This window comes from Molossus molossus, unplaced genomic scaffold (assembly GCF_014108415.1).
Source record: "Molossus molossus isolate mMolMol1 unplaced genomic scaffold, mMolMol1.p scaffold_m16_p_15, whole genome shotgun sequence".
Lineage (NCBI taxonomy): Eukaryota > Metazoa > Chordata > Mammalia > Chiroptera > Molossidae > Molossus > Molossus molossus.
Window position 1 is genome coordinate 70582562 of NW_023425350.1, and position 60948 is coordinate 70643509.

Consider the following 60948-nt stretch of genomic DNA (forward strand, 5'->3'; position numbering starts at 1 on the left):
AACAAAACCAAGTGGGGACATTGATAGTTCTTTGTTTCCTTTTTTAATTTGGTATTTTGCAGAGGACTCTTTTTAGGGGGGGAGGATCTATAATTCTGCCTTTTACATTTTTTTTTTTTTATATTCTCACCCAAGGATATTTTTCCATTGATTTCTAGACCAAGTAGAAGGAAGGGAGGGAGAGAGAGAGAAAAAAACATCAATGTGAGAGAGACACATCAATTGGTTGCCTCCCGTATGACCCTGACTGGGGCTGGGGATTGAACCCGCAACCTAGGTACTAGCCCTTGAGTAGGAATCAACCTGTGACCCCCTTGGTCCACGAGGTGATGCTCTAACCACTGACCCAAATCAGCCAGGGCTACATTTTTTTTTGAAAAATTGATATTTAGAGAGAGAGGGAGAGAGAAACGGATATATGAGCGAAACATTGATTGCTTCCTGAAGGCCCGCTACTGGGGATTGAGCCTGCAATCTTTCTATGCATGGGATGCGCCCAACCAACTGAGCCACACAGGCCAGGCTGCAGAGAATTGTTTTAAAATATGAAATACTGTTCCATCTTCTGCTAAAAGTTCTGAAGAAAGGGCCAATTTACCTTTTAATTGGTATCTCACAATAGGGCATGCATTAGTAGAGGCCTTAAATTTTGAGGTTTTAGCTTCACCTAACAGCCATTAGTAGAATCCAATCTTGGAATCAGAGATTAGTCAAATTGGAAGCATGCCAGCATTCTTAAGACAAAAGGTGGAAGATTTGGTCATATTTGTAGTGGTTTAGCCTAAGACTTTGAAATTAGTTTTGAGGAAATGAAATAATCTCTATGGGGTTTAAATAAGCCCTATCTAAATTTTAAAAGAGAACTGAATACCACACAATAGAAGCACTCCACAAATCAACTTCAAAGAAAAGGCACTGCAGTGCTAGAGAACTCTGAAGTAAGAGGGTATGGTTGATAGAGAAAATCTGAGCAATGCGCTGACAAATACCTGTGTAATTATGAGAACGTGAGTCCCAAATCAAATGCACTATCTAGAACTAGAAACTTCAGTAGGAAAATAAACTTCAAGCTACTATTTATTTAGGACTGCAGATACCTTCCACTGTTGTGCTATTAGCTTTTAGTCCACTCTACATGGAGCTTCATGGAGCTCTGATTTGGGTTATATGCTCGGTTTTTTTTGTTGTTGTTTGTTTTTGTTCATCCTCATACACAGATATTTTTTCCACTGATTTTTAGAGAGAGTGGGAGAGAGAAACATCGATTTGAGAGAGACACATTGATTGGTTGCCGCACATGCCCTGAACAGGACTGGGGATTGAACCTGCAACCCAGGTATGTGCCCTTGACCAGGAATTGAACCAGTGACCCTTCAGTGCATGGGCTGATGCTCCAACCACTGAGCAAAACGGCCAGGGCTATATGCTCTTGTTCTTCACTTCAGTTCCTCAAGACCCTTAGATTCCCTGACCTTTCATTCCTCTGCCCTTTAACCTGAACTTTAGTGCACCAACTGTTGTTGTTTCTAGAGTGGTGGTTGTTTTGATCTTTGTTTTAATTTTATTGATGACTAAGATTCCTTAGCCTGGCCCTGCTGTTCCACTGATACTGTGGACACCCTGCCTTCCCTTTCTCATCACATATCTAATAATAGCTGCTGAAAGTAAAAATATTCATATCAAAAAGCTCAAAGTCCAGTTGCAACAGTCAGCTGTAGCCCTGGCAGCTGTGTGTGTGTGTGTGGGGGGGGGGGGTCCAGTTTAAGTCAGCCACAATGAACAAGGAGCTGAGACTATGTCTAATCTCAAATACTGCCAAGTCAAAGTTAACTCCAGACAGCTCATCCATGAATGGTCATCCTTCAGTACAAAAGCAGCAGACATGAGAATGTAACTGAAAGCAAGACCACTAAGTCTTAATAGACATGATGTCCTTCTTGCCCTCAACATCAGTATCTGTGAAACCAAATGCAGACTCCTACCCACATCTACACTGGTTACCTCACACTCACATTTCTGAGAATTCCTGGTTAGTAATAAAGCAGTTATTCCAGAAAGAGCTCAAAGAGCATGGGCACCAGGATGAGAAGGATGGGATCCTCTTGTCTAGGTGTTTTTAAAAAAAAACAATTATTTTAATTTTTTTGTGCCATATTGGCACCCCAGCAGGTGAAGGATGGAGAATTAACATGGCATTCCTTCCTTTCATCTTAATAGCAGGAACCTGGGACTTTAGGAGGATAATAAAGTGATGGTGAAGCCCAGTAGCAGAAACCACAAAAATCAGTCCTAGTGATGATCAAAGATTTGGTCCCTGGTATAGTTCCCAGCTTGTTGAACATGCCAGAGGCACCGTGTAAGGATGTAGATTTCTTTCCATCATACATGTATATTAAACCTGTGGAAAGTCTGCAGAAGAGGCTAATGACCAAATATCATAGGATCAACTGTTCCATGTATTAAGCCATTTTATAGAACCTCATGGTAAAGTCACTTGCAATAGCTCGTGTTGATAAGTAGTATTGAATAATCCTGTCTATGGCAGAGGCTATTAGTTGTTAAACTTGGAGTCCTTCTTCTTCTTCTTCTTCTTTTTTTTTTTTTTGTGGTACATGCCCCTAGCAGGAACCAAACCCAGGACTCTCTGGTCCGGAGGCCGACACTCAACTGCTGAGCCAAACTGGCCAGGGCTTCTTCTCTTCTTTAATAATAGGAAATCAGAGTCCGTTCTGAGCAGCAGAATGCCCAACTAAAACATATATTTTAATCCTCACCTGAAAATATGTTTGGGTTTTTTTTTTTATTGATTTTAGAGAGAGAAGAAGGTGGGAGAAACATGGATGTGAGATATAAACATTGATTGGTTGCCTCCTGTACACACCTCAACCGGGGATTGAACCCGCAAGCTTTTGGTGTATAGGACAATGCTTCAACTGAGCCATGCAGCAGGGCATGCCCAACTTTATTTCTCAACCTTTTGCAGTGAGGTATATGGCCAATGAAATCTTGCTGTATCAGATCAGCCCAATGATATATTGATATATTTGGAATTTATTGCATAGGACTTTAGCATGGCACCTTGAAAGACAGAGGGACTGCTAAAAATTTCCTTTTGGTCTTGTCCTTCCCTTCTTTCTACCTGGAATGCAGATTTAATGACTGGAGGTATAAGTGGGACTTGACCACATTTGGATGGTACAGGTTTCCCTTGCTATCTATTGGGCCCTGCGACATTCCAACATGCAATTGGTTTCCAAATGAGCAGCTTCAGCATCACTTGGGAACTTCTTATAAATGCAAATCCTCAGGTTCTACCCCAGACATCCCGATAAGAGTGTTTTCATTATAGTGTTCAACGAGCCCTCTAGGTGATTCTGATCACGCAACAAACAGTTTGAGAACCCCCTCTTTAGAGGCTGGGAAGAAGAGGAACTACTTAAGGAGACTGAGGAGGAGTGATTAGTCAAGGAAGAAAACCAGAATGTTTCATGGAGGGAATATTTTACCAACTACTGTTGGTAGGTAAAGTGAGAGGACTGAGAACTGACCATTGACTTGGAAAGAAAAGATGGGATTTCTGTGATAGGGATGATAAACAAATCTAAAAGGGTGGGGCCTTTCATACACACTTTTTTTTTTTTAAGAAATTGCCCATTCCTGCTGATGGAAGGGTGGGGGGCTCCCTCTGGTGGTTCTTTGAACTGGCAGGATTGTATTCCCCATGTGTCCCCTCTCCTCCAGGTCTAGCCGATTAGGCCAATCTACAGACCATTTAGGAGATAAGTGTGGTTATATCTGTGTAGCAGAAACCCAATGTAGCAGTGGTTTAAACAAAATACCAGTTTACACCTCTCTTATGTTAAAGCCCAAGATCTGTTCCACCAAACTGTCAGGGGCTGACTTCCTTGTGTCTTGCATTCCTAGGGTGTTAGCCTTGCCCGCATGCTCCATGACGACTTGTCCATGTTCCAGCCAAGTATGTAGGAGCTTTCTTCTTCACCGTAAGACTCACTTCTTTTACCCACCCCTGGCAAGAGGCAGGAGTGATGAGAAGTGTAATCTTTACTCTGGGAAGCCTGAGGCCTAGCTAAAAGTGGGGGCTCTGTTAGAGAAAGGCCAAACGGACATTGTGGCTTGTACCAAAACATGGGCAGGCTGGATAATTTGATTTTCTTTCTTGGAATTTGAACTGGATCGAAAAACAGGCAAGAGCATGCACTAGCCTGAAGATACACCCACTCCCGCCGGCGGCTCCTAGCCCGTGGGGAATCTGGAGGAGCTGCAGGTTCCTGTCTCCTTGAGGTCCGCGGGAACAGCGGGGACCTGGCTCATTCTGGGTTGAGGTAATTCCTGGGGCTGAGATCCCACTTTTCCTTATTCCGAGGTTCAGCCTATAATAAATATCTCGAGTTACTTGGGGTAACTGTCCCTGCCACAACGGGCCTATAGCCAGGGAGAGGCAGTAGGGGGTACACGATGCGGGCGCCCCTCCTCCCAGCGAGCACAGAGCCGAGGAGGGGATCCTGTGGACCGGGCGCCGCCCTCCGCAGGGTCCAGTCGCAGGGAGTGAAGGTTCCATGCGAAGTGCGGTTCGGCGCGGCCGAGGGTTTCTTACGGGGCCAGAGTCCAGCGTCAGCCTCGAGGAAGGGCTGACCCTTCCAGTAGCCGGGAGGCGCTTTCCGAGGGGCCGAGCGCAGCCGGGAGCCCGGTCTCGGCGCACGCGGCGGCAGGAGGCAGGTCTGACAGCGAAAGGCGGCCTGACAGGAGTGCCGCGGGGGCCTCTGGGAAGCGGCGTCCGGCGACGCGCCGCCCGCGCGGAGGGTTCTGGGAATTATAGTTCGACCTTGTTTTCGGGCTCGCGTGTCTTGGCCCCGCAGGCTCCTAGATGCCTCGTCGTCGGTCGGGCTGCTTCGGTGTCTGGCGTGAGGTCGAGCCTGGGGTCGAGGAGGGCTGAGCGCGGGTCCTTTTTAAACCTGAGTGGCTGGAGGGAGGGCAGCAGGGATGCCCCCAGGTGGGCGCCAGGCGGCCTGGCGGGGGTCGCGCGCGTCCCCTGGCCTCTGGGTGGGCAGAGCGGTGGACCCTGGGTCCCGCGGCGGGGGTCTGCGCGGCCAGGGAGGGACTTGCCATTGAGCCCGTGGGCAGAGGTGAGAATTTCAGAGTGCGGCGCGGTGCCTGCTGGAGAGATAAAAGGAGAAAGGCTGCCCTCCGGCTGGGGCGGGCTCAGGAATGGGGCAGCATCCGTCTTCTCTAGGAGAGTCTCTCCTGGAGGGAGAGCCGCTACCTGCATTGCCTGCTGGCCTGTAGGGTGATGCATGCCTCCTTTGCCCCCCAAGTCAACAGATCTGACATTCAGACTTTTGATAACTTCCTTTTGTTTCCATAAGGTGGTAGGAAGGAGACTATTAGACCCATTTGGCAGATGGGGAAAGTGAGAATTTGAGAAGTCAAGATTTGTTTAGAATGCTGGGTATTTTTCCCTGTAAGACCCATCGCTTTTTTTGCGCAAGGCAGCACTGTATCTGGAAAACCAGTGTTCAAAAAGAATTTAGTCTTCCTTCACCCAGTGAGCCTGGAATAGAACAGGAGTGCATCATTAAGTGAGGCACAGATTGACACAGATTCTTTGCTTATTATTTTGACTATCGCTCTGCAGATGACAGATAGAAATATGTATTTAACTTATGTGTCCAGATTCTCCTAGCAGAATTCTGTTGGAGGTTAAGGGCAAAGAAAACCTCAGGCAGCCATGGTCGTGGCTTTCTTGATTCAGGGATGTTGTGGGATTGTCCCTTGGTTCTCTGGGTTGATTCTTTTAGGTGACAGGTAGATGTGTATGGCAGTTTCTTTGAGTTCACTGCAAGGCAAGAGTCATCATGGCTCTTGTCTCCACTTCTAGAGTCACTTTCTGAGGACTCAGACCTCCATGCTGGAAACCCAGAAGAAACTGGCATGCCCACTGTGCCGCTGACTCCTACAACCCAGGTTGGTCTACATTACTCTTTTCCCCCTCTGTTCTCAGAGCATGGATATTCTGTTTCTTCCATTGTTAGGGAATTCCTTGGCCCGGAGTCCTAGACCACTGTGTCTACCCTGATACACTGAGTGATGGACTTCATGATGAATGTTCCTCACTGTGCAGAACTTTTCCTCCTGGCGTTACTTCTTCACTACCCACTCAGTGCTGATGCACACTTAGTAGCTCTGCAGTACTGTACTTGGCCTCATGGTGAGAGGCAAAGTAATAAAAACCACTTGTTCCTTTCTCATGAAGTTTACTGAGGAGCTAAGATGTAGATAAGTGAAATAGTTCCATCAAGAAGAAGTATGTATATTTTTAAATGCAGAAATGACTGGTAGGGACAAGTCATAATAGGACATGGAGGAGGTTTTCCATCCTGTGGAGTATTTTGGGAAAAAAATACTGAGATAAAAGCTGCACTTTGAAAAACAAAAGAGAGTAGGGAGTTGGAGAATAGAATACAGGAATATTCCAAGAGAGAGAACAGCTTCGGTGAAGAAAAGTCTCCAGGTATTGCCTTGGCCGGTTTGGCTCAGCAGTTAGAGCGTTGGCCCAAAGACCAAAGAATCGGGGGTTCAGTTCCGGCCAAGGGCATGTACCTTGATTGTGGTTGCAGTTTGGTTCTGGGCCCTGGTTGGGGTTGTTCAGGAGGCAACCGATCAATGTATCTCTCTCACATTGATGTTTCTCTCTCTCTCTCTCCCTCTCTATCTCCCTCCCTTCCTCTCTCCCCCTCCCTCCTCCTCCTCACCTCTCCTTCCCTCTCTCCTATTCTATATGAAGATAAATTGAAAATATCCTCAGGTGAGGTTTAAAAAACAAAAAGTCTCCAGGTGATGAGAGAGTTGGAGATCTTCAAAGGGTGTGTGTGTCACTGTGGAGTTGGAGTGTGGTGAGGGAAGCTGGGATATGCTGTAGCCAGACCACAGGAAAATCTACACTGGGTCTTATTCCTAAGGCAGATAAGGCCCCATTGAAGTCTTTAGAGGCCCAGCACGATGAAACATGCCACCACTGATGGAGAGAGATCTGTCAAAATGCTGCTGTAGGGTCTGGCCTAGGACACTGAGAGAATGGCAGACCCTGTGGTAAAGGCACTGGAACTACTCTTTTTTTTATCCTCACCAGAGGACATTTTTTTGTTTTTTGTTCAGATAGAGTGGGAGGGAGAGAGAGGAAGAGAGAGAGAAAGAGAGAAACATCGACGTGAAAGGGACACATTGAGTGGCTGCCACCCACACGACCCAACCAGGGCCGGGGACAAACTGCAACCGAGATACGTGCCCTTAGTGGGAACCGAACCCGGGTCTCTCTGGACCGCAGGCCAGCGCTCTAACCGCTGAGCCAAACCGGCCAGGGTGGCACTGGAACTACTTTTTAGCCTCAGCCCTGGCCTTCTGGCACACAGGAGAACACTGGGAGACAATGTCAGTACTGGTTCCGATCTGTGAATGTGTAGATTTCCTTCGGAGGGAAGCAGGAAAGTCAGTAGCATCTGCTGGACAGTGTCTGCTTAGTCTGCCCATGCCCCCAGCTCCAGCACAGACACACTGAACAGCAGCTCCATAAATAAGTTTGATTGCTGAGGTTTCTCAGGGAACTGAAAGGAACTGCCAGTTCGTCTGTCATTGTGAGCATTGTTTGTAAATTACACTTGCCCCTTGAACAGCACGGTTTGAACTGCACAGGTCCACTTATATGCCAGTTTTTAATAAGTATTATAAATGTATTTTCCTTGTGGTTGTCTTAATACAGTTTTCTTTTCTTTAGCTTATTTATTGTAAGGATACAGTATATAATACATGTAATATATAAAAAAATGTGTTAATCAACTGGTTATGTTTTTGGTAAGGCTTCAGTCAAGGGTAGGTTATTAGTAGTTAAATTTTGGGGGAGGTCAAAAGTTATGTGCAGATTTTCAGCTGTGCAGGGTGGGGGGTCAGCACCCCCAATCTCTGTGTTGTTCAAGGGTTGACTATATTTTGCTTGTGTTGATCATTCTTGAAGCATTTTGCTTAAGGGACCATAAACTAAAATAAAGAGAGTAGTGATTTCATACTTCAAGTATTAGAATAATGAATTATTTCAAGCAGGGGCTTTTTAAAGTAGGTAGTTCTTTAACTTATTTCATTATGTGAATTGTTTTACCAGTTCTTGAAGGGCTATATCATAAACATTAGAATATATAAACAAAGTTAACCATTATATTCAGGGGGCTATGGCAACAGGTTCAAAAAGGAGTAAGACTGGTTCATTGCTAGCATCCCAGGGACTGGTCTGTTTCAGTATGTCTCATTTAAGTTGAAGTTGTATAGAAATTTTTACAGAATTAGAAAATTATTAGACATATTTCTTATTAGCAGTAAGCAGACTCAGCTACAGATTCAAAGGAGCATTACCGACCCTGCTCCCTCACCCTACTCTTTATTTAATAGACAATCTAAACATTGTGCTTACCTGCAATGTATTCAGTGTTTGACACTTCTTTTTAGAGACATACTTTTATTAAATAACCTCACAACAATTACTTTTAAGGCAAGTTCTGAAAATGTAATCTTTCTGTGTGCCCCTACCTGCTTTGATAAATACACAACCTCATTATAAAAGTAACACTTAATCTATTTTAAGTCTCTGAAATATGAATAACTCTCCCTCACACCACACCCAGTTTAAAAAAAAAGATGGCTGTTTCATTCCCAGTTTCGACCAAATTTTTTCCCTAATTCTTTTTTTTAAATACAGAGTGGAGCAAAAGTCCGTTTATAGTTGTTGGTATGGAAAATAATACAATAATTAATAAATAATAATACAAGAATAAACTCTGTGTTTTGCATACTCACAACTGTAAACCTGTTTTGCTCAACCCTCTATGTTTTTATTGATATTTGGAAAGAAGAGAGAGGGAGAGAAAGAGAGAAATACTGATGTGAGAGAGAAACATTGATTGGCTGCCTCTCTTATACACCCTGACTGGGGATTGAACCCGAGACCTTTTGGTGCATGAGACGGTGCTCCAACCAACTGAGTCACACCAGCCAGGACTTTCTCAATTCTTATGTCCTCACATACATCTTTTAAATCTCCAGCCAAAGACCTGGTTGTTGGAATAACATTAATTTGTAAAATCCAGCACTTACATACTGTCTTGAGAGGAGGGCAATTTGATCCCTTTAACGTCAAGTTCATTGAACACAGTGGCCACCTTCTTCTGCATTCCCCTACAAGACTTAGACCTTAACGTTTAGAATGGTTCTTGGTTTACAGGCAGGCAGGTTGGAGAGTGAACTTTACTTCCTCCTCTCTCCTCCTTGGCATTTCCCTCCTTTCCTCTTGCCACCTAAGCCAAGTGGCTGGGAATTCATCTTGCCTCCCGATCCTCCTTCCTCTTGCCTCTAGAACCTTGCCTACTCCCTTCTCTCGTGCCCTTTTGGCTTATTTTCCTCCTCTTGGCTGCTTCCTCCTGCTCCTCCTCCCTCATCTGCTTATTGGTGGCCCTCATCATGTCCAACTGAGGCTTTTTGCTGTTCATGACTTGCAGCCTCTCCAACTGGTTCATTTTCTCCCCTGAAAAGTCCCGAAAAGGGACTGAAACTTCCTCTTCTTGCTGGAGCCCCAGAACACCCTCTCTTTGGGTAGATGCTTCTGGAAGCGCCCCACAGAAGCAGTGGAGACCTTGGCCACTTGGACGGCGAGGCCCTGCTCCTCCTTACTCTGGTGTCCTGGAGGATGCGTGCCAGTTGAGCTGGGAAGCTGCATCTTGTGTGCATGAGCTAAGTTATGCAGCCGGTTCAGCTCGTTCTTGGCCACCTGTCCCTTAGCCTGAAGCTATTGGCAAACTGGTCCTCAAAGGGGTCAGCACTGCAGGGCACTTCAGCCAGCCACTGGCCACTCACCTCGTCCCACACCAGAGTGGTCGTCTTCTTGGATCAGATGCCTTGGAGGCATGCGAACTGCTGCCGGTATGAAATCAGCCGCAGCGGGGGCACTGGCTTCTCTCTGGGCAAGTGAGCTGTGGGCTCTGGCAGCCGCGCCACCAGTGCCTCCTCCACGTGCTCTGTGGGCAGCTGCTACAGCTGGTTGAAGAGAAGCCTCCAGTGTGGGTACCCTGCCCTTCAGGCCTGTGGGTGGGAGGTTCCAGTGGGAGGCCAGCAGGTTACCCAGGTTGAACTCCAGCTCCAGCTCCTTGTGCACTGTGATGCGCTGCAGCTTCTTGGCTTTACCCCGCTCCGACTTTGCCAGAAGTTTCTCCACCCTGTGGCCCCAGCTCAGCTCACTAGCTCCAGGAAGAAAGTTCCTATTTGATTCACTTCTGTTCCCCTCCCCACCTCTGTTCCCATGCACAGTTTTATAGACCACACCATTTAAAAGTTGTTTCTATTAATTCTTATTCAAGTGTTTCTTTCCTCCTTCAACTGTCTGACACATACTTACAGTGTACTGCTGTGTGCCACGTACTAGGGCTGCTTCAGTGAGGAACAGACCTGACCTCTGCTCTCAGGAGCTCACTGTAAATGGGGCAGAGAGGGTAACTCAGAAAGTTCCTCGATGTGTGCGTGATCCAGAGAAAGGAAGGAGCATGGGGCTATAGCCAGAGGGTCAGGGACTGTTTGCCTAAGGAGGTGACACCTGAGCTGAGATCTGAAGTGTGGGTGGGATTTATAAATGCTGAAAGGATGTGGGGGGGTGAGTGTATTCAGGAACAGGAAGCAGCATGTGGAAAGGGGCCAAAGGGAATGTAGCACACATTTCAAGCAGAGGCAGCCACCAGTTGCAACACAGAGATTGCAGAAGGAATGGTGTACGGGAGGGTGGAGGGCGGAGGGTGGAGGGCGGAGGGCGGAGGGTGGATGGTGGGAGGGAGTCAGACCCATCGGCCTCTGAGAAATGGCAAGAACACTTTGGGGACTTTCATAATAATACCATTTTTATTTTTGTTTTGTTTTTTTATCCTCACCCGAGGACATTTTTCCATTTTTTGTTCAGGTAGAGTGGGAGGGAGAGAGAGGAACAGAGAGAGAGAGAGAAACATCGATGTGAAAGGAACACATCGAGTGGCTGCCACCCGCACAACCGACCAGGGCCGGGGACAAACTGCAGCCGAGGCACGCGCCCTTAGCGGGAACCGAACCCGGGTCTCTCAGGACCGCAGGTCGACGCTCTAACCGCTGAGCCAAACTGGTCAGGGCAATAATACCATTTTTAAAATAAATCTATTTCTGTGATGTGTGTAGCAAACACCTTAATGTTTAATATATATTGAACTGATTTTATTCTCAATGGAAAATTAGAGATAAATATTTTTGACCCTCTTGTATTTTAAAATCATACCATAGGAAAATACTTCATTTATAATTGTATTCTCTCCACTTTCCCATGTCTAAATAGTAAGGATTTCTATAGTTTTGTAAATTCATTGATACATAAATTAATAACTTGGTACCTTCAGATTTTACCTCAAAGTTGCTTTTCTTCCTGCCTGTAGGTAACATGCAGTCCTAGTGCATGGAGGCGAGGAGCCAGTCCATGGCTACAAATACAGCTGCCCCCTTACCTGCAGTTCCGCTTTCTGCAGTTTCAATTGCCTGCAGTCAGCTATGGTCCAAAAATATTAAATGAAAAATTCCAGAAAAAAACAATTCCTAAGTTTTAAATTGTGCACTGTCCTGAGTCATATGATAAAATCTCCATGTTCTGCTCCATCCTCCCCAGGACATGAGTCATCCCTTTGTCCAGTGGCTCCACACTGTTTACACTACCAGTCATTAGTCACGTAGGAGCCATCTCCATGATCAGATCTACTGTCACAGTATCACAGTGCTTGTGTTCAAGTTACCCTTGTTTTGCTTAATAATGTCCCCAAAGCTCAAGAGTAGTGAGGCTGGCAATTCAGATATGCCAAAGAGAAGCCATCGTGCTTCTTTTAAGTGGAAAGGTGTGTATGTGTAGGAGAAAACATAGTATATGTAGGGTTCAGTACTGTCTGTGTCTGCTGGGCATCTAGAAACATGTTCTCCACAGATGAGGGGGGACTACATACACCAGAGCATCTTAGTGTTGGAAAGGATGTTGGAGGTCATTTCATCTAAACTTTTTGTCTTCCTCCTTCTGTGCTGTCAGTTTGAGTCCTTCCCAGAGGCCTCTGGAAGGAAGTTTCTTAGTGAGCACGAATGTGTTTGGTTTTTCAGGAGTCGCTAATGATCAGGGATATGGCGGAGGCTCTCGCCCAGTGGGGACAGCTGAACCCTCCTCAGGGAGATGTGCCTGAGAAGCATAGGAATCTGGTCTTGCTGGGTAAGGATGGCTCCTCGTCACCCTGTGAATTTACTCAGTGTGGTGCCTTTGCTTCCTTAGTTCCTAGGAGACCTGAGGTTCTCAGATTCAAAGGGTCTTAATTCCTAAAAGGCCCAAGAATGTAATTTCTGCTTTTTGTTTCTGGATATGGTTTTAACTCTCCTGGAGTTAGAAATGGACTCCTTTTTATTGTATTTGCCCAGGCAGTAGCAGCCTTCTTTTCTGCTATCTGACCAAGGATGTTGAGATGAAGTTCTACTGAAAACACCTTTGAAGAAATGGTGCTTATTCTTTTAATAGGGAGAGGTAAAAACAAGTGACTCAATTGCTTTGAATTCCAGTAGACCCTGTATCAGTCTTCCTTTCTTCTGAGCACTGGCGAGGGAGAAATCCAGAACCCGCCTCTCTTACAGTGTCTTTCCTAACGACCGAAGAGCTAACCCTGGACTTCTTACCAGACTCCTTGTTCTTTCCTCATGAACAGGGCTTCCGATTTCCAAGCCCGATGTAATCTCTCAGTTGGAGTGTGGGGAGAAGCTGGAGAGAGAAGCCTCAAAAGCCACTAGTCCAGGTGAGTGAGTTTTGGAAACAGGGAGCTTAAAGCCCAAATGGTCAGTGGGAAAAGCCTCTTTGAAATGCTTGTGGGGGAGCCTTTCAGATTTTGCTAGACCCATGGAAAAGTTGAAGTCCCTCTCTCCCAAGCCACACTGACCTTCTGTGGATGATACTCTGTTATAAATTCATAATGTTACTTCTTTTTTTTTTTTGGTTAATCCTCACCTGAGGATATTTTTTTCCGTTGATTTTTAGAGAGTGGAAGGGAGGGAGACAGAGAGAGAGAAACATCGATGTGAAAGAGACACATTTATGGGTTGCCTCCCACATGCTCCTGACCAGGGCTGGGGATCGAACCTGCAACCCAGGTACATGCCCTTGACCAGGAATTAAACCCACGACCCTTTGGTGCATGGGCCAATGCTCTAACCACTGAACCACACCAAACAGTGCTCATAATTTTGCTTTTTAGAAAGTAAATACTTTCCACTCTTTCAAACCAATATTTTTCCTAATAAGGTGAAATGAAATCAGCATTTTAATAATTTTCATGGGTGCAAGGTTCTAAAGCAGGCTTTTTCATGTATGCTATTTATCTCTGCAAGATAATGTAACTTTGTCTGACAGCGATGACTATAAACCGATTTCTGGGTTTTCCCTTGCTTTCTCTCTATGAGTGGAGGCAGCATAGCATGTGGTTACAAGTACAGACTTTGGGCCCAGGCTTCCCAGGTCAAAGCCGGTCTCCACCACTCACTAGCACTGTGACCTTCAACACGTGAATTATCCTCTTTATGACTCAAATTCCCCAACTGTAAAATGGGGATAATGATAGCACTTAACTCATAGGGTTGTTGTGAGGATCAAATGAGAAAATCCTAGAGAAATGCTTAGAACAGTAACTATGGCTATATGCTAAGAAATGAGAGCTGTTGATTAAATCTTGGTAACTTTGTTTAAAAGATATGGATTTCACCCTCTTGCTTCAGTCAGACTGAGTTGCTGCAGTAGACTCCCAGCTGATTCTACTTTATTTAATCTAGTCTTATATAATTGAGGCAGCAGAATCCTGCTGAATTCCCCACAGCAAGTTTCTTACTCTGCTAGTTCTGTATTTATCTTCCTTCTTTCAAGACCTTTGATAGTCTACCTGCCTGACAATTTTACCTTCTTTATTCTCCAACTTGAACCCTTAACACCAGACAGGCAAGTATCTTACTGTCTTCCACTTACTATGTGTTCTCCATGCACTTGGGGCTTTATTATTTTATCTTTTTATCCTCACCCGAGGACATTTTTCCATTTTTTGTTCAGATAGAGTGGGAGGGGGAGGGGAGAGAGAGAGAGAGAGAGAGAGAGAGAAAGAAACATTGACGTGAAAGGGACACATCGAGTAGTTGCCACCTGCACAACCCAACCAGGGCCAGGGAAAACTGCAACTGAGGTACGTGCCCTTAGCAGGAACCAAACCCAGGTCTCTGGACTGCAGGCCGACGCTCTAACTGCTGAGCAAAACCGGCCAGGGTGCACTTAGGGCTTTAATTCTTCGCTTTAATTCCCCTTAGCTAGAAGTCCGTTTACCTTTACCCTTTATCTACCTAGTTGTCCTTTAAATCTCAAGCACTTCCCTAATTAGGTTATGTAGTGAGAATATTAGAGCATTTTGATTTATTTTATGTACCATCATGGTTGGAATGGATATTAAAGACTATTTAAGCCTGGGAATATTTAAACATTTTCAGCAGTGAAGCTCCCCACCCCCCACATCTCTTCCTAGAAAGTCTAGGATTTGGGGGAGGTATCCTGAAAGGTTGGGGACCAATCTGAGCACATAGGGATTTCACCTTCCCCTCTCTACATGCTATTCATTTTTTAAATTTTTTAACCTGAGGATATTTTTCCATTGAGTTTTAGATAGAGTGGAAGGGAGGCAGGGAGAGAGAGAGAAGCATCAATGTGAGAGAGACACATCAACTGGTTGATTCCCACACAACCCTGACCAGGGCCAGTTATGTGCTATTGGTCGGAAATTGAACCCTCGAGCCTTCTGTCCAAGGGCCAATGCGGTAACTGCAGAGCCAAACCGGGCAGGGCCTATTCATTAAAAAAAAAACAAAAAAAAATTTGGTTTTATTTTATTCTGCAATTTGTCAGTGTGGGGCAATCAATGGTGACCAGTTGCTTGTTAATTACTAAGCTTTGTGATTATTTGAATTTGTAGATTAAAATATATATATATTTATTTTATTTTATTTTATTATTTTATTTTTTTGTTAATCCTCACCCGAGGATATTTTGTTCCTGTTTATTTTTAGACAGAGAGGACGGGAGGGCGGGGGTTGGGAGAGAGAGCGAGAGGAACAGAAAGAGAAACATGGATGTGAGAGAGACACATCAATTGGTTGCCTCCCGCAGGCACCCTGTTTTGGGGGGGTGGGTGGCGAGAATCAAACCTGCAACCCAGGTGCATACGGGCCCTTGACTGGGAATCAACCTGAGACCCTTCAGTAATTGGGCCAACACTCTAACCACTCCGCTACACCGGCCAGGGCTTATTGATTTTAGAGAGGAAGGGAGAGGGAGAGAGAAACATCGATGTGAGAGAGAAACATCAGTTGTCTGTACCCTGCACTCTTCCTACTGGGAGATCGAGCCCACAACCTGGGCGTATGCCCTGACCAGGAATGGAACCAACATACCAGCCAGGCCGAATTTGTAAGATTTTGACCAATTTGAAGACTAGTTCCTAGAATATGAATCTCATCTGGAGACAGTGGAACCAACCGAGATTTTTGTGTAAGAGGGGTTGTTTTGGAAGGTTAGTCTGTAGCATTGAGTGGGACATTTTGAAATGGGAAAAGATTGGCGTAAGGAGATCAGCTAATGATGGTCATTCTCAAGGTGCAAAGCAGCAAGGCCATGGTGTGGTGCTGGCAGTGGGCAGTCTCTGGAAGACCATCTTTCTCTGATCCCAGCCCTGTTTCCCCAGAATCTGGTTTTTTGTTTTTTCACTTCTGCTTAATCTTGTTTTGTTATTCCTTCTCATTTTCTCCCCACTGAACAGAGGGATTGTGAGCACCTGCTCGCCTTTCCCTGTATGCAGCTGTGCTCCTTTGTCCAGTCATCCTTTCTCGTGTTCCCTCAAGACTGCAAGGCTGTTTTTTTATCCTCACCCGAGGACATTTTTGCATTTATCTTCAGATAGAGCTGGAGGGAGAGAGGAAGGAAGAGAGAGAGAGAGAGACATCGATGCGAGAGAGACACATGGAGTGGTTGCCATCCGCACAACTCCAGCCAGGGCTGGGGACAAACTGCAACTGAGGTACGTGCCCTTAGCGGGAACCGAGCCCGTGACTCTTGGGTTCGTGGGCCGACGCTCTAACTGCTGAGCCAAACCGGCCAGGGTGCAAGGCTGTTTTTTGAGAGCTTTCAAGTTCATGTGTTCCCTGTAGCATTTTTTGTTTGTTTTATTAAGTAGTCACTTTACTCAGTAATGATACATATGCATTTTTGTTTTTGTTAGACTGGGAGACAAGACCAGAAAGCAAGGAGCTAACCCAAGAGCCGGATGTTTCCGAAGAAGAGTCAGCCCCTGGGGTGTTAGTAGAAAGATTTCCGAAGGAAGGTGACAGTGGATGTGAGGATTCTTTAGAGTGTCAGCAGGAAAACCATGAGAAACATTTAATACAAGAGATTGTCACTCAGAAGAAATCTTCTGGGGAGAGAAGTTACCAGTGTGATGAATTTGGAAGAAATTTTGGTCGGAGGTCATTACTTGTTCAACAGCAAGGAGAGAGACTACGTAATTGTGATTCACTTAAAAAGAACCTAAAACAAAATTCAGATCTAAAAAGGCATAAGAGAATTTGTTCAGGAAAGAAACCCTGGAAGTGTAATGAGTGTGAGAAAGCCTTTAGTTACTACTCAGCTTTTGTCTTGCATCAGAGAATTCACACGGGAGAAAAGCCCTACGAGTGTAATGAGTGCGGCAAAGCCTTTAGCCAGAGCATACACCTCACTCTCCACCAGAGAATTCACACCGGAGAGAAGCCCTACAAATGCCATGAGTGTGGGAAAGCCTTCAGTCACCGCTCAGCCCTTATTCGGCATCACATAATTCACACCGGAGAGAAACCCTACGAATGTAATGAATGCGGGAAGGCCTTTAATCAGAGTTCATACCTCACTCAACACCAGCGAATTCACACCGGAGAGAAACCTTACGAGTGTAACGAATGTGGGAAGGCCTTCAGCCAGAGCACGTTTCTTACCCAGCACCAGGTCATTCACACTGGAGAGAAGCCCTACAAGTGTAACGAGTGTGGGAGAGCCTTCAGTGACCGCTCGGGCCTCATCCAGCACCAGAGAACTCATACTGGGGAGAGGCCTTACGAGTGTACTGAATGTGGGAAAGCCTTTGGCTACTGTTCAGCCCTGACTCAGCACCAGAGAACTCACACTGGGGAGAAGCCCTATAAATGCAGTGATTGTGGCAAAGCCTTCAGTGACCGCTCAGCCCTCATCCGCCACCAGAGAACACACACTGGAGAGAAACCTTACAAGTGTAACGACTGCGGGAGAGCCTTCAGCCAGAGTTCATCCCTCACAAAGCACCGGAAGACTCACACCGGAGAGAAGCCTTACAAGTGTAAGGAATGCGGGAAGGCCTTCAGCCAGAGTTCATCCCTTTCCCAACATCAGAAAATTCATGCTGGAGGGAAAACCAAGGAATATGGGAAAGCCTTTAGTGATCATGCAGCCTTTGGTCAGCAAAAGAGAATTCATACTGGATAAAGACAGTAAACTGTTTTCCTGGGTGTGAGTAATCATCTGAGTAGTTATCTCAGTCAACAGTTCTCGAGGGGAAAATTATTGATTGAGATTACTCAGATGATTACTTACACCCAGGAAAAAATGAGGCTTGTAAGTTGGTCAGTCACAGAGTTTCCGTGAGGGCAGCTTCCCCTGAAGCCAGAGAGCTTGGGCCTGGCAGTTCACTTCTGCGCTCCGTGTCTTTTAACCTCGCTCGTTGAGACGGCACTGAGGATCAACTAACTCCCAGGGTCAGACCTGTAGTCCAGAAAGGGGGAGCACAGAGGGACCTGTAATGTTTTCCATCTGTTTTCAGCTAGCTGAGGTAGCTGACAATGTGCTTATTTATGAAGATTTATCTTCCTTGTATGTAGTTTGTACTTTAGACTTTTTCACACCCTAGTAAAATTTAGTTGTAGACCTGAACTGACACTGCATATTAGGTTGTGAGAATTGTAAAGACTTTGAAATACTTGCCTTTCACCATTTTATTCTTGGGAAGAGGCAGATGACATGATATGTATCATTGAAATTTGGAAGGTTATTATTGGAAATATTTTGAGTGCTGTTGTTTTTTGTTTGTTTGTTTGTTTTAGTTTTCACATTTGACTAAGTGTATCTTTGTGTGGGTTTCTTGGAGTTTATCTTGTTTTCTAAACTTGAGTCTGTAGGTTTATGTCTTGCCAAATTTGGGGAATTTTCAGCCGTCATTTCTCTGAATACATTCTTAACCTCCACTCCCTCCCCTTCTCTCTTTCCAGAACACTGCTGCAAATGGTTAGGTCTTTGCTTGTAATCCCACAGGTTCCTGAGGCTCAGTTCATTGTTTTTTAGTATATTTGTATCTTAATCTGCTCAGGCTGCCATAAAAAAATTTCATAAACTGGGTGGTTCAGACAACAGAGATTTATTCCTCACAGCTATGGAGCTGGAAGTCCAATATCAAGGTGTCGACTTTGGCCTTTGGTGCTGGGTCTCTTCCTGGCTTTCTCGCCTTCTGTGTCCTCACATGGCCTGTCCTTGATGTATGCCTGTGGGAAGAGAGAGAGAGCTCTCTTCTTCTTCCTTAAAGGCCGCTAGTCCTATCAGATTAGGACCCCAGCCTCATGACCTCATTTAACCTTCATTACCTCCAAAAAGTCTGTTCTCCAAATACTGTCAAATTTGGAAGTAGCATTTTAACATACGAATTTGGGGGGGACACAATGCAATCCATAGCATTTGCCTCTGGCCCCCAAATTTCATGTTCTTACATGCAAAATACATTCATTTCATCCCAACAACCCTCTAAATCTTATTCCATCATCAGCTCCAAAAGTCCAAAGTCTCACCTACATATCACATAAATCAAATGTGGGTGAGACTTGAGGTATATTTCATCCTGAGGAGATTCCTCTCCAGCTGTGAACCTGTGAAACAGGACAAGTTATGTGTTTCCAAAATACAGTGGTGGGGCATGCACAGGACAGATACTCCATTCTAAAAGGAGGACTAGAAAGGAAGGAGGGAGGGAGGGGTAAACAGGTCCCAAGCAAGTCCAAAACCCAGTGGGGCAAATTCCATCAGATCTTGATGCCTTACTTTCTAGACCACTGAAGCAGGGGTCCTACCTTCACAAGCCACTGCTGCAGCAGTCCTGCCCCCAAGGCTCAGCTGGGCAGCCCTGCCCCCCCATCCCCAAAGCCTCAGTTTGAGGCCATGTGGCTTGTTGACACTATAGGGATATCCTCACCGTTTGAAACTGATGAGGCAGCCTGATCTCTGAATCGATTCAGAGTCATTCTTCCCCTTTCCTGCAGCATAGGGCAGGTTTGCAGCTCTGCTCTGGTCCTGTGGGATCTAAGAAGCCTGACAGCCTGCCTTAATCTTGTCTAGTGTTTTCTGTCCACTCTAGTACCAGATGGGGGTGATTCTGCAGGTTTAATCCCATCTCTATTCCTCATTTCTGCTGAAATGGCTGATTAAATCCATGAGTGACACCCATGATCTCTTTATTAAATGATATTTAGCCACAGCTGAACAAGCATTCTCATTTTACAATATGGAGAGACAGAATTTTCCAAATCTCCAAGTTATTTTTCCTTTTTGCTTAATAATTGTTTCTTCAATTCATCTCACATTTGACTATAAATAGCGAGGTAGACCCACACTGCACCTTCAGTGCTTTGCTTAGAAATCTCTGCCAAATCTCTGCTCATAAGTTCTCCTTTCCACAAAACAGCAGATCATAATTCAGCCAAGTCCACTGCCATTTTGCAACAGGGATCACCTTCCTATTTCTCGTAACGTGTCCTCGTTTCTGTCTCAGACCTCATCAGAATGGACTTTAATGTCTGAATTTCTAGCATGCACCTCAAAACCCTTCCAGCCTCTACCCATTACCCAGTTCCAAACCTACTTCCGTGTGGTTAGATATTTCTTATAGTGGCACCCCCAATCTGTCTTAGTCTGGTTGGACTGCCATACCACAGGCTAGGGGGCTCAAACGACTGAAATGTATTCCTCATAGCTGTGGAGGCTGGAAGTCCAGGATCAAGGTGTCAGCCAGTTTGGTTTTGGTGAAAGCTCTGGGCTTGCAAACAGCCACCTCCTTGCTGTGTCCTCATAGCCCTTTCTCAGTGTATGTGTGGAGAGAGAGTGAGCTCTTTTTCCTTGGATGATACAAATCCTATCAGATTAGGGCCCCATGTTATGACCTCTTTTAACCTTAATTACCTTCTAAAAGCCCCATCTCTGAATACAGTAACATTGGGGGTTAGGGCTTCAACATATGAACGAGGGGGGCACGATTCAGTTCATAGCAATTTTCTCTTGTTCTGGTTGAGTACTTTTTATTGTTCCACAAGTTCACTGATTCTTTCCTCTGTCCCTTCTATTCTGCTAGTGAGCCCATTGTGTTTTGTTGCTGTATTTTTCAGTCCCATTTGATTCTCTAGTCTGTTTCTTTGCTGAGACTTTCTGTTTTTAATTTTGTGTCAAGCATGTTTGTAATTGCTTGCTGAGGCTTTTATTGTTGTTGTTAATCCTCACCCAAGGATATTTTTCCATTGGTTTTTAGAGAGAGTGAAAAGGAGGGAGGGAGGGAGAGAGAGAGGAAAAAAAATCTGTGTGATAGACACACATAGACTGGTTGCCTCCTGCATGACCCCAACCAGGACTGGGGTTCAAACCTGCAATCTAGGTACGTACCCTTGACTGGGAGTTGAACCCACGACCCTTTGTCCGCAGGCCAGTGCTCTAACCACTGAGCAAAACCAGCCAGGGCTTGCTGAGGCATTTTTATGATGTTTGTTTTAATCTAACAGGTCATTCTAATATCTGCATCATCTCAGTGTTGGCATCTGTGGAGTGTCTTCTCATTCATGTTGAGATTATCCTGGTTCTTGGTGTGATGAGTGATTTTCAATTGAATTCTGGACATTTTAGGTCTTATGTTAGGGGACTCTGTATTGTTTAAATCTATTTGGGCTGGCCTCTGACAATACTCTGGTAGAGAAAGTGTAAGTTGGTGTAGGAAGTCGAGGCTCATCATTGGCCTCTTTGGGCAGGGGTTCTCAATACTGCTGGGCAGGAGTGGGGCTCCCCACTGGGGCTCCACTGATACCACCTACCTGGGAGGGGCAGGAGTGTCTCATTACTGCTCACCACATGGCCCACTGACACTGGGGGGTAGGGTTGAGTGGAGAGTGACCTCACGACTATTGGTCATTGGTGAAAGTCCTGACCCTCCATGCGGCCTCTACTGTCCAAACCAGTAAGGAAGGGAGATATGCCTGGTCTCTGGGTAGATTAGAAGCCTGGTCTCCCTACATAGTCTCCATTGATACTGCTGGAGTGGGATAGGGAAGGGGTTGTTTTGGAAAACCCTGTCTTTCCCTGGCCGGTTTGGCTCAGCAGTTAGAGCGTCGGCCCGCAGACCAGAGAGTCCCGGGTTTGGTTTTTGCTAAGGGCACGGGCCTCGGTTACAGTTTGTCCCGGTTGGGGTCATGTGGATGGCGCCCAGTCAATGTTCCTCTCTCTCTCTTCCCCTCTCTCTCCCTCCCGCTCCATCTGAGGATAAATGCCAAAGTATCCTCGGTGAAAGTTCTGACCCTCCATGAGGCCTCTACTGGATAAAAAAATAAAAAAGAAAACCCTGTCTTCTCACTTGACTTTCTCCGACTCTACTCCAGGGTAGGAGTTACAGCCTGGTGAGGGTGGAGGTGTAGACACCACACCCGGCCTCTGTTGGTTTGGATAGGGCTGAAGGTTTCTCCCATGGTCTTTGTCTGGAAGAGGGTGGTTATTACCTAAAAATGTTGTATTGTGAGGCTGTTTCTTTCCTAGTCCTTTGGGTGAAAAGAGCAGACTTTTCTTGGGTATTTTTTTGTTTGTGCCTGTGGTGTTTCTGGGTTGCTGGCTTCCTCAGAACCCAGTGTGGGACAGATGAGGCAAAAGGAAAACCCAGGGGACTCAGTACTGTGCTTTCTTCAGGTTCCCTGGCCCCAGCAGCCTGTATCCTCTCTACCCTTCAGAATCGTTTTGCATTGTTCTATGTATGGTGTCCGGGGTTTTAGCTGTACTTCGAGGAATAGGGAAGAGTACTCCGCCTTTCCCATGACATCCCTCCTTTTGACACTGAAGTGACATGTCAAGTTGTGTCAGAGGTTTTGGCATACCTAGGTTGTTTGTAACCAGTCAGGATTAGCCACCAAGAGGAACGCTCACTTGTTCCCCAGAGAAGCTGCCAAGGGTGTAGGTAGAAACGACCAGGCTGCAAGCTTCATCCAGCTTTGGAGAAACTATAGTTTTTAAGTTGGGGAAACACCAGTGTTTAATTGTAGATTACAGATTTGAGAGTGGATGATAGATATGACTAAGAATATAAACTATGGAGTTAAACATTTTTATTTGTCTCTCTGTTCTAAGAGCATGTGGGAACCATGGGAGAACTGGATTCAGAATTTTTATTTTTTTTAATTATATATTATCTATAGTTAGCTTTTAGTCATTTTTAATTTGATGTAACACAGGACATCAGAGAACCAACAAAATAAAGAATGATAATAATTGGGATTTGGGACAAACCACTTCACCCTTTTCAATCTGTTTCTTCATTTATATTTTAAAAACTGTGATACCTACTTGAGAGTGGCTAGATTAGACAGATAATGGGTACAAAGTGATTTGTAAGCTATCAAGTGCTATATAACCATTATGTATTGTTCCTAGATTCCTTTGTATGACCTGTCCATCATGTATGCCTTCTGCTGATATAGCCCAATAAAAATGACTACAAATATAACGAAATGTGTCTTTTTATCTTTTGTAAAATAAATTTTCTTAAACACCAGTTAAATCTGTATCTTTTGAGATGATCATGTTTTTCTTTAACCTGTTAATGTAGTAAATTACATTCATGGATTTCCTAATATTAAGGAATAACAGTATTCCTGTAATTTACCCAATTTAGTGATTTTCTCACCCTGGAAGAATCTGTGTTCCTTGAATGCTTAGTTGCATTCACCTGGTGAACTGGAGTTATTGAGTGTGGTGTGTGTTTTGATTGGTTGTGGAGGCTATTCAGATGTCCTATTCTTAAAATTTTTTGTTAGGTTTTTCTAAAAATTAATCTTTTTTATCATTAATTGTGCAAACTACTTTCATTTTCTTTGAAATCCCTGTTTTATCTGTAGCTATGTCATTTTTATTCTCAGAATTGCTTGTTTATAGTCTCTTTTTTTCTCTTGATTGCATTTCCAGAGGTTTGTTAATTTTTCTAGTCATTAAATGAACTGACTTTTAGGTATCAACTCTATTGAAGTATACTTTACATAAATAAAATTCACCCATTTAAAGTGTCTTACGAGTTTGACAAATGTAATACCTATTTAATCACCACCACAATTGTGTGTGTTTGGGGGGGGGTACAGTATAGTTTCTTCCCTCTGCCTCCTAAATTTTGTTGACCTTTTGAAATACTCAACTCTTAGTTTCATTGTTTTTTCTATTGCTTATCTATTTTCTATTTTATTTATTTCTGCTCTAATCTTTATTATTTCCTTCCTTCACCTACCTTTGGACTTCAATTGTTCTTCTACTTCCTTGGAGTGTAAACTCAGGCTGTTGATTTGAGATCTTTTTAAATATGGTTATCTACTACTGTGAACTGCCTTCTTAGTACTGCTTTAGCTGCACCCCATAGGTGTTGGTATGTTGTGGTTTTGTTTTAATTTGTCTCAAAATATTTTCTAACTTTTCTTGTGATTTATTCTTTGACCTATTGGTGGTTCAAATGTGTGTTGTTTGCCCTGGCTAGTTTTGCTCAGTGGTTAGAACATTGGCCAATAGCCCAAAGTGTCACGGGTTTGATTCCTGCTAAAGGGCACATACCTGGGTGGCAGGTTCGATCCCCGCCCCCATCGGGGATTATATGGGAGGCAACCAATCGATGTGTCTCTCTTACATCAATGTTTCTCTCTCTCTCCCTTCCACTCTCTCTTTAAAAAAAAAAAAAGGCAATGGAAAAATATCCTCTGGTAATGATTAACAAACAAAAAGTGTGTTGTTTAATTTCCACATATTTGTGAATTTTTGTTTTCCTTTTGCTACTAATTTCTACTTTCATTCTGTTGTGGTTGAAAAATATACTTGGTGTGATTTCTTGTTTTGTTTTTTTTTTGTTTTTTGCTGTTCAGTCAATAAAAGAGAAACTTTAATGAGGCCCCAGGGTCTGGGGTTCAGGCAGAAGGCCGCCCTGTAGGCTGGAGATGGTGGAAGAGGGGCCTTATTTAACCTTCTTGGGGCACAGGTTGGTGTGGCCACATGGGGGTGCAGGTGGGCGAAACACTGTGGCAGATCATCTTGTCGCAGGTGTGCTGCTGGGCGAGCTGGCGGAGGGAGGGCTCGATGCCACCCTGCAGACGGGGCACCAGGGCAGGTGGCCTCTTTCTGAATATTGTAGTCTCAGAGCGTGGCCACCTCCAGCTGTTTGCCGGCAAATTCAGACCCTGCCGGTCAGGCGAGATGCCCTCCCCGTCCTGGATTTTAGCTTTGACATTCTCAGTGGGTCACTGGGCTCAGCCTCCAGAGTGATGGTCCTGCCAGCAGGGTCTTCACGAAGACCTGCATCTCTGCTCTGCCCGGAGGCTTCTCCGCCACCTCGTTGAAGAGCTCCTTGGTGTGATTTCAGTCTGCTTAAATTTGTTAAGACTTGTTTTGTGACCTAACATGTGATCCATCCTAGAGAATGTCCCATGTTTATTTGAGAATTGGAATCTCTGAGTTCAGCCTTTTTTTTTTACCACTTTGTCCAACAACATTATTCTGTTCATTGGTGTTTTGTCTCGGTCTCAGCCTGTGAGAAGGATGCATGGATTAAGAATGTAGAGACACTCACCTGGGCCGCCACTGCTGTGGGACCTCCCACAGACGCTGTCCTGACAGGGCCAGTGCTGTGGTCGAACAGCCTTTGTGGTTCTTACTATGCTTGTGGTGTGCACCTCAGCACCAGCCATCAGGGAACTGGAAGAAGATTGATTTCTCACAAGTCCTGGAGGGCAGCAGCACACCCGAGGGCCGCATGGAATGTTCATGGGGAGAGAGAGGAAGAGTAGGGAGCTGGGGCTCTGCCTTTACAGGGGGCCAAGAGTGGGGTGCCTAGGGCTTCACGGGTTTACTCATTATTGGCACATTTTAAACAAAAGAGCCAGAATTGGGGTATGGGAAGGGGGAACCAGGGTCACTGAAACAGTTATTTAGGTTACCCAGGGTTTTCTAAAACAGGACTTAATGGTTGTGGTGGTCTGGCTCTTTGTGTAGCTGGCTATGTGTTTATTAGAGATGAATGCCTTGGCAATCAAAAGCCTAATGTCAGGTACTACATTATAATAAATAAAACAGCCATGGCCAGTTTTGCTCAGTGGTTAGAGCACTGGCCCGCGGACCAAAGAGTCACAGGTTGGATTCCGGTCAAGGGCATGTACTTGGTTGTGGTTTGGTCCCCAGCCCTTGGTCGGGGTCGTGTGGAAGGCAAAATCGATATGTCTCTTTCGCATCGATGTTTTTCTGTCTCTCTCTCTCCCTCCCTCTCACTCTGTCTGAAGATAAATGGAAAAATATCCTTGGGTGAGGATTTTTAAAAAGCTTAATGTCAGGCACTTAGACTACAGTTAGTTTTCCAAAAATGTTTCTTTCAGTTCCTTGTTTCTTATTAATGGTTGATTAGGATAATCCAATGCAGATATTTTGTGTATTTCTATTGCCAAAAACTCTGTGGACTATTAGTGTTCTTTTCAGTACTGGAGACAGTTATCAGCATTTTAAAATCTAATCCGATTAGACAGCCAGTTAGAACTCACAGAATCAATTTAGAAAACTCACCCTTAAAATTCTGTTTTTCTAGAACCATTCTTGGTACCAAACTCTGTATTAGTCAGGGTTCTCCAGGGAGAAGCGGAACTCACCGGGCTTAGGTTTTTCTTGAATGGTGTCTTTATGTTTGCCCCAGTTCTTGATGTGTATTTCCACTGGGTATAAAGGTCTAGGCTTCCTGTTATTTTCCTCTCACCACTTTAATTTTTTTAAATACATATTTTTATTGATTTTTTAGAGAGATATAGAAACATCGATGTGAGAGAGAAACATCACATCCCCTACTGGGGATCGAGCCCGCAGCCCAGGCATGTGCCCTGACCAGGAATCGAACCAGATCTCTCAATCTACTGAGCCAGATCATTCGGACTCTCCCAGCGCTTTAAAGATGCTCTTCTACTTTCATCTGGCTGAGGTTTTTCCTGACTTCATAATGAGTTATGAGCCTAAGTTTTTCTGATCTTACCATGAAATACTAGTGTTCAAAGAAGAATTGAATAAATTCATTTTTAAAACTAAAATTTCCTGGACCACACAGGAAATATTACTTCAAATGCCAAACCCTACTGGGAACAGGTCTATGATTGTGATTTACTAGGGAAAAATCACCTCATCTCCAACTTCTATCACCAAATATGGGGGTTCAAGACATTGGAGTATTCCTATGGACTCCCCTTTTTGGTGGTCAGTGTTACTGTCTACCTCCTGTTTCACTGAGGTCTTCGTCATACATGGAGTCCCAGATCTGCCTCACCACCCTGCTTCAGCCACGTCCTGCTCTCTGGCCTCAAGTGGCTCTTGAATCCCAAAGTCTCAGGTTGTTAAATTGACATGTAAGGCAGAAAATTTCTGGTTTAGTTCTTAGAAATGCAACATTTTATTGACCCAGTTGTTTTCACAATGAAACAGTTGCCACCACAATTATTAATGTAACAGGAAGAGAGAGGAGGCCCTTCCTTCCCTCCTTCCCTTCCTTTTCCTCCTACTAAAATTCCTTTATTTTTGTCTATGAATGTTTCTCCTTTCTGAACTATTTGAAACTATATTGATGACATCATGATATTTCATTTGTAATGTCATGTATCTTATAAGAATATGTAACAGCATGTATCTTGTTTTGTATCCTGAGGATATGTTTATTGATGAGAGAGAGAGAGAGAAACATTGATGTGAGAGAGAAACATCAATCAGTTGCTTCCCATATGCACCCCCACTGGTGATTGAACCTGCAACCCAGGTGTGTGCCCTGACCAGGAATCAATCCACAACTCTTCAATGCATAGGACAACTATCCAACCAACTGAGCGACACTGGCTAGGGCTCAGTATGTATCTTTTTTTTTTTTAAATCCCTACCCGAGGATATTTTTCCATTTATCTTCAGACAGAGTGGGAGGGAGGGAAAGAAAGAGAGAGAGAGAAAGGGAGAGAAGGAGAGAGAGAGAGAAAGAGAGAGAGAGAGAGAGTGATGAGAGAGAGAGAGAGAGACCGATTGGTTGCCTGCTGCTTGACCCTGACCAGGGCCAGCAACTGAACTGCAACTGAGGTACATGCCCTTGACCAGAATCGAACCCAAGACTCTTTGGTCTGTGGACTGATGCTCTAACCACTGAGCAAACTGGCCAGGGCTCAGCTTGTATCTTTTATGAGCAAGTACATTCTCCAACTTATTCAACTCAAGATATCAAGGATTTATACATTATCCAACATATGGTCAATTTTAATTTATCTTTTAGTGATTCTTAAATGTTACAGCTCCACTGTCCAGTTTCCATTCAGTAGTGGCACACTGCATTTATTCATCCTGCCTCTTAAGTTTCCTTTGCTCTAAGATGGTCCTTCTCATGATTAGATGCAGATTAAGCATTTTTGGCAGTAAATATACACAGATGTGTAATTCTCATTAAGTCACAGGCAGAGACTCAAGATGCCCATTTGTCTTGCTTTTCCTAATGCTGAGTTTGATTGCTTTGTCACATGTCCAATTCCCTCATTATAATTAACAGTCTATCCCTTTGGACTTAATAATTGTATGAATGTCTTGTTTCCCAACAGCCTTTCATCTAGTGTTTTTGGACCTCATTGATGATCCTTGCCTGAATATTACATTAGTACTTACAAAGTGGTTTTTTGATTCTGTTATTCCTTCTACATTTAGTGGCTGGCGTTTTTATGAAAAAAAGAACTTTCTGTTTCTACCTTCCCAGTGGGTTTTTCTGTTTGTTTGTATCACTATGAGTTCATGGATTTTAAAATTTTTTTATTTTAATTGAGATTTAACATCCCTAACATGTTTAAATCTTCAGTATGCGGCATGATGCATTTTTACATGTGCAAAAGCCCATGTAACAACCAACCAGCTTTAGTCGAGATACAGAACATTTCTCATTCCCAAAGGTCCTTCCCAGTCAATCCATCTCCCACTTCATCTTCCCCACTTCTTAATTCCCTGTCCTCTAGTAATCACTGCTTTGTTTTCTGTCATCCTGGACTAGTTTTACCTGTTCTTGGTCATCATTAAAATAACATCATATCATTATCATGTGCAGCATTCTTTCCTATCTGGCTTCCTTGCTCCATATTTTGTGTGATTGAACCATTGGTGCATGTATCAGTACTTTGTTCTTTTCAAAGAATCTATTTTTATTAATTTCTTTACCTTCTTTTCACCCGGCCTCCCAACACCCTCCCCTCTGACAGCTGTCAGTCTGTTCTGTGTATTTATGCTTCTGTTTCTATTATGTTTGTTAAGTTATTTTATTTACTAGATTCCACAATAAGTGAGATCGTATGGTATTTGTCTTTCTCTGACTGGTTTATTTCACTTAGCATAATACACACCTGGTCCATCTATGCTGTTGCAATAGGTAAGATATCCTTCTTTTTTGATAGCTGAATATTATTCCTTTGGGCAAATGTACTACTGCTTTTTTATCCACTCATCTACTGATGGGCACTTGAGTAGTTTCCAGATCTTGACTATTGTAAATAATGCTGCAGTGAACATAGGGGTGCATATATTCTTTCAAATTACTGTTTCAGGTTTCTTTGGATATATTCCCAGAAGTGGAATCACTGGGTCAAAAGACAGTTCCACTTTTAATTTTTTGAGGAAATTCCATGCTGTTTTCCACAGTGGCTGCACCAGTCTGTGTTCCTACCAACACTTGCTGTTTGTTGATTTATTGATGATAGCCATTCTGATAGGTGTGAGGTGATACCTCATTGTGGTTTTAATTTACATCTCTCTGATGATTAGTGACATTGAATATCTTTCATTCTTTTGGCATCTCTATGTCCTCTTTGGAGAAGTGTCTATTCAAGTCCTTTGCCCATTTTTAAAGGGTTGTTTGTTTTCTTGGTGTTGAGTTGTATAAGTTCTTTATATAGTTTGAATATTAACCCCTTACCAGATTATCACTGGTGACTATGTTCTCCCACTCAGTGGGTTACCTTTTTTTTCCCTTTTAATCTCCACCAAAAGATATGTTTATTGATTTTTAGAGAGAGAGGAAGGGAGAGAGAGAGAGAGAGAAACATCGATATGAGAGAGAAACATTGATCAGTTGCCTCCCATATGTGCCCCTACTGGGAATTGAACCCAAAACCTACGTATGTGCCCTGGCTAGCAACCATTTTTGGTGTATGGGGTGATGCTCTCACCAACTGAGCCACCTGGCCAGGGCTGGGTTGCCTTTTCTTTCTTTTTTAAAAATAGATTTTAATTGATTTTTAGAGAGAGAGAGATAGAAACATTGATGAGAAGGACACATCAATTGGCTGCCTCCTGCACACCCCCAATGGAGATTGAGCCTGAAACCCAGGCATGTGCCCTGCCTGGGAATCGAACCGGTGACCTCTTGGTCCATTGGTCAATGCTCAATCACTGAGCCACACCAGCTGGGCCTTTTTGTTGTTGTTGTTGTTGTTGTTGTTGTTGTTGTTAATCCTTACTCGAGGATATTTTTCCATTGATTTTTAGAAAGAGTGGAAGTGAGGGAAGCGAGGGGGAGAGAGAGAGGGAGAAACATTGATGTGAGAGGGACACATCGATTGGTTGACTCTCGCAGTTGGGGTGAAGGGATCGAACCTGCAACTTAGGTATGTGCCCTTGACTGGGAATCGAACCCGTGACTCTTTGGTGTGCGGGCAGATGCTCTAATTACTGAGCAACACTGGCCAGGGAAGTTTACCTTTTCATTTTCTTGATTATTTCTTTTCTCTCTGTTTTGTTTTGTTTTTTTATTAATCCTCACCCAAAGGTATTTTCCCATTGATTTTTAGATAGAATGGAAGGGAGGGAGGGACAGAGAGAGAGAGAAACATGGATGTGAGAGAGACACATCAATTGGTTGCCTCCTGCACGACCCCAACCAGGGCTGGGGATCAAACCTGCAACCCAGGTACATGCCCTTGACCAGGAATTGAACCCTTGAACCTTTGGTCTGAGGACAAATGCTCTAACCACTAAGCAGAACCGGTCAGGGCTGATGATTTCTTTTGCTGTGCAAAAGCTTTCTAGTTTGATGTAGTCCCATTTGTTTAATTTTTTTCCTTTGTTTCTCTTGACCAAGGAGATATATATAAGCAAAAATATTGCTATGAGAAATATCTGAGATTTTACTGTCTATGTTGTCTTCTGGGATTTTTATGGTTTTATGACTTACATTTAAGTCTTTAATTCATTTTGGGTTTATTCTTGTGTATGGTGTAAGTTGTTGGTGTAATTTCATTTTTTTGCATGTATCTGTCAAGTTTTTCTCAACATCATTTGTTGAAGAGACTGTTTTTATCCATGTATGTTCTTGCCTCCTTTGTTGAATATTAATTGACCATAAAGGCATGGGTTTGTTTCTGGGCTCTCTATTCTGTTCCATTGATCTGTATACCTGTTCTTATGCCAGCACCATGCTGTTTTGATTTCGATGGCTATTTAGTATAGTTTGATATCAGGTAGTGTGATACTTCCAACTTTGTTCTTTTTTTTTTTTTTTTTTAAGATTGCTGAGGCTATTCAGGGTCTTTTGTGGTTCCATATACATTTTTGGAATTTTTGTTCTAGATCCATGAGATATGCCATTGGTATTTTATTTTATGATTAAATTTTTTGTTTATTGATTTGACAGAGAGATAGAAGTATTGATGAGAGAGAACATCAACAGGCCACCTCCTGCATGCCCCCCACTGGGGATTGGGCCCACAACCTGGGCATGTTCCCTGACCAGGAATCAAATCAGTGACCTCTTGGTGCATGGGTTGATGCTCAACCCCTGAGCCACACCAGCCAGACACCATTGGTATTTTAATAGAAATTGCACTGAATCTATAGATTGCTTTGTGTTGTTTGGACATTTTATATGTTAATTCTTCCTATCCATGAACATGGTATATACTTTCAATTATTTGTATCTTCTATTTCTTTCTTCAGTACCCTATACTTTTCTGAGTGCAGGTCTTTTACCTTCTTGGTTAAATTTATTCCAAGGTATCTTATTTTGTTGTTGTTGTTGTTGTTGCAATAGTAAATGGATGATTATTATTATTATTATTATTATTTTGTTAATCTTCACCTGACTATATTTTTCCATTAATTTTTAGATAGAATGGAAGGGAGGGAGGGAGGGCGGGAGAGAGAGAGAGAGAGAGAGAGAGAGAGAGAGAGAGAGAGAGAGAGAGAAAATTGATGTGAGAAAGACACATCGATTAGTTGCCTCCTGCATGACCCCAATGGGGGCCGGGGAGTGAACCTGCAAGCTAGGAACATGCCCTTGACTGGGAATCAAACCTGAGACCTTTCAGTCTATGGAGCAATGCAGCAACTGCTGAACCAAACTGGCCAGGGTTGGATTATTTTCTTAATTTCCCTTTCTGATAGTTCATTATTGGTATATAAAAATGCCACTGAACTCTGAATACAAATTTTATATCCTGCTACTTTACTGAATTTATTTCTTAGTTCTAGTAATTTTTTTGATGAGTCTTTAGGGTTCTCTATATACAGTATCATGTCGTCTTTGAATAATGACAGTTTTACTTCCTCCTTTCCAGTTTAGATGCCTTTTATTTTTTCTTGTTTTCTGACTGCTGTGGCTAGGACTTCCAGCACTATGTTTAATTAGAGCAGTGAAAGTGGACATCTCTGTCTTGTTCCTGTTCTTAAGTGAAACACTTTTGATTATTTTCCCATTGAGTATGATGTTGGCTGTGGGTTTATCATATGGCCTTTATTATATTGAGGTACGATCCCATTTTGATGTGAGCTTTTATCATAAGTAGGTGCTGGATTTTATCAAATGCCTTTTCTGCATCTATTGATATAATCATGTGATTTTTATCCTTTATTTTATTTATGTGATGTATCACATTTATTGATTTGTGAATATTGTAGCAACCTTGCATCCCTGGAATAAATCCCACTTGATCATAGTATATGATATTTTTAGTATATTGCTGGATCCTGTTTGCTAATATTTTGTTGAGGATTTTATTACCTATGTTTATTAGGGATACTGACCTATAATTTTCTTTGTAGAGTCTTTATCTGGTTTTGGAATTAGGATAATGCTGGCCTGATAAAAACAGCTTGGAAGTCTTCCTTCCTCTCGAATTTTTTGGAATAGTTTGAGAAGAATAGGTGTTAGTTTTTCTTTGAATGTTTGGTAAAATTTGCCTGTGAAACCATCCAGTCCAGGACTTTTGTTTGCTGGCAGTTTTTTAAATATTTTTTTATTACTGCTTTATGTCATTAGTTGTAATTGGTCTATTCAGATTTTCTGAATCTTCCTGATTCAGTTTTGGAAGATAGTATGTATCTAGAAATTTATTAATTTTTCCCAGATTGTCCAACTTATTGGCATATAGTTGTTCATAATATTTTCTTACATTTTTTTGTATTCTGTGATGTCCATTGTTACCTCGCCTCTTTCATTTCTGATTTTATTTATTTATTTGGGTCCTCTCTCTTTTTTTCTTGATGAATCCAGTTAAAAGTTTGTCAGTCTTGTTCATCTGTTCAAAGAACCAGTTCTTGGTTTTACTGATCTTTTGTATCTTTTTTTAAGTTTCTATGTCATTTATTTCCACTCTAATCTTTCTGATGTCCTCCCTTCTACTCACTCTGGGTTTTGTTTTATTTTTCCAGTTCTTTTAGGTATAGGGTTACATTGTTTGCCTGAGATATTTCCTGCTTCTTGAGGTAGGCCTGTAATGCTATGATTCCCTCCCAGCACTGCTTGTAACACTATAATTCCCTTCCAGGAAAGTAGCTACTGGTGCCTGGATGAATTCCAACAACATGTGGAGTGAAAGAAGTCACAATGCTACAGTGCATGTTATATGATTCCACTTATGTGAAACTGGAAAAGATACACTGATCAGTAGTGATGGAAAATAGCAGTCATTGCCTCTTAGGGGAGGGGCCCAAGGGGACTGTCTAGGCTGATGAAAATGCTCCTTATCTTGGTTGGGGTGTGCAGTACACAAGCATGTGTCTGTTTGTCCAAACTATACAGTTAAGCCCTGGCCAGTGTGTTCAGTGGTTAGAACATCAGCCTGTGCACCAAGGGGTCATGGGTTCGATTCCTGGTTGAGGGCACGTACCTGGGTTGCAGGTTCAATCCTCAGCCCTGGTCAAGGTGCCTTTTGGAGGCAACTGATCAATGTGTCTCTCTTTTTACCCCCCTTCTCCTCTTCCACTTCTCTAAAAGTCAATGGAAAAAATATCCTCAGGTGAGGATTAACAACAACAACAACAAACACAAAATGAAACAAAAACTTTACAGTTAAGATTTATGCATGCGCCCGGCTGGTGTGGCTCAGTGGACGGAGCGTCGTCCCATGGACTGAGAGGTCCTGGTTAGACTCCCGGGCAGGCCACATGCCCCAGTTGCGGGCTTGGTCCCAGTGAAGGGCCGAGAGGCAGCTGTCCATGTTTGTCTCTGACATCGATGTTTCTCTCTCTCTCTCCCCTCTTTTCTCTCTGAAAAATCAATTAAAAAAATTTATAAAAAAGATTTATGCATGCAATGTATATAAAATTTTTATAAATGTATATAAATATATGTGAGTTATGTATGATTTATGCCTCCGAATTTAAAAAGAAATAAAAAAGGAAGGTAGAGAATATTAACACCTGGCAAAGACTTAGGGTTAGCGGACTAGATCACATTAATTTAACCTCCAGGATCACTTTGGTGAGAGGGGAAGCAGAAGACCTCTGTAGTGTACTGGCCCAGGACCTTTGGTTTTCCATTTTTAAGGATTTTGGAGCCTTTTAGGAACTGTCCTGTAGTTCCCTTCAGAGTCTCCAGGTGGCAGTGCTGTACCAGTCAGGGGCCTGGGAGGGGTCAGATCACAGGTGATACCTGTGCTGTCAGGCGCCAGGGAAGAGAACTGGTTCTGCTGCGCCATCTTCACTCCCTTCTGAGCAAACAATATTACTCACCATGATTTCCTACTTAATCCACCAGGCTTAGCTGAAAACGACTTTTATCATTTTCCAGAAATTATATCTGGGGTGTAAATGTGCCGCCACTGCAGGCAATCATGACAATGTGCTTAAGATGCCTTTAAAAACTGGGTGGAGGAGGAGCTAGTTCCCATGTAACTTCCCTGTGTGCCGGCTGTGTGGTGTGGTCCCCTGGGGAGGAGTTTGCAAATGTCTAAATGATTCACCTTCTGTGGTTCCTCCCTCACAGCTGTGTCCCCAGGGTTCCATTGATCAAAGAGCCCGCTACCCTGATAATCGCTGACATCTGTGGAGCATTTGCCATGCTGCAGGAACCGTTTCAAGTGCTGGGGGCACTGGGGAAGGCCCTGCTGGATGGCGCAGCCGGAGGCTTAGCCTGGAGAACTGCATGAGGGTCCTTGGGTCAAGACACAGGTGTTCAGTGGCGGAGAGATGCAGGCACCAAGGGCTGTCATGCCGGGGGCAGAGACGATGTCGAGGTCTGTGTCCAGGGACAGAGGTGTGGCAGATGTCACTGGAGTTTGTAGTTGATTCTGAGAGGAAGTTTGACCAGCGTGTGAAGATGCCCAGGGGGCCTGGTCCACCGTGGCTGTTTGGTTAGGCTTGTCCAGGTGATGCTTCCGTGACAGGTTAACTCCCGGTCTCAGGCCTAGGCCAGCAAGGATTGATTTTCACTCTGGTCAATGTCTGATGCTGGCCGGGGCTGGTGTATGTGTATGGGAGTGGGGGGTGGGGGGGTGTTGGGTTTGGCAGCTCTGCCAAGGCTCAGGGGTCCAGGCTGTGGGAGGTGCCACCATCCTGTGACATAGCCATCTCGACGTGTGGCCTCAGGGCCCCTGGCAGGGGAAAGGAGTCGTGGACTTCACCCCTGCTCTGCTGCTTTAGCGGAGAAGTAACTCACTTCACTCCTGCTTCGGGCCCATTCACCAGAATTAGTCACATGGCCCCGCCCAGCCACAAGAGGGGCTGGGAAACCTAGTCTCGCTCGGTCTCCAGACAGGACCTGAGATGGGGTGGATGAGCGTGGAGAGATTCCTTTGGAGCAGTGGTTGGCAAATGCTGGGGACAGGACTTTATTGGGGATGCAAGTTGCCCAGAAGTATTTCAAGTCAGGGAATGTTATGGCCAGATGGTCACCTGTGAGCCATTCTTCGTGATGGTGTGGGCTCGGGGATAGGTCTGCCTTTAGCGGGTGTGGAGGTGCAGAGGCCCAGGGCTGCTCCCAAGTGTGGCAGGTGCTGTTGGATGGCAGGATTTTCTGCCAGAGAGAGAGTCAGCGGTGTCACCACTGTGACCGGAACAAAGGCCACTTCTCCCTCAAAGCTTCCAGGGTGCGCCTGGTTGCCCAGCATCCACCCAAGAGCAGCTACGTTGGCCCCTGAGGCTTCTTGTTGGACCTTTGGTTCAGGGGAACCTGGAGGCCCGGAGCTGGCCTGGGAGTTCTGCTTCGCGCCCAGACCCTGCTGCCTTTGCACCGCTGCCCTGGGCTGCCCGCTGCCTGCGCCGACCGACGGCCCTGCGGAGTGCTCCGGTCTCTGCACTCGCCTGGGTCCCCCCTGTGCACCTGGTGCCTGCGATGCTCAGCCTGCTGCCACCCCTTGATGCCAAACTCTGTCCCCTGCCGGTCTGTCACCTCATTGCCACCTGCTGACTCTGAAATGAGTGTGTGTCTGCCCCCGTGCTTCCTGTCTAGCCCCTGGTTTAGCCTAGACCCCAGTTCTAGCTGATTCCCTACGCTCTTCCCCACTAGGCCCCATCCTGCCGACCCCATAATTCCAATGTGTCACCTTCTCCCACAGTGTGCCCCGCCTGACCATCCTGGGGCAGTCTGTGCGTCTCCATGGTGGTCATTTATCCCCCGGGGTCAGCCTTCACCCGCTGCCCCTCCATCAGAGCCTCAGTGTTATCAGCTCCTGGTGCTGCGCCGGCTCCCAGTCCCGGGGGCACCGCAGTCCCCGCTCCCCGAGAGCTGCCCAGAGCTGCTGTGTGGTCCCTGTGCTGCGTCACATTTGAGCATCACAGAGGGAAACACGGGCAAAAGGGAAAGGTTTAGGTTTGATAAGCACAGGAGTCTATTTATTTCTTTATTTTTTGTTAATCCTCAACGGAGGATATTTTTCCATTTATTTTTAGACAGAGTCGAAGGGAGGGAAGGAGGAATAGAGGAGAGAGAACAACATTGATGAGAGTCACATCAATTGGTTGCCTCCCACACGACCCCAAATGGGGTGAGGAACAAACCAGGAATCGAACCCAAGACCCTTCGGTCCGTAGGCTGATGCTCTAGCCGCTGAGCCAAACCAGCCAGGGCACAAGAGTGTATTTTGATACAGTTTGTGGACAGATGTTTGTATTTTCTTCAGTTCTATGTAATTTGATCCTAAAATGCTTTCACTACTTGGGGATTAGGAGAGCAGAGCATAAATGATTGGCACGTAATACCTTATTCTGCAGGTTAAAGGAAACCAGACACACTTTCTGAACTCTGCTCTGAGAGCAAAGCCATCTTCCCTCAAATGTGCTTGGGACACCCAGGGTGGCAGCAAGGGTGGGCTCCACCCAGTGTCCCCGCTCCCCTTCCCCTGAGCAGACCCTCAGAGCACCTGGGCCACAGAGCATGTTTCCCGGCCCCTGCAGCTCAGTCCGGCCTAGGGGTCAAGGTCTGGCGGTGAAGTGTACATTCAAGGTCTGGGAGTTGCCTCAGCCTGGAGGGATAGGAGCCCTTCCCAGCCACCCTAGCTTGGAGTGTGCATGTGACGACTAGCCCTCCAGTCGCCACCTTTTCCATGAAGCAGTCATGAGGTCAGAACGGCCTCAGGATGCTGGGGTGGAGGGAAGACAGAAGGAGCCTGGTGGTCGCTGCTTCACGGAGCTGCCAGGGCAGCCACAGAACGCCAACCTCCAGGCTTTTACGTGATGTGTGGTTTACCTACGGATGTTTTGGGTTTTATGACATATTCAGCTGAATCTGATTCTAACACATGCCCCCTTCTGCGAGAGTTAGAGTTTATATTCACAAATTACAGACAGCAAGAAGCTGTGATGGAAAGAAACCTGTCATAGGCAAAATTCTAACGATGTCCCTTGAAGATTCTTGATCGAATCAAACACTACTCTAGATACTATAGATGGGACTTTGCAGATATAATTAAGGTGACTAATCAGCTGACTTTAAGACAGGAAGCCAATCCTAGAACATCCAGGTGGGCCCAGGGGGGAGGGTCCCTAATCACAAACTCAGAAGCAGAAGAGCCATCCAGATTGACGAGGTACACAGGGCGGGAGAAATACACAGACAGGAAGTTGAAGCCATTCCTAGTGTGAGAAGGGTTCGCTGCACCATTGTTGGCTGTGGAATGTGAGGGCCGTGTGCAGGGAGCAGGGAGCAGCCTCTAGAAGCTCAGGGTGGCTCACACTGACAGCCAGCCAGGAAACAGGGACCTCAGGGAATTGGATACTTTCAAACACCTGAAGGAGCCTGGAAGTTGATTGTACCCTGAGTGTCAGGTAAGAGCCCAGACCTCGACTGCAGCCTGGGGAGACCTGGAGACCAGGAAGCAGCGAGCCCATGGGACTCTGGATCACAGATCTGGGGACAATAAAGTTACTGTTTTAAGCCACTCAGCTTGTGGTTATTTGTTTCAGCAACAATAGAAAATGGATAGAGACCTGACTCCCTTTATCCAAAATATTAAACTTTTGGCAAAATGACACATGTGCATTGATTTAAAAATGAAACTGATACCATTGTAATTGACCTAGTTATTAACAACAGGAAAGGAGGGGGGGTGCAGGCCAATAGTAGAGGCACCTCCTTCGTGCAGCTTTGCCAGGAAGCTGCAATTTAACACTCTCCAGGGGACCATTGGTCGGTTCCCCACAGATCGCTGGGGGAAGGGACTGGACGGGGGAGAACAGACACATGCCCAGTAAAGTCTGGGTGACATAGGTACTTGTCTGTTAGTCACACCTGGGAACAGGTCATTGGCCAGAGCAGGCGTGGCCACTGCAAGCGAGGAAAGACTCGAGATACTTAATCTCCTAAACAGTTCTTGATTTGCTCTTGGTTCTCTTGGGACTCCTGTTGCTCACGGCCATGTGGACTCCACCAATGGACCGATGGACGGCAGCTAGCCTGATGCTACACCGGACCCAATTCCAACATGGAACGGAAACTCTGGACTCTGGCTTTGCTTTTAACTCTACTGAATCCCCAACTGCACCTTTTCCAGGACTGGATTAAGGGAAATGGGACCTTGGAAGCCAGAGATGTGATTCCACACAAATAAAAATCACTCATCATCCCGCGCGAGTCTCAGAAAATTCTTTTTCTCCAGCTATCGTAAGGACCCAACCCCAGCACCCAGTGGGAAAGGGGACACCCCCCTTCCACCGGTAACAGAACAGTGTGAAAGGGTGATATATTCAGCTGATATATTCAGCAGATAACAGCTGATATACTGAAGATCAGCAAAGCCGTCCCCTTTCTTCTGTGCCCAGTCACACTCCCCCTCTTGATTCTGTTTTCTGGTACCTCCGTGTTTCTGCAGAATGAGCTCACGCGGCTCCAGGTGTGTGAACTGTAGACACTGCAGATGCACTTTCTGTGGTGAGAGATGGAAACTGAGCTCTTTAGACCATGCCCCTCGTTGTCCCTCATCACCCGAAACACCTGCGTGCTGAGTTAATGCTGCATTCAGGGCTAGCCTGACCGGTAGTGGACTCAGACCGAATCCCCTTTCTTATTCTGTTATATAGTTTCTTATTCTGTTATATAGTTATATATATTGTTTGATAACTTGCAAAATTTACTAGACATATATGGTTAATTATTTCCAAATAGTCCATCAAGCACCTTCTGTAGCATTTTCCTTTATTCTAGAAACCCACCCCCCAGGTCCCCTCCTCTAGCCTCACTCACTGCTCTTCTCCTGTCTGGCCGGTCAGCGGTCCTGGGCCCTCTCTTGGCCTCTCTTGGCTTCACTGTTCCTGATACTGTTTCCCTGTATTTTTCTTATCCGTGGCTTGTTCCGTCATTTTGGGGGCAGCACTTCTTTCAGGAGCAGTTTTAATCCCTCACAACAGAAAGTGAACCCGCAATGTCTCTGGTTTGTAACCCTGGAGCAGCGAAGCTCACTCTTCAGAAGCATGGAGATATCAGAAAACAGGACGGGGGGGGGGGGCTTCGCTGGTCTTCAGTATAACCCCGTCCACACGGCTTCAGTTGTAAACCAATGCGCACGTGTTATCTTGCCAAAAGTTAAGTATTTTGGATAAAGGGAATCAGGTCCCTGTATCCGGTGCTATTGTTGCTGAAACAAGTCACCACAAGCTGAGTGACTTAAAACCATGTAACCTGACTGTCCCCCGCTGTGGGTGAGGCGCTGCTCCCCTACCCACCGCACCGGCGGTCACTGCGCGCAGGGTCCCCCGCCCTCACGCCCTTCCTTGCTCAGCTGTGTTCTGCACTAGGGGGCAGGGCTCCCCTCACCTCTGCATGGGGGCGCCACCTGCTGTCCTCCATGTCAGAGGCCTGCAGCTCTTTGCCCTGCACTGGGGTGTCCCTGACGCAGTGTCCTCTGCTTTTGGAGTCACTGCTCTACAGTCCCATGTTTTTAAAGAATTGCTCCAGCGTCCTCCGCATCTGTCCCCTCTCCTCCGCATCTGAAAGGCTCCGTCCCTGCGTCTCTGTTCAGAGGGAGCGCCACCCCTCTGTCTCCTGCACTCGGAAACACTGCTCTGTTGTCCTCTGCCCTGGGATGTCACTGCCCCAGCATCGTCTTAATTTCAAGTCCTCCTCCCGCTGTCCTCTGCGTTGGAATGACCAGCTGGAGCGAGGCGGGGACTCTCACTGTGGCACAACTGCCTGGGTCACCGGTGCTGTCCATCCTGCCGGCACTTTAGTCTATCCGCAGAAGCTCCACTATGGCCCTCCTGGCCCCAGCTGTCCCCCCGGGAACCACACAGGCTGCCCAGACCTTGTCAGGGAGTTCTCTGCATCTCCAAACATTTCGGGGGTAGGTGTTACCCCCAGATACCAGCTGGCCTGCAACCAACTGGAGATTGATTCCCTAAAGGTGTTTCTGGAGCTCATGCCCAGGCTCCTCCCTGCTCCCCCCCCTGGAGCAGCTCAGGGGCCAGTTCTCTTCCTGCACCCCCTGCCCACACACACTCCCCAGACCTGTCTTGATCTGGTCCCCAAAGCTGCCTGGTGCAGCACGTAGAGGGGAAGGTGGGGTGATTGGCGGCAGGGGAGTGGAACCCTGACAGCCCCTCCCATGCCCCTACCGGAGGCTGCAGGGGTGCCGAGGTGGGGCGCCCTGCCCCCGGGAGAAGACCCATGAGAGCTGGGAGTGCCCAGGCCACCTGGCCCATCAGAACCCCCGGCCTACATCCGTCCGAACCCCTCCCCTGGACATGTGCCTTTAGTAGGGCACAGCCTGGGCATCAGCAGGGCTCCTGGTGGGCCGCCAGTGCCCCCAGCTGTGTGGAGGCTTCGTCCTGCTGGGGCTGCAGCCCAGCTCCCATGGCACCTCCCCCGCCCGCAGACGGCAGCTCTTCACCCTGCCCGTCTGGGGACTGGCATCTTGTCGGGAAGGGACGGCCTCCTGTGGGACCCAGCAGTTCTGCCGTTGTCCTCGCTCGTTGCATGGGGAGGGGTGTGTGACTCAGAAGCCCCGGCCACCGTTTACGTCGCTGTGTTGTTTGGGAGATGCAGACCGCTGTGTAATCCGCAGCCCACACTGTTCTCCGGGAAATGTCCACATGTCGTGTTTTGGGACCCCGAGTCTCAGTGAGCAGCGGTGTGCCTACGCCTGCCGAGCGGGAGCTCGCTCCAGAGTGCCTTCTCCGGGGGCGAGGGCAGTTCTCGCTGCAGGTCACCCAGACGGGCCCGAAAAGCACCGCCCGGTCCCTTCCTGTGTCCAGTGGGGGGATGCCCTTGGGAGGGGCCGCTGCAGGCTGCAGTAGTGCCTGGGACCTCTTGGGTGTCAGGGGTCCCTATGTCCTCTCCCCTGGTCTAGGGGGACAGTGACAACTTCGGCTCGTCCTCAGCCTGGGAAATGCACACAAGAAAGGGAAATGCTGCTGGGACTGGAGCGCTAGAGGGCTGGTCTCGGGCCCTCATCCTTCAGAGGCGGTGACCCCCGGAGGCTGTGGCCAGGCTTGGGCGGCCAGGTCTGTAGAGGTCAGAAGATGGAGGTGAGGAGCGGAGGGAGGGCGGGGGGGGGGGGGGAGCAGACAGGGCAGGGCACCCAGGCTGAAGGTGGTGGGGTCTTTCCCTGAACGTCCTGCACCCTCCTCCTGACCCTGGCGGCTCCGGGCCTGGGCACAGGTGCTCTGGCCCCACCTCTTCTGCTCGGCTGTGTCTGGAGGGACTGAAAGCTTCTAAGCAGGGCTGAGCAGCGCAGGACAATGACACGGGGCCTCTGGGGCCTCTAGCACCTTAGGTGTCTGTCCTCAGTGCTGACTCATGCCAACTTGCCGTCAGTTAACCCGTTGTCCGTTTGTTTCCACAACAGTTATGCATCTAGGAATCGTCTGTGAATTGGCCATTACACTCTCCCGGCTCCATTTCCTGCCGCGGGTTTGTGCGCCCTCCCAGTGCGTGGAGAGTCTTCCGATCCTCATGCCGGCATAGGACCATGCGCCTCTCCGGGTTTTGTGTCGTGGAGTTGAGCGGAGACAGGTTCTGATCCAGAGCAGGCAACACACCACCCGAAATTCCCCTGCCGACCTCAGGCCACTTCTCCGCCCTCTGGGCGGCACCCATCTCTGACGGCAGGGGGTTCCTCTCTCCGGGCTACCCCCTTCCAGCCTTCATGGAAGGAGCCTCCGTGACTACACGCTCTGTCCTCCCTGCACTATCTCCAGGGGGCACCGTGGGGGCCACTTTTTCCAGCTGCAGTACCACAGGTGCCCAGGAGGAGACTGGGGGTTGGACTGAGCTCCTGAGAGTCTCATCGTGGGTTCTGCCAGGAGCCCTCACCAGGAAGAGACGCCGCATGGCACTTCCAAAGAGGGGCCGTCAACAACTTCCCCTGGACCTGTTGTGATGGGACGACTGGCTGAGAGGACAAGAGGGCCATCTCCAGCTGTGACTGTTTCCCTTCCAAGTCCAGCTCGTCAGGGGCAGAGCTGCTCCATGATGCTCATGGACAGTAGTGAGCCCCCACTGCCCCGAGGCTCTGAAACCAGACTTCTGCCTGTCCCCTCCCCTAGGGACCATGGCTACCAGTGCCACAGGTGAGGAGGGAGCTGACATCAGAGTCAGATGTGGCCTGGGCCCTGACCCTGGAGAGAGAGGGTGGCCGAGGAGGCTGTGGTAATGAGGAAGATGCTGTCTTCTCGCTGGGCTCAGACACCACCGAGTCTTGAAGACGTGGTGACCCTCTGGTCCCAAGGGGACTTCCCTGGCCATGCAGAGGGTGCAGAACCTCCCCTGGGGCCTGGGCTGCCTGGCAGAGGGGCCGCCTGAGGTCCCCGCATGCCTGTGGCCTGGCCATGCCCAAGAGGCCGCAGCGGTTGTCACAGGAACCCTCCAGCACGTGCTGAAACCCCCACACACATCCTCACTGCTTGGCAAGGCTCAGGAAGAAGTCCCCAGGGGCAGGGCGCTCTCGGAGGAGCCCCCGCCGGTCCGGCTCCACCGCCCTCACAGGCCCACTCACCACCGCACCCTCGGGTTTCAGTTTGGAGACTCTCCCATCTGTTCTAGAATCATATTCACTTTCAAAGTCTGGTTGCAAGAAAATGTTTTACCTTTGAATGTTTGGAAATCTGCTTTTCATTTATGGAGAATGTCTGTGTGCTGGGGTCTGTGCTGGGGCTGAGCAGGGTGACATAGTTGGTTCGCATGCACAGGTAACGTGGACACAGCCTGAAGAGACCCCTCGCTGCGCTGGGGGGCAGCGCCTCCCCGAGAAGATGGCCAAGTCTTCAAGGATGAGCAGAAATGGGTAAAAGGGGGTGGAGAACAGGGATCACGTGGATAGGGAAGGACCGAGGGGTGTGACCGTGACATTGAACACTACAGGAAACTGTTGGGGTGGAGAGGGCCCATGGGGACGGCCCTGGTGGCACAGATGACGGCACAGATGACGCTTCCACTTGTCCTGCAGCTGGTGTGGGGGGCGCCGAAGGGCCTGACGCCACGGAGTCACCTGGTCTGAGCTGCATTTTCCACAGTCCCTTCTGGAGACCTGCTTGGGAGGTGGTACTGCAAGGTCACAGTTGATTGGCTGGATGCCGGAACGAGGGGCAGGAAGCCAGGGGTGGAAATTCTCCAGTGTTCTCACCAAGGCAGTGCCCTGTTCCCTCCGTGGAATGCTCGCCCACAGCTCTTCACAACGGCGCTCCCCGGGAGGCCTGTGCTTTGGCGGCTTTTTGGAACGAGAGTTCTGCTCCCACAGCTGTGGTCAGTACCTTCTGAGTGGTACCTCCTGCTCAGAGGACTGTCCCCACACACCCACCGCCCACTGCAGCGGCCCCGCAGCCACGACTGCGCGTAAGGCTGTCACGGAGGCTGGACTGCGGTGGCCTGGGGGACGCTGCTCCCAGGGGAGGCATCATTTCTTCCTGCCAAGATTCAGAACGCGGCCTGCAGTGCTGTGGGCGGGGCTGACAGCCTACCTGGGAGCACAGGTCGATCCCGACGGGCAGGTGGCCTGCTCTGCCTTGTCTGACGCAGAGGAGCCCGGACAGTGTGTGGTGGGGAGTGACCGGCTGAGACAGCAGCGGGCACGTGATCTGGGCTCCAAGCCCCCAAGGCCCAGTTCCAGCGCCATGCTTGGAACCCTCAAATGCATCTTATCCCTACTACAAATTCTCACTTTTCAGATCCTTCGGCGGCCTCAGCGGCTGTTTGCTTCTTGCCATCCAAAGGGTGTTCACTGGCAATGCTGTGCCCTCGGTGACCTGATGAACAGATCTTTGTCCCCTTGGGTTGGTTTACGACCTGTTCCCAGGGCACAGTGTGGACACCTGAGGCCAGCAAAAAAGAGGAACCAGCCCTCTGGCCTGCTGTTTCTGAGGATGGCTGGACAATTCCTCTTCTCTCGTCCCAGGGGGCGGCCACGGCTGGTGTCCTCCCAACTGCTCTGAAGGGCAGAGCCCTCCCCTGGTCCAGGTCTCCACCTCCACACTGGCTCTCCCAGCTCAGGGCTGTAGGGTTTGGGGACTATCAAACTTCTGAGAATGTGTGAGTCAGGGGGTGGGAAAGTGGCCCCAGGAAGTGTTCCCAAGGTAACCATGGTTAGCTGATCCCAGGTCAACCAAAGAATCTCCAGGGCAGAGGGCCCCAGGGGGTATCAAGAGGAAGGGACCTGCAGGTACACCCAGAAAGGCATGCATACAAGGAGGGGCAGAACAGGACTCCAGCCCTGTTGCAGGGGGGGGACTGCTGTGCCTGGACCCAGCCCCCACACAACCCCTGGCTCGGCCCTCCAAGGAATTCAGCTATACCGGCAGTTTCATTTCCCCTCTGTCCAGGCAGGGCTGGCCCCTGAGCCTTCCCTGCTCTCCCAGGTGGGCCTGTGGGAGGGGAGGAGTCTGGGGCCCGCCGGCCAGTCTGATGATAGACTGTTCTATCAAGATCCTGTGTGAGGCCCTGGCCCAGTGGCTCAGTTAGTTGGAGCAGCATCCCATACACCAAAAATAGGTTGCAGGTTTACTCGGGAAGCAACCAATTGATGTTTCTCTCTCCCTCTCTCCCTTCCTCTCTCGAAACACATCCTCAGTGAGGATTAAAGAGCGATACTGCTTAGGAAGGACAGTCCTGGTGTGGCCACCAACTCCGGAAGCTCCATTCTTCTTGCCTTACCTTGTCCACCTGCCAAGGAGGCAGATTCAGTGTCTTATCAACCCCTGCCCTCAGCCAGAAAAGAGGCCGGTACCTCTGTTTTCTCTTGGAGAAATCATGTCTTCGAGTTAAGAGAAAACAAGTGGGAGACAGGGCCTGGGGGCCCGGGCTGCTTATGGCCCAAAGCCCCAAGGGTTTCTAGTGCTCCCCAGGAAGCTGGGACCTCAACTCCATTGTCCCCAGTGCACCCAACTCAGAAAATACAAAAAAGCTATGAACTGGTCCGCAGGTGGATGAGACCAGCTGGGAAAGGGTTAGTTCCACCCTGCTGGCAGCAGGACTGAAGTCAGAGAGCAATCACGGGGGGAGTAACCCTTTCAGCAGCTCAAATCGGAGGAGGACAGAAGAGGGCCGCAGGCAGGCTCTGGGGAGACCTGCTCTTCCCGACGGCAGCCTCCAGGGGGCAGGGGGCCCAGCACAGGTTGGGTTCGGGTGAGCCAGACTGGCAGGCGAGAGGTGGACACAGCCGGCATTTGTGCTGCACAGTCACAGGGCAGAGTGGTGCTGGGCCTCCAGGGGCAGTTTGGAGCCAGGACCCCCCAGCCCATTCCTCGGTGATCCTCATCTCTGAGTCACCCTTTGATGAGGCCCCGTTTCCTGTGTGCACCCTGTTATTAACAGGACTATTCTTTCTACGACCGTGTCTCTTACCCCCTGGCTCTTAGAGCACTGTGGGGGCCGCGATGGGAAGGGTAAGGATGCTGCTGACTCAGACGTCAGTGACCCTCATGAGGAGCAAAAAGGCCCTGAGCAACTCACCCACCAGGAAAAGCAGGGCAAAAACCCCTCCCTCCAGGACTCCCCTGGAGGGGGCGCTGCCATGGAAATTCACAGACTCCTATTACTTCTTTGGACACAAACAACACATGTTTAAGGCAAAGAAATTAGGCAGCAGAGGCGAGCAGAAGAGAATACACATTGCCAGGATTTGGGCCGGAGCTACCCGGGCTGGCCAGTGTTCCCTGCCTGCCCTCCGTGTCCTGTTCCGCGGTCAGCCGCTTGCCCTCGCTAGCACGGTGAGAGTGTCTTTGAGGACAGGAGAGACATTTCCCCAGCACTGTCCTTCAAGACGGTCTGGTGTACCACGTGAGACGCTCGTGTTACTGATTCCTCCGTCGGCGTGGCCGTCGGCTGTTGCTGGTGTGATGGATGCTGCTGCCAGGGTCATGCCCATCCGCGGGCTGATTTCCCCGGGCGTCTGCTTGGGCGCGGCAGCCTCTCGTCTAGGGCGTGCAGCCATTTAGAAAACAGAGGCCTGTGTGTAGACACCTCGCTGGACATAGCCATGATCAGTTCTCTCAGCTGTGACTGGATGGGGCACAGGGCCAATGGGCCCACCCAAAGGACTTTGCCTGTTCAAGTGGACCCTCCGGGAACCACTCAGGACAAAGCCTGGTGGGCTCCCTGCTCTGGACTGGCCAGGCAGCAGGCACAGATATGACCCGAGAGGACAGAACCGGGGGGAGCTGGGGAGGAGCCTGGTTCCTGCGCCTGTAAGGCTGCTCTTGCCACCCCGGGCCAGGTTCTCCCAGCCTCCGCTTGGGCAGCTGGTCTGAGCAGAGCATATCATATCTGAAATTGGGCCACCCTAGGTAATCCAGAGCTTCTGACTGCATCCCTCACCCAGCTCAGAGGCAGCCCTCCCAGGACGATCTGGGGAGGGGTGAGAGCACCCAGGCTCCTACCCCAGGCTGCCGAGGGCGGTCTGAACAGGCCCTGCCCCCCAACTCCAGGCCTCCGCCCTGCCTTTCCAGCGCTCTGGGCCGGCGCCCAGGTCGATCTGGAGCCCAAACCCGTCGGGCCAGTTTTGAGAGCCCAAGGACGAGGCTGGCGAAGGATGCACGGCTGCCTCTGCACTCCTCCCGCACTCGGCCGCCTGAGCCCCACAGCCGCCCGCCCCACAGCCTAGGCGACCTCATGGCGCGCACACCAGGCCTCCTGGGGCCTCTGCTGGGCCTGGGCCTGATGCTGGCCCTGAGCCTGCCGGGGGCGCAGGCTGCGGACTGTGGGTCGCTTGGCCCGGCAGTGAGCCTGACCTTCGCACCGGCAGCCAGGGACCGGTGGCTGGCCCCTCGCACGCGCGCTCCAGGGCCCCTGGACCACCTCTACGGCACCGTGCGTCGCTTCCTCTCCATTGTGCAGCTCAACCCCTTCCCCACCGGTGAGTGTGCTCTCCCCAGGCAGGCCGTGGGTGGGGCAGGCTCCTGGCCAGCACCGTCATCCCCTTCCAGGGTGGACCACGCAGGGTCCCCAGCACACCCCACCCCCATCTTCCTGCCCAGGGGCGGCACCTGGAGACCCCTCCAGGACCTTACTGTGTGACCTTGGGTGAGCCCCTCTTTCTCCCTGGGCCTCAGTTTCTCTGTCCTAGTATCGAGGAGATTACATTAGAAGTTCCCAAAGGCCTGGCTAAGATTTCCACTGGGTCTAGTGCCACTAGGGGTTGGGAGGCGCGGGAGGGGCTGCAGGGCCTCGGCCTGTCCCCTGCCTCTTGAGGGAGAGCTGCTGGGCCAGGCTCTTCCCTGCTTTTAACCAGGCTGGTGGCTTGGTTTCCTGATGCAGGGCCAACCTGTAGGGTCCAGGAGGAGGCCTCCTCTCAACCACCCCATCCTGTATGGGCCCTGAGGCCTGGGCATGATGGCAAGGGGCTGTGGTGGTGGGAGGCGCCCTCCTGAGAGCCCACCTTCTCCTGGTAAGGGGGTGGGAACAGGGGCAAGGCGGTTGCTACCTGCAAGCCCCCAGCTTGACTCTTTCCATAGAGCTGGTGAGGGCCCTGCTGAGTGAGCCAGCTTCCGTGAAGGTGGACGAGGTGAGGCTGGGGAGGGGCTGGAGAGGGAGTCCGGGCTGAGCCTGGGGGCTAGAAATAGGAAGGCCCCCTTAGCTCAGCCTGCCTTGCTGACCCCCCAGGGTGGGTCTTGGGCATCCCTTCCCTCTCTCATGAGCAGATCTGATTTCAAACCGCAGCTCTGCCATTCACTGAGGTTTGCAGTGGTCCCCGACCTCCCTGGAGGGCAGTTTTCCCAGCTGTAAGGTGGTATACAATCAGGACACAGGCACCTTGCATGGGTTCAGGGACATTCGTGAAAGTCCCCACAGTGTACATCCCCCCTTCCTGCTCGCCCCCTGCAGGGCAGGCTGGCTGGTGGGGTCAGAACAGCCCTCTGCCTTGTGCCCTGCCAGGTGGTGCGGTACGAGGCTGGCTACGTGGTGTGCGCTGTCATCGCGGGCCTCTGCCTCCTGGTGGTGCCCACTGCAGGGCTTTGTTTCTGTTGTTGCCGTGGCCACCGGCCTTGTGGGGGCCCAGTGAAGACGGAGCACAAGGAGCTGGCCTGTGAGCGAGGCACCCTCATGACCTTCCTGCTGCTGACCACCCTCGTGCTGCTGTGAGGGGAGCCTGGGTCAGGCGAGAGGGGTGGACTCAGGCCCAGGTGCCCAAGGACATCCAACGAGTCCCTTCTTCTGCCCCCATCCCACAGGATTGGCGTTGTCTGTGCCTTTGTCACCAACCAGCGTGTGCATGAGCAGATGGGCCCCAGCGCCGAGGCTGTGCCTGAGACGCTGCTCAGCCTCCGGGACCTGGTCTCTGATATCCCCCAGGTGAGCACCGTGTATCCCCTCACCCTCGCTCACCCGCATGTACACCAGGCCCAGGCAGGTCAGAGCAGAGGGGTTCCTGCAAATTAGCCCAAAGAGGGCCCCTTCCAACGTGCACCTGACTGCCCCTGCTGGAGAGTCGCTGTAATACATAAATGCGCCCACGAGTGGGGGAAGGGCGGGGAAGCGCGGAGGAGGGCTGTCGTGATGGCCTGTGTTTGCGTTTGCTTGCGTAGGAGCTGCAGGCTGTGGCACAGCAGTTCTCCCTTCCCCAGAATCGCGTCTTGGAGGAGCTGGATGGTGAGGACTGGAACTGGCTGGCGGGCCAGCCCCAGGGCCCCCTGCCCAGGCCTGTCTTGAGGGGCCCTCTAATCCCTTCATCCTGGGCTCCCCCAGAACACCCTCACAGAGGTGGGGGTTGGGCCCAGCTGGGCAGCACAGCAGCCAGCCCGCTGCAGAGCCTGGGGAGGCCGGTGCAGGGGAGGGAGGGCTCTGGCTCCTGGGAGCAGCCCTCAGACCGCCCTGTGCTCTCCAGGTGTTGCCAAGAGCATCGGGAGCACGATCCACAGCCAGCTCAGGAGCACAGTACATGGAATGCTGGCCTCACTGCTCAGCCTGGGCCAGGGTGAGTGGGACCAGTGTCCAGGCTGTCGCCTGAGGGCAGGCCTCACCCTCACTGGGCCCCAGATTTCTTTTGCTGCCTTAGCCAAGTCCCAACCCCTGGCTTTATCCTAGGACCCCCTGGGCCACCTTGGCCACATCCTGCCCCAATGTGCCCTGGGGTCATTTCCATATAACTGTTGAGGTTAGAGGTTATACTGGAAGGTCCCTTTGGCTGGGGGTGGTTGGGGAGGGAAGATGTTCTGCTTCCTGTAGGGCTCAGGATGCCAGCAACCTGGAGGCTGCTCAGTCAGGATGTGGGTGGTTCTCTCAGCCCTACAGGTCTCCGTGGACCACCTCCGAGCCCTGAACGCCACCCTAGTGGAGCTGCAGGAGGGGCAGCAGGACCTGGATCGGGCTGTTTTGGTGCACAGAGAGCGCCTCCAAGACCTGCTGCAGGAGCCCAGCTGCCAGGGCTGTGCAGAGGCCCTGAGCCAGGCCCGGGGTCTGGAGCTGGGAGCTGACTTCAGCCAGGTGCGGGCCAGCGGGGGCCATCAGAGTGAGGGGGCTGCTCTGCCTGCTGCCCCAGGAGTTGCCCTGGGTCCCACATTTCCCAAGACAGACCCCCTCCTCCGCACACCCAGGGCGAATGATGGTCATCCTGGCGGGCAGCCGCTTTCCTGGGGCATACGCTGTGCCAGGTCATGTGTGGCAGCTCCTTGAAGACAGGAGGGCTGTGCTGGTCCCAAGATTTTACACATGAGGACACAGGGTGCAGCGGCCTGTGCCCCCATCCTCCCTCAGGGAACCCCCCCCCCAGGCCTTTGTCATACCCACCACCCTCTCCAATTTCAGGTGCCCCACGTGGACGATGTCCTACATCGCCTGAAGGGTATCCCAGAGGCCAACTTCTCCAGCATGGTCCAGGAGGTGCGTGCCGGCCCCGGCCTACCTGCCTTCTCCCCCACCTGCCTGAGAGCTCACAAGTGAGGAGCCTCAGTTTCCCCTTTTGGGTGGGTTTCGAATTCAACCTAAGACATGGGTCAAAGCAGGGCCTCGCCTATCACATGGCACCCAGGGCAGGAATCTCACGAGCCGGTTCTTGAGGGCACAGTTTGGTGGGGTGCAGGCCTGGAACTCAGAGGCAAGAGCTAGTACCCTCATGGGGTGGGGGCTGAGGTGGCAAGGGAGGGAACATGCAGCTGAGCCCTGGGGGACAGGCAGGACGTCCTGAGTGGAGATGGGCCGTGGGGGGCGTCGGGCATGAGTCAGCACCTGTGGCCCAGGGCCTGGAAAGCCAGCGCTGGGAAACGGTGAGTCAGCCAAGCGGGGTGGCTGGAGCAGGAGGTCCCAGGAGGAAGGGGAAGCTGCAGTTGGAAGAGCGGGTTAGAACCAGACTTCAGGAACCAGACCCAGCAGTCATTCGCAGGATGGACGGGAGAAGGAGAGGGTGGTGGGAGTCTACTGCAGTAGTCCAGGCAGGAAGGGTGGAGGTAAAAAGCAGGGTTCTTTAAGGAGCTCTGTTTGGGGAGTTGAGTCAGGCTGGGCCCAGGGAGGGGAGAAGAAACTGTGGCCCAAGGGGACAAAGGGAAGGCTGTTTCTTGATTCCCTGAGTTGGGAGCACAGTGTGAGAGCCCCTTCCTTTGGGCCTCATAGTGTCAGAGTCCCCAAGCTGGGACCCACAGGTGGAGAGCTGCCTTTTGTTCTGACAGGAGAACAGCACCTTTAACAGCCTCCCGCAGCTGGCTCCCTTGCAGCTGGCTGACGTGGTCAAAGGTGAGGAAGGCCCTGCCCGGGGCCAGGCTGGCTGCCTGGCCTGCCACCCCACCCCACCCCTGACACGGGCTGGTCGACTGAGGAGCGGGGCAGTGGGGAGCAGGCAGAGGGCTGTTCCCTGCCGGGCCTGGACAGAGCGCGGGCCCTCGGTGGGTCCCAGGCGTTCTTCCTGCCCATCCTTCTCCCCCCTAACCCATAAGCCCCTGCTGCTTTGGGCAGAGCTGAAGAAGGCGGTGGCCCAGCAGCCTGGAGGGCTGAAGACACTGGCCAAAGCATTTCCGAACTGGGAGGCGGCCTCTCGCTGGAGCCAGGCTCTGGAGAAGCTGGAGAACAGCAGTCGCCCCTACCTGAAGGAGGTGCAGAGATACGAGAAATACAGGTGCTCGGGACCCATGGGGTGGAGGCGGAGTAGGCTGCCCAACCTCTCTGCCACCAGGGCCCAATCACAATCCCCGTCAACTCCTTGTACTCAGCCTCTGCCTTCTTTAAGCCAAGATTCTTTACTCCCTGGGCCCCACCTTTACTCCCCTGTGTCCCCACCTTGGCTGTGTGCCCTTGAGATCTGAGCCTGGGGACCCCCATAGGAGCAGGGGGCCTCAGGAAGTGTCCATACCTACACTTCCAAAGCCTCAGTCTTGGGGTTAGTGGCCCCACCCAGCCACGAGGCCCTATACGTCCCAGTGACACCCACACCATCACTGTGGCAGGTGGATCGTGGGCTGCGCGCTGTGCTCTGTGGTCCTGCTTGTGGTGGTCTGTAACCTGGTGGGCCTCAACCTGGGCATCTGGGGGCTGTCTGCCTGGCAGGACCGCAGCCACTTGGAAGCCAAGGGCAGGACTGGAGCCCGCATCCTCATGGTGTAAGGAGGGCCGTGGGGAAGGGCAGGGTCTCTCGCATGGGGCTGGCCAGGTCCTCTGTGCCCACAGACACTCCTTCTGTCCTGGGCATTGAGAGACTGAGCTCTGGTACCGATTTGCTGGGTGGCCTTGGGCAAATAGTCACCTATGTGGGCCTCAGTGTCCTCATCCGTACAAAGGGTTGGACTGGAGCAGAAATGACATCACCCGTTGTGATTAGAGTAATGGTGGACACTCCCCCACTGAGCCCCGACAGAGCCCCAGAACCCCTCTTAACCCAGCATCCAGGAGGCACCACAGCAGGAGGTGGCACCGGAGACAGAATCAGTTTGCCCTCCCTGGACTGGTCTCTAGGGCCAGGGCTGCACATTCAGTAGTGCGGCTGGTCCCTGCACAGGGTGCCTGGCCAAAGGGACGAGGGGGAGTGAAATCCAGCCATGTTTTACTCTCTAAGCTCAGATCCTGGCATGGGGCTGTGCCTAGCTCCCAAAGAAGCCCCCAAGGTCAGCCACACTCGTCCTATTCAGACGCTGTAAGTTGCTGCCTCTGCTGGTGGGTCATGGCTGGCTGACCCAGGTGGCCCTGTTGAAGGCTGAGCTCTAGAGCTGGTCACCTGTGTGGGCCTTGGGCCCAGAGGCCGCAGTCCTGTCTCTTTGAACAAAACAGTTACTCTTTCCTCTAGGCTGCCAGGGCCAGTTAGGGCCTGCGCCAGGGTGAGGATGGGGTGGACGAGGTGGGGACAGCGAGCAGTTCTAACTCCTGGCCCAGGTGGTGCAGTCCTCGATGAGTTTTCCTCCCCACAGGGCTCTGCCCTGGGGCTAACTTGCTGACCATGCTGGCCTGGGGTGTGGGTAGGGGCAGAGGCTCTCTCCCGCCTCACTCCCCGCCCCTCTGCCTTCCCAGCGGGGTGGGCCTCAGCTTCTTCTTCGCTGCGCCCCTCATCCTCCTCGTCTTCTCCACCTTCCTGGTGGGCGGCAACGTGCAGACCCTGGTGTGCCGGAGCTGGGAGAGCGGGGAGCTCTACGAGGTGGGTGGAGGGAGATGTGAGCAGAGAAAGGGGGGTAGGAGGAAGGGGGAGCCGGAGAAGGCAAGAGGGAGGGAGGAGGGGGGAATGATGAAGACGGCCTAAGAAAAAGAGAAAACAACAACTAGCTGAGGAGTGGAAGAGAGAGCCTATGAGTCCCTGGGGTGACGTCCAGCCCCAGGGCAGGACTCCCAGACCTGAGCCCCTCTGTTCTCTTAACTGAGTCTGTGAAATGGGGGTCCTGGTTCTTTAGTGCTTTGAGCAGATTCTCTGTTGCAGACCAGGCTGCCTTGCTCCCCAAGATTTGTGGGAAGGGTCCCTACAGGCAGTTAGGGTCCAGGGTGGTTTGAGTTCAAGGCAGGTTTGGGGTGGAGTCAAGGGGTACATTCTCTGCCAAGCCAGGGTGTCATGGGGCAGCCCGTGTCTGGGACAGGCTTGCCCCTGCCCGCTCCAGGCTCATTTCTCCCTGACCCTTGTCTAGTTTGTTGACACCCCGGGAAACTTGCCCTCGTCCATGAACTTGTCCCACCTTCTTGGTCTGAAGAAGAACATCAGTATCCTCCTGGCCTATCAGTGAGTAGGAAGCCTGGGCTGGGGACAGAGTGTCGGGAGAGCTGGGGTGTCGCAGTAGGATGGCATCAGCCCCTCTGGCCACCGCTCTCTCACCTTTGATGCCCATTGTTCCTCCCCAGGCAGTGCAGGGAAAGGGCTCCACTCTGGAAGGTCCTGCAGCTCAACGACTCCTATGACCTGGACACGTACCTGGATATGAGCCAGGTGAGGGGACATTCCAGAACGCTGTGGGGACCCTTCCTGCAAATCCCCAGTCTCTGGTCTTGCCTCTGTGGTGGGACCATCTCCTTGAACCTGAGGAGTCTACAAGAGCAATTGAGGGGCCTCAGGGTCAGAGCCCCAGATGCCAGCTCAGGGCCTGAGCTTAAGCCCAGGAGGGTTCTGGGACGTGCAGGTGGGTGGGAGAGTGCCTGGGGCTGTGAACAGCTCTGAGCACTGTGCTTCGGGAAAGCCGGACCAGCTGGGGCAGCGGCAGGGAAGGCTGGTGACCAGCTGGGGCAGCGGCAGGGAAGGCTGGTGACGCGGAGTAGGAGCCTGAGGGTGTGTGTCCTGACCGGGCAGGCACTGGTGTGCTGCGGTCGGCTGAAGTTGGGGGAGGGCTCCACAGGCCCCATGCTGAGCGCACACAGTCAGTAGGTGGTGGCAGGATGCAGTCCCTCAGTCAGTGGACTTGGCGAACCTGGGGTACAGAACTGGAGGAAAGGATCCACGCTGACGAGAGACAGTTCTGGGTCGGAGAAGGAAGAGCTGCTTCCCGAGAGGGGACCTGCTTGGAGAATGGGGTTCTCCTGAGAGTGTACACTCTCTCCTTTCCTCTCTCCACACCTGAGGAAGGTGGGGGAGAGGTGCTTGGCTCCCAGGGCCCTCGGGGAGCCCTTCCTAAGCATGTCCTGCCCCGTCCCCGCAAAGCATGCTGACTCCTGCTTCTCCATCCAGAAGCCGGTCCAACTCCTCTTGAACCTGCCATCATTCTCAGCCTGTGAGGCAGCATAGCCCGTGTCCTGACGACAGTCCCAACTCCAGGCTGTGTAAATGGGGGCAGTTTTTCCTCCTCCAGTGTCTCTAACTAGATGAGATGCCCACAGAGCAGGTGGCACCGGGTTCTCAGTCACCACGGGTGGTGCCCCTAGAGGAAGGCAGGCCAGGGAGGGCTTCAGCAGTGGGCCTGGGCAGAGGGGCCCCATGCTTTGCTGGCTGGGGGTAGTGGCTCTCAGGGGGGGGTCTCAGCCCCAGTCCTGGGAGGGGAGGAGTCCAGCTCACAGAAGAGTCTGGACAGGTAGGGCCTCAGGTTCAGAGGGACTGGGCAGTCCTTGGGGGCCATCTGGCAATATCAAATGTGATCTTAAGAGTGCTTGTCCTCCAAGGAGACAATAAGGAGCTGATGAGGCAGAGATAAGTGTGACAAGGTGTGCTTTCCAGGGCACCAGTAGAGCTCTGGCCACCTTCATACCTCTCCCGTACTTGTCTGTCACTGATGCCTTCCCCCTGGGGAAGGCAGGGTAGTGGGGTGGAGAGGACCAGAGTTGAGCTCCATTCTCTAACCTGCTAAAAGCTCGGCAGGTGAATGCTCCTCTGTGGACTCAGTTTCTAGTCTGTTAAACATTGGGGCTGAGCCCTGGGCAGTTTGGCTCAGAGGTTAAAGTGTTGGCCTGCAGACCAAAGAGTCACAGGTTCAATTCTGGTCAAGGGCACGTACCTCGGTTGCAGTTCGGTCCCCAGCCCTGGTTAGGATCGTGTGGGAAGCAACCAATCAATGTGTCTTTCTCACATCGATGTTTCTCTCTCTCTCTCTCTCTCTTTTTCTTCCTCCCTCTCCCTCCTGCTCTATTTGAAGATAAACGGAAAAATATCCTCAGGTGAGGATTAAAAAAAAAACAAAACAAAAAATTGGGGCCAAATGTCATGCCCTTTAAATCTCCTCCAGCAATGGATGGAAAATGCTGAGTGTCCCTTTTTTTTTTTTTTGGTACGTACCCCTAGCGGGACCAAACCTGGGACTCTGGTCCGCAGGCCGACGCTCCAACCGCTGAGCCAAGCTGGCCAGGGCTGAGTGTCCCTTTTTAAACTGTGATCTGTCTTGGAAATGTGATTGTGTTCATTCATTCATTCATTCAATCATCTATCCATTCATTAATTTTTACACATTCAACGCATTTGTCCTGTGCCCACCACCTGTGCTGACGGCCATAGGCAAGTGCCTACGTAAATAATGTCACAGTGACAGGTGCTCTGAAGACCCTGGCACACAGTGACAGGATAAAGATGGGCTGGGGAAGCTATTTTATACTGAGTGGCCAGGGAAGGCCGGTGTGCTGTCCAGTTGTCAGATTGGTGCTGCAGAAGGGCTGGCTATTGGGGATGTGTTGGAGGGGTGGGACGTGGGTAGGAAGCAGAAGCCTGTGGGGGGCCTGTCTGAGGCTGGGAGGATCTAGGGTGGAGGCCCTGGTGACCCCTCACCTAGGACAGCAGCTCCGGGGCTCTGGCTCAGAACCTGGGCAGACCCCCATCCTGTCCCTTGTCTCCTAGTATGTGGCCGACCTGAAGGAGAAATTTCAGAACTTCAAAGTGGACATGAAGAATCTGGACCTGCTGAGCCCAGCTGGCCTCCAGGACCTGAAGGCCCTGCAGAGCAGTGGGCTCGGAAACATCCACTACCCTGGCTTCCTCATCCAGGTCAGCAGTGGGCCCCTCAGGCCAGACGGCTGCAGAACAGAGGGGTCCTCAGAGGAGCTGGGGGTGCATCTCGCCTTGTCCCGGCCCTCCATCTTTCCTCAACTCCCCATGTCCCTGGGGGGGGTGTCCCCAGACCACGTACCACAGACCTGTCCTGGTGTCCCCATCCCGCTGGGCTGAAGTGAATGTGCCCCCAACCCCAGAGTGTGTTGCTGTCCGTGGTCCTGAACCTCCTGAGATGGCAAATGATGGTGGGAAGTCACCTCTTTCTTGGGTTACACCAGAGGGCCCCTCCCTTTTTTCTTCTATCTGAATGGAAAATGTCTGGTGGATGTGAGTCACAGTTTCCGGCCAAAGCCCTGTGGTGGATGTGTCCCAGTAGACATACCTGGTGTGCAGTACTTTCGAAAAGGCTGGGAATTCAGGGGAGGGGGAACCAGGCCTCTCCATCTGCCTCCAGATCCAGAAGCCGGTGGTGAACACCAGTGTGGAGAAGCTGGCCCACGATCTGGAGGAACTGGCCCACTCTCAGGTGAGAAGGCAGCAGCCAAGGAGAGGCCTGGTGGGAGGGGGTGAGAGTGTTTGGCTTGGGGATGGGGTGAGGGCAACTGCAGGAGATTGAGGGCTCCCGTCAGTGAGGACCCCCAGCAGGGCTGAAGGGTTTTGCCATATCAGTTCTGACTCAAGTTCGGCCACCAATTGGCTGTGTGACCTTGGGCAAGTAATTCACCTCCCTGGGCCTCACTTTTTCCATCTGTAAAGATCAGATGAAGTAACTGGTCTGACATCAGGCACTGGGGCAAGTGTTTCTATGCGCTCGCTGCTCTGCTCGTAGGTCCCCCGGGACGGTGGCCTGAGGACCGTGTGACGGATCAGACGTCATTATGGTTGCCCCCAGGAGCTTCAACTCTACTGGGGAAAAAGCACGTTGTGTTTATAAATACTCAGAGCCTAAAAATTTGTTTCCAGATAGCTTTTAGACCCCACCCATTTCAGCAGGTGCCACTGGCTGACAGGGATGCTCAGCAGGCTAGCAGTAGACCTCGAACTTGGGCTTCGGCCCCCAAACCCAGATCAGGCCCAGGAGCTAAAGGAGGCCTTGGTGTTCCTCTCTGAGCCGGCGCCCACATTCCTCAGCGTGCTGGAGGAAGTTTGGTGAGGGATATGCCTGCAAAGCATACCCCCGGCAGAGGCCCTTCTGTCTGTCTCCCCTCAGGGCAGCTCTGTGCTGGGGACGCAGCTGCAGGAGGAGGCCCACGGGCTCAGGAACCTCTACCAGGAGAAGGTCCTCCCCCAGCAGAGCCTCGTGGTAAGTCTGGAGGCCCAGGGAGCTTGGGGCTTGGGGTAGAGGAGAGGCTGGGAGGGGGTGTAAAGGAGGGTCCTGCTCCCCTCCTGACCAGCCCCGATCTCTCCTCCACAGGCCAAGCTCAACAGCAGTGTCAGGGCCCTGGCGTTCTCGGCGCCAAACCTCCAGGTGGCTTCTGCAGATGGGAGGGTGGGGTGGAGCAGGCGGCGGCAGAGGGAGGGAGGAAGAGGCCCGGCTGACGTGGGACCTCACCTGCTCTGCCAAGTCCCGTGGGAGGCTGAGGTTGGGGTGGGAGAATTGGGGTGGGTGAGCATATCCTTGAGGACCCCTGTCTTTGGCCTTTGTGTCCTTGAGGCTTAATACCCCCTGCCCCAAGCTGAGTGTGTGGTTGTGCGATATGTTGAGTTAATGAATGAGAGGCTGCTCCCTGACTGAGCAGGACACTGAGTCAAGCCCCCTCCTCTCCCCAGCTGGAGACCTCAGCTGTCCTGGACAGGGTCAGCTACCTAAAAGAAGAGCTGCCTGCCCGGGCCACTGGTATCCTGAGGAATGTGAGTGGGGGGTGGCAGAAGGGTGGGAGCCACCCCAGAGCCAGCGGTGGGTCGAGGGGTGGAGGCATGTAGGGCTCCCACCCCAGGCTTCTCCAGCACTGGGCCCTCACCCTGGCTCCCAGGAGAGCCAGCTTGGCCTGTCCTGATGGTGCGTGGCATGGGACGTGGGGGCTGGTGCCTGGAATTCCTGCCAGCCCAGGGCTCCCCTCCTTCCTGCAGGAAAGTAGGTGCTTCCTGACCCGGGAGATGGGCTACTTCTCCCAGTACCTGGCCTGGGTGAGAGAGGAGGTGAGTGGGGCACAGATCCCCCCCGGCCTCAGCGCCACTAGTGATCACTCGCTCCCCAGTGGTACCAGCCGTTCACCCTGTTCTTCCCCTCTGTCACCCCAGAGCCCCTCGGGGATGCCTTGGAAGTGCCCTAGAACCCAAACTCGCACAGCTGGCATCCATGCCCCTGCCCTCTAGCTGGGCTCTGCACACTCATCCTCTGAGCAGCGCTTCTCTGACGCTTGGGTGTGAGCGGGGCTGGCCGTGGGTGCAGAGCATGCTGTCCAACTTGTCCCCGTGCCCTCCCTCGTGCTGGTGCCCTGCCCATCCTGTAGAGGCCAGCCCAGCCCCCAGGTGTTCCTCCTTCTGCAGGCGCCTGCTGGCCCCGGCCCTGCACGCTGTGTACCTCTCCAGTGAGAGTGTGGCTGGGGGCACAGTGCTGGGCACACAGTAGGCGCTTCATGCAGGCTGGTGCGCAGAATAGGAGGGGCAGGAGCTGAGCTGTGTCAGTGTTCCTGTGCCCATGTGTCCCTGGGCCTATCTGTGTCCCCGGGCCTATCTGTGTCCCCTTCAACCTCTCTCTCTGACTATGGGGGGTGCACCCGTGGGTCTGGGTGTACCTGCTTCATGTTGATGCCACAGGTGACTCAGCACATTGCCACCTGCCAGCCCCTGGCTGGAGCCCTGGACAATGGCCGTGTGATCCTGTGTGACATGATGGCTGACCCCTGGGTGAGTGCTGGGGGGCCCCGTGGGAGGGGCGCATGAGCAGGACCTGAAGCGACCCTGCCCCCAGGCCTGGAGCTCAGCTCTGGGAGCACCGCCTGTGCCCCTCACTGTGTCCACGGGGGTCTGGGAAGAAGTCACCTCCCGGCCCGCGTGAGCTAACCCCTCACCCTCTGTTCAGAATGCCTTCTGGTTCTGCCTGGCGTGGTGCACCTTCTTTCTGGTCCCCAGCATCATCTTTGCCATCAAGACCTCCAAATACTTCCATCCCATCTGGAAACGCCTCAGGTGAGGGGGCTGCCAAAACTGTGGGGGCAACAGGGCCCAGGAAGGAGACCTTCCAGCCACTGGACCCCAGCCCCTGCCACCCCCTCCTGAGCACCACCCCCCAGGCAGAGGAGGCACATGCTGGCCCTGTGGAGCCACACACTCCGAGGAACCCTGGGTTCGGGAAGGTCCTCCTGTCCCCTAGCTGCAGCAGCCCCGGGCATCTCCGAACTCTGCCTGCCCCGGAGAGCATCTGCGGCGGGAAGGCGGGAAGGCGGGAAGGCGGGGCTCTGGGCTGCCTGGCGGGCGGGGCAGAGGCTGTCAGGGTCACTCTCTCTCTCTCCTGATGCCACAGCTCCAGCAGCTCTGAGGAGACCCAGCTCTTCCACATCCCCAGGGTCACCTCCCTGAAGCTGTAGGACCCCCTGGGGTGAGTTCCCCCCTGAACTCCTTGGTGCCAGGGGCAGGGGTATGAGGACAGGAAGGAAAGGGACTGGGGCCCTGAAGCCCTGCTCTGGGTGGTCATGGGCCACCGTCCTTGACCAGAGCCAGGCCTTTCCCCAGCCTGGGGGCAGGAAGGTTCTGGGACTTGGTGGGGTCTGAGTGTGGGGTCTGGTCCATCCAGCAGTGGGACCGACAGGCCCAGGCCTGTACCCCCGTCCCTCTCACTCACCCCTTTCTTTCTGAATCCATAACAGGGCTTTGCTAGCTGCAAGGTGATGCCCGGGGCTGCCGCCTCCCCCTTCGACTTGGCCTGGACCAGAGGACTTCTGTTGCTCTCGCCCCCAGAGCCCAGGCCACGTGCAGGCCTGGACTGTCCCCACTCCCAGCATCCTGACCCCATCTTCCTGTTCCTTTACCACCCTGTCTGCTCATGACCCTCGTTATTCACACTTGCTGCTGAGCTCCGGAGCCCATAGGTTCTCCAAGTGCCTGTTCCTTCTCCTCCTCCCAGTGGCATGTCCGCACAAGACAACCCTGTTCTCAGCCCCTCGGGGGACAGAGGCCCTGCCCACCCCACTCTGTCATCATCCACCCCTCCCCCTGCACATGTCCCCCGACAGTGCTCTCCAGCTCCTCTCCCCTTATCGTCATCTCTGCTCCCCACTTTCCCCAGCTTCACTCTGTCCCCTCCTCAGCCCTTACATCCTCCTCCTAGGGAAGCTCGTTCTCCCTTGTCCTTCCTTAGTGTATCCCACTACCTTGCTGGTCCCCAGGGACCCCTCCTTCCTGACCAAACTAATCAGGTGAATCCACCCAGCAGGCAAGGGGCCACCATGGCTCGGGCCTGGGCTGGCTGCCTCACAGCCTCCGAGCCCACTACGGCTTTCATAAGCCCCTGCCTGGATTTCCTGCCCCCACCCCCACCCCCACCCCCAG

At 50.4% G+C, this 60948-nt stretch overlaps 2 protein-coding genes across 2 annotated transcripts; both read left to right on the forward strand.

Moving 5' to 3' along the window:
* The first annotated feature begins 4864 nt into the window (after positions 1–4864).
* On the forward strand, positions 4865–19234 carry LOC118630928 (zinc finger protein 501-like). Its single transcript, XM_036263182.1, has 5 exons — positions 4865–4927; positions 5897–5982; positions 12205–12310; positions 12795–12881; positions 16389–19234. Exons 2-5 carry the CDS (start codon positions 5950–5952, stop codon positions 17657–17659), a joined length of 1497 nt encoding a protein of 498 aa, XP_036119075.1. The 5' UTR covers positions 4865–4927; positions 5897–5949; the 3' UTR covers positions 17660–19234.
* Positions 19235–47270: 28036 nt separating this feature from the next.
* On the forward strand, positions 47271–60615 carry PROM2 (prominin 2). Its single transcript, XM_036263037.1, has 24 exons — positions 47271–47514; positions 48113–48162; positions 48534–48736; positions 48830–48950; positions 49184–49247; positions 49483–49572; positions 49882–50081; positions 50403–50477; positions 51260–51323; positions 51543–51702; positions 52031–52183; positions 53085–53208; positions 53687–53778; positions 53898–53982; positions 56305–56451; positions 56912–56983; positions 57668–57760; positions 57872–57925; positions 58228–58308; positions 58528–58596; positions 59218–59307; positions 59483–59589; positions 59924–59998; positions 60267–60615. The coding sequence occupies exons 1-23, from the start codon at positions 47271–47273 to the stop codon at positions 59985–59987; spliced, it is 2502 nt and encodes an 833-aa protein (XP_036118930.1). The 3' UTR covers positions 59988–59998; positions 60267–60615.
* Positions 60616–60948: the final 333 nt, after the last annotated feature.

Excerpts from the sequence above, each read along its gene's own strand:
- PROM2 (XM_036263037.1), top strand. The coding sequence starts at position 47,271 with ATGGCGCGCACACCAGGCCTCCTGGGGCCTCTGCTGGGCCTGGGCCTG. Across the intron at positions 48,163-48,533 it reads CTTCCGTGAAGGTGGACGAG|GTGGTGCGGTACGAGGCTGG; the intron begins GTGAGGCTGGGG and ends GTGCCCTGCCAG. Across the intron at positions 58,597-59,217 it reads TGGCCTGGGTGAGAGAGGAG|GTGACTCAGCACATTGCCAC; the intron begins GTGAGTGGGGCA and ends TTGATGCCACAG.
- LOC118630928 (XM_036263182.1), top strand. The coding sequence starts at position 5,950 with ATGCCCACTGTGCCGCTGACTCCTACAACCCAG. Across the intron at positions 5,983-12,204 it reads CGCTGACTCCTACAACCCAG|GAGTCGCTAATGATCAGGGA; the intron begins GTTGGTCTACAT and ends TTGGTTTTTCAG. Across the intron at positions 12,882-16,388 it reads CTCAAAAGCCACTAGTCCAG|ACTGGGAGACAAGACCAGAA; the intron begins GTGAGTGAGTTT and ends TGTTTTTGTTAG.